A 69268-nucleotide genomic window follows, 5' to 3' on the forward strand; every position below is an offset into this window, starting at 1 on the left:
ACAGAAGCACACAATGCATATAGAGTGTTCGATATGATTTACCGCCCCACTTTACCATCAGAAAATAACTTTAATGCTGCCTACTTATTTTGTAGAGTTATTGATTTAAAAAAATTTCTGGTGATAGCTTCTATTCAAAGTATTTGGTGGTTAAAAACTTGGGGAAAAAAGTAGACATTACTACAAAGTGCGACTGCCTGATGAAATAAAATACCTCACAAATAAAAACATAAAGGTGTGAAAGTGAGGCAGAGACTTGTAAGGAAAATGGGCAGATAGACAAGAGGGAGGGAGAGGGATGAACAGAATCTCATAGATGTGTAAACTTAGTAGTAAGAAATGAATGACATGACTTAACATCACCAACTAGTTACATTCTTAAGTTAAATTTCAGGCCTATTGCACCTCCACTTAATGTTTGCACAGGCTTTAATGCTAACATTGGTAAATAGAATCTGCGTGTATAGGAAGATATGCTAACGGTGACAGTTACACTTTTCAATATTAAAGCTCCTGTGTTTTCTGTAGCCTTATTTAAAACACAAGCCCATGTATTGACTTTCTAACTCTAAGTTCAATACTATCAAAAAGAAAACTGCCCAAATTCAGCCCCAACCTTCAGACAGTCAATTTCATACAGACCAGGTGCAAATCAAGACATTAAAATGCAAAAAGGAAAAAAGAAACACTTATCAACTTTTTCTTGTGTGGTTAGAGAATCGTTAAAGGAAAGACAGAAATGTGAAAAAGTTGAAGATTAAGAAAAGAGAAAACTGTGTAAAAAATTCAAATAGATGATGAAAACAAAAAACCTAAACTATGGATCCAAAATGTTAGATGTATAAATACAAACTAAATTATCAACATAATGCCACTCCATGGGGTTTTATGGGCGCATGAACTGCCATGCTAATGGAATCAGACAAGGAAATACAACAAATTAGTGTCAATCTTTACCAATTTATTTCATACAAAACAGTAGCAATGTAGAATGTGGGGTTATCTTCTGCTGCCACACACGCAAAACTGAACATTCCAAGCCAATGTACAGTTTGGAAGGAAGGCTAAACAATAGCATCGACCATGCTACTGAACATAGGAACGTTTTATTTAAAAAGATTAAAAATTAGATAGCAATGTCTTCTTAATATTGCTCTCATCATTGAAGACTTAAAAAAAAGTGGCTTTATAGGTTTAAAAAAAAGGAGGGAAGAGGAGAAACCGAGAGGCTGCTACAACACTGCCATATAGTCAAACCATCATACTCAATATCTGCATACTTGATAGCAGCATTATTTTTACTGAACCGTGTGCAGCTACCTATAGAAACACAAAGCAAAATACTATGGCAGTATTGACCAAGGTCCAAAAGAAGGAAAACAAACAAACAAAATAACTCTAGGATGAATACACTGTAAAAAGAACATTTATGGAGAATGAATCAATATCTACATTCTTGGACTGTTCCATTCTGCCCCAATAAAAGTGTCAACTCAACTGTCAACTGTGCATTTTTTTGGGCGGATCTGAGTTTTCCAGTTCTTATTCTACTGCATGCTTGGAACAAAGATGATAATAAATCCTTCTACACAATGAGCTTTAAGTAGACAGCTGAAAATAAATTTACTACTTGTAAACACACACAAAAAAAATACAATATTTTTTTATCTTCAGTCAGTGCTTCCAAAAAGCACATTATCTTCGATAACGACCTCTTTCCCCTCGGTCTCTGTCCCGATCACATATTCTTTCTCTCTCTCTTTCTCGATCACGACCTCTGTCTCGCTCTCTATCTCTTCTGTTATCTCTAGGGCGGTCTCGCTCTCGCTCCCGATCTCTTTCTCGGGGTCTACTTCTCCGACCACTGACAACAGCTTGTGTGCGGCGAAGGAAATCATCAACCCTCATATCATAGTCATGCTAGGAAAAAGGAGAAAAGGGATCAGCAAAGTAGTATTTTACATGAAAGTTACAAACCCTTAATAGTTGTCTGGTAAAGAAGAAATCAGAAAACGCACCCATGACTTCAGTGGAACTTAATGGTGATACTATCAGCACTACAGGAACGCACATCTATTCCTGTAAGTTCCTACTCAACTTGAAGACTTTTCCATCTGGTTTTTCAGGAGAGAACCATAACCATCAACTGTTCACTCACTCCATTCCTACACCATCATACTAGCAATTACACTAAATATCATTCTTTATGCAACACACCCTTCCATCACCTTCCATTCTACAAAATAAACAAGCAAACTCTGTGAAACTAGGAAATCTTAGGTTCAAAATTTTCTTACAAATTAATACTATTAACAGTAATTTAAGAAATTCAATAAAAAAGTTCTCAGGAATCTGATGAACTTCAAGAAAATTTACTTGTGAGCCATAAGAAATTTTATTTCAGAGGGGTGGAGAGATGGCTCGGTGCTTAAGAGCACCGACTGCTCTTCCAGAAGTCCTGTGAGTTCAAATCCCAGCTACCACATGGTGGCTCATGACCATCTATAATGGGATCTGATGCCCTCTTCTGGTGTGTCTGAGGACAGCTACAGTGATTTTATTTCGGAACCGACCCTACATAAAGCAACCCATTTTGAAGCAAGGCTAGGACAAAGCACAGCATAAAGGAGATAGATGCAAGGTCAGGTAGAGGCCATGTCTAAGCTTGAGGCCTGCTCTACCTTTCAGGTCATCTTTTCTTGTGTGTGGTGCGTCAGGTTAAATGTATAAAATGCAAGGTTCAGAGAACAATTCCCCACTAACGATCATTTTTAGTACAATATGAATGTATTATAACATGGATTACATGTTCTAATTAATCAAATGAAGGCTCATGAAATAGAAGTAGTTTGTAAGGGCAAGGTAACTACAGCATCTTGGACTGACTTCCTATTTTAAATATTGTTACCAGTTTTGTTTTCTTTTATAAATGCATCGATAGCATTTATAAACAAATTTATGTAAGACTTCCCAATATACTTAAGATTTACCTTATATAAGCCACAAATTGTGACAAAAATTCTATCATATTCTACGCTAGCAATATTAGTCAGAATCAGCAAGTTGGTTTACAGAATGTTAAAAAGATTTATTTTAATGGACTTTTTGAACTAAAAAATAAGCCATAAAAATTTTCAAAGATATGAAATTACTATTCTGACCAACTCTGTAATATGTGTATTCTTCATCTTTAACATTAAACCAAAGTTACCTAATTTCAATGTGTATGAACACATCATCCAATTAAGTACCATTTTCATGAAAAAATATATTTTAACAGAAAATTGGTCTTAACAATCAAACAGCCCTACATTTTTGAAAGCCCAGAAACTGCAAAACATGCATCAACTCTACTCATAAAGAATTGTCACCATGGACAATAAGACCCAATTACTATAAGGAAAGTATTATTCTGGACTCCCCCACCCCCACTCCCCAAGCTGAGGACCTAACCCAGGGCTCTACCATTGAGCTAAAAATCCCCAAAACCCCTCTCTATTTGTTAATATCTTGGTGTTGGTTCCTTAGTGTTACTAGAGCCTTCTCAAGAACAGTAGTAAAATGAAGCTAGTTGCTTGGTTACTAGTTTTAAATAATTTAAACTTGGTTAAAAAAAATACATGATTTAAAAGTTACCTTAAAATTTACTATCTTACTTATTAGAAAAAATAAAAATAAAAATTTTGATAGCAGTTTTGAATTACATAGCTAATAACTAAGATCTGAGCCTAAGAATATCCTGCACATTTCGACAATGCCTATACATTAATGTACATATGTATGTACACACACATAATAGTTCAACTTAAGACATGTGAAATACAAGTCTATCTATATAATCCATGACATGATCAGCTACTTTTAATAAGAACAAGTGGAGAATTAACATTCAGTCTACAGTAAGAATACAAATGGTTCAACATCGAAATCTAGTATGTGCCCATATATAAATTACCTACAGAAATTCTAAGTAGTTCCCTCACACCTCTGCCTCCTTGTGCACTTACTACTCGTTTATCTCTGTATCTTGCTTCATGTGGTACCGGATGGTGTCCTGAGTAAGGGGGGTGGGCTTGAGGAGGCGGGGCATGGTGCTGGTAGTAAGGATGGTGTGGAGGCTGTTCTATTCCCGGGTAAGGAGGCTAAAAAAGAAAAACCATCTACATGAAGATCTACACAGATCCTTGTTAACAAATCATCCTGAAATCACACCATCCCAAACAGTTTCGCCATTACTATACGTATAAACTGAAGTCATTAAGGCTTCCCAAAATAACTATTTGTTAAAAACAAAATATGAAAAGACATATTCTCTTTCTACATTGTTACCTATATTAAATTCTAGCAGAAATAGAAATCATGTGATTATTAAAACTAAAGCACATTTTTAAGCACTTATACTTACTTGGCATAATATAGCAAAGTTATCTTAATCCTAAATTACGGAAAAGAAAGCCAAGAGATTAAGCAACTAGCCTACAATCACACTACAGAAAGGGTCATAACAGAAGTGTGCACACAGCTGGGAAGCAATTGCAGTACACTGGGTTCTGGAATCAGTTACTCATAAATCTCTCTCCAAAATAAAGGTCTAAGAGTTAATATATAGCTTTAAAACTGTCAATATAGAAGCTGGTAAGATTGGACAACAGGCTGAACACCTGCTGCCAGGCATGATGTCCTGAGTTCCATCCCTAGGACCCATACATCTGTGCATGGCATGCATATGCCCACAGAAACAGCAATAATTAAATGTAATTTTAAGATGTCATATTAATAAAGGGCACAAAATTATATAGTGTCAAGCTTATCTTAGTAGTTCAGATTCAAAGATTTTCAAAATTAATTTGTATGTGTAACATATTGTAAAACTATACCTGATATGAAACCACAGAAATAAAATGAGGAAACAAGGCATGCAGAAGTACTTCAGCTACGAAGTTTTACCTCTTAGAAACTGTTTCCAGGTATCCTTATCATCACAAGATATACTCTCAAAATAAACTATAGTATCAAATGTCCTTGAAAACAGAAGATTAAATTTCAAGATTTAACTGTCTTAATTTAAATGAACTAAATTTCCTAATTATCACATCAAGTACAATTAGAAACTTCACATTAATTTAGTGAAATTATTTTCTTCACAATCCTAAGCTGACATCATTTGACTGAAAGCTAAATTATGATATGAACATAACTGATCATTTTTCAACATATATACAAAGCAAGCATCCTTCCTTGCACAAACTACTCAATATATGTCAGATAAGCCAATGAATAAACAGTTGGTAAATTTTATGAACAAAATAAGCATGTTATCATAGAACCTGGTCAGAGAAAGATGGGAGAGTAACTGACCACTCAGGGAGGAAGAGCTTATACTATTACTATGCTATGCTTTACACTTATCCATATAAACTATATTGTTTATCCAACTATTTTTAGTCTCTTCGTGGACAGCTATCACATTCTGAGTATTTATTAAAATACTGCAAAATGAAGTTAGAGTAATACAAAAAAAAAAGAGATGTAAAAAATAGAGCAATACAAACCATTCCTTGCCAAGGAGGCGGTGGTCCCATGTTATGAAATTCCCTCACATAATCATTGTAGGACTAAAATAAAAGATGACATTGTCAACAATATTAAAATCAGGGAAATAAACCAATCAGACCCTGTCTTTAAATATGAAAAATTGAATGCTTACCCCATTTAAAAACACATCTCGGCGAACTCCTGAAAATCGTCTGTTGGGAATAAGATTTGTGAAACTAAATTCAGGTAATTCATAAACTAGTTCCAAGAATGTATTTCAAAGCTAAGCAAGAGTGAACCCAACTTACCTGTCAACTTCCTGGTATCGGGGATCCTTTAAATACCCTGTTCAAACATCAAGCATTTTAGTAAATCAAACTTTATGTTTTCACTAGGGCATTATAATTAAACCTTCCTTACCCTTGTTTCAACTCTTCCCATGAAAAATATACTTTAAAGGATGTTAGCACTTTACTACAGAGATTCACATGTATCCTGTGTTAAGGGCAGAGAACTAACTTGAGTGGAACATCTGAACTTGCTTAAGGACACTTCAGAATGGCCATTCAAGAATGTTTCACCTTGAGAAGTTATAGCCAAGTTTTAAACCAGGAAGACTCAAAAGGACAGAAATTTGTAAAAAGCTACAAAGATGAGTGTATGTATATTCCAAGATCAACTTATCTACTCTACCCATCCAGCAAACTAATTTATAAAAATGTCTGACTGGCTCTGTTACTGGGGAAGGTTATTTGTCTAAATGAAACACAATTGCCTCCCTTAGAGACAAAGAAAAGTGGGGGCTGCAGAAATGGCTCAGTGCTGGAGGGCACTAACTGCTCTTCCAGAGGTCCTGAGTTCAAATCCAGCAAACCACATGGTGGCTCACAACCGTCTGTAATGAGATCTGATGCCCTCTTCTGGTGGGTCTGAAGAAAACAGCTACAGTATACTTATAGATAATAAATCTTTAAAAAACAAACGAAAAAAAGTGCTTCTGTAAAACCATTTTGTTACAAAACACTAGTTATAATGCTAACCAGAAACAAATTCTAGAGTTTTACAGGTGTGTCCATGACTCAAATTTAAATATATCCCTTCTTTAATCCCAATAAACAACACACTAACTGAAATATTTACACTTGGATAACAAGCCAAGTGTTTACCACTCTTCAAAATGACACCAAGTTTTTATTTTTGTTTCTAAAAGGCCTAATTTGTTTTGATTTTTAATTAATGCTGCATACGACAGAAAACACTACATATCATAAGGAACAGAAAACACAACAAAATGATTTTCCTACATCTTATACATGTACAGATCAATTTCCATTATTTGCTAAGGCAGCAATTTCAGATAATCATGACTCAATGAAATGGACTGAACGATCTAAACATGGTGGGGAAGAACTTCTAATTAGAACTAGTAATGATTTCCTAAGGTAGTCTCAAGCCCTAAATGTTCTTTACTTTTAAACCTACTGGAAGTTGTTGTTTTAATAATTTTATATCAAATAATCTTCAGGATTATAAAATATTAACCTGGTCTCTGGTGAAACTCAGGGGGATAGTCAATCCTTGGTTTCTTTCTGCTGTTATGAATATCATAATCTTCTGGTCGACGCCTACACAAATTAGACACATTAGAAATTAAACCAAAAACAGCTGGTAAAACAAACAGCAAAGCAAGAGTTTGACAGAGATGAGTACAAAGAATAGCCCATGGCCTCCTAAAAATATTGCCATTAATTTTTGGTAAACAACTTTTAAAAGTTCTTAAATTTTAATTCCTCAAAGGCAAACCTTACACATACTCCTGGAGTAATCTCTCTGTAATCTCACGCTGTAAGACAACCTCAAGAATTATCTAACCAAACCTGTACATTCTAGTAGTCTAAAAACATGAGCAATTCTTTAACAAGTCAGTTTCTCAAATGTCACCATTCAGGTAACAACAGAAGGAAAACCACACCAGCAATTGTGCAATAGTTAGGTCTAAAATTTATAGATACTGTAAGTTTAGATTCAATCTAAACAAAGCTAAGAAATCTTAAATGATGCCTCTGCTTTATACAAAACTATAGTTTTTCATATTATACAGAAAGTTTTAAATGTAATATAGCTAGGTAACAGGAAAGTTTTGAAAATGTTAGTTACTTGAAAAACTAGCATCTTAAAAACATTACTTTCTTTAATAACATTAGTAATTAAGATAATTTTTCCAGAAACAATGCCTTTTAAAACAGTTCTCATGAACTGTTAGGTAATAAGTTTTAACAGAGTTCGTCAAACTAGCTGAAAGTTTAACCTTAGAAGGTACTGCTGAATTTGCTGAGGGCTGTTCTTCATTGTCTTTCATAAACCTTGATAGCTAATATAACAATACAGCATAAAATACACTTTACTTAGCATTTAGTAAAGCTAAACAAAATGAAAACAAAAGTTCCAAAACATTTAGAGAATAAACATATCCTCTTACTATCCAGTTTCAAATATATAGTATATAATAACCCAGCATCAATAATTTTTCAGCTCTCCAAATATTGAATACTCTAATTTTTGCACCAAACCACTCAAACTGCAATTAAATCCAACAAACCAAGTACCACCCACCCACCCCCACAGAATAAAAAACAGTCGCATCTACAATAAATACTAAGAAAATTAAAAGCTGGTTTATAAAATAAACATACCGCTTTCTTGTAGTTTGGGGAGTGCATTTACGACCGGTATAAAACATGAAAGTAACAGTTCATATAGTAGTCCAACTACTGACTGTAAGCCACATACATAAATGGAGGCCCTGGCAGGCTTGAGAAGGTGTAGTGGTGTTATAAGTATAGTTTGCAGTCCATTGCAAAACTGAGGAAAAACTTCACTTGTATTTACTGTATTGCACTGGAAACCTCTTAGCTTAAACTTGAAAAGACATCTTGGTGATCAGTCCTCTTAGGCCAAAAGTAAGGGGCTCTGCCAGGTTTGCTCCTACCTACTCGACAAAGTCCTTTTTAAGCTCAAAGAAATGGGACTCCTGTTGGATTGATTGATTATCTGTACCTACCACCGGTTGTTTCCAGCAAAAGGAAACTTAACCAAAGGTTTCATCCCATCAACCACACATCCAATAGTCTTTAGCAGAATATTTTAGATTTAGCTGTATGCAAATCTATACAGGGGAAGGTGTTGGGTAGAAGGGCTTAAATCAGTTCTTTTCAAAGACTTCTCTCCAATTCTGTAACAAGTTAAACCCCCTTTTTCTGGAAAATGCTGTTTAGTTCATAAGGTAGTGATCAATAACCATGGCGATCCTCTAAAAAACACTTTAAGTCCACAGGTACTGCCAGCATCTGGAAAAGTTGTAAACAGACACAGCAACAGCCCTTCGTTTTGGTTTGTTGCCGGGTCTCCCAGGGCCACTTGATCCCCTTTGGAAAGAACCTATTGTTTTCAGAAGCTCAGCAGGATGTGTGAATTCACTGGGCACATGTTACAGAATATGTGGCAATGGGGTTAACACATCACGGTGACAAAATTGGAAACAGTCCCAATAATGCTCCTCTTGAATATGAAATAACTTAAAACATTTTATCCTCTAAGTGAGGCGTCATCTTCTCAAAAAATATTAGTGATCCTTTATAAAAGTCCCATATGTGATAAGGCTTATCCAGAGACACACCTGAAAGAAAAGGCTTTATAAAATATTAACAATTTTTGCAAATAAAGACTTCCTCTTCATCCTTTCTAGCCTGTTCTTAGCAACAAAATGCCTACCTCGTTTCACTTGCTGTATTTATTATCAGAGACTATCTAGTCTAAACTGGCCATCACTTGTTAGTAAATTATTTTTTTCTGCATTAGGAAAGATCCCCATTTTCCTCTTGAAAAAAATGACTGAGACCAAGGTGACCATGTGAAATCCTCAATGAAGCCACAAACTAGTCCATGCAGCTTGATTTGAGGATTTTCTCTTTCTTCTTTACCGCAGGACAAACTTTTGACGAATCACATTCCTCCATCATGTTATCCCGATACATGTGCCTATTATCAGTCCAAAGAACGTTTCTAACCTTCCCACATCCCGGACTGGTTCTCGACGGGATGGACGTCCTCTTGATCGAGGCTGAGAATGCATTCTTCTCTTGTGACGCATTTTATGAATGAGCTGATACAAGTCAATACTTTCATCAGGGGGAAACAGAAGACAAAGCTGGGTTCCACATTCAAGTTCAATTTCCTGTAATATTAAAATAGCAATTAAAAGACAAAATAGACTCTCTCAAACAACTTAATTTCCTCATGTACAAAACACTGACTTCAAAGACTTTTTCCCAAGGAGCTAAAATAAACAAGATTCTAATAAACGTCCAGGTTTACAAAAACCACTGTAAAGTGCTCCATGTATCTGAAGAGTAGAAAGCACAAGTGCAGAATCTCATCCAAAGTGCAGCTGCTATAAAACTCATTCTATTCCATTCTATCCAAAAAATATTTGCATAAAATATAAAAATGTAAGTCATTCATCTTAAAAAAAATTATGTCTGAGAATCAGAACTGAACACCTACAGAGACAGACTAACCTACAAGCTTAGACAAAGTTGTACTTTTAAATATTAACACCTTTAACTTACAAGCAACAAAAATAATATGAATAACTGTTGGCGCCAAACCAAATGCGGGAACTCAAAGTATGAAAAGCTTGGGTTTATTTTTACTCACTACATATGTCCAATTTAATTTGCAGACTTTAAAACGTGTATGCATAAGTGTATACATCTGTGTTTTCAGAGGGCAACTTTCTATTTAGAAAATCGGACATATTAATAACAATTCTGAAACTATTATTATAAATTATTATAAAACTTTAGGAATTTGAGTTCTTGCTTCATCAGCACATATACTAAGAAAAGAATGATGCACACAAGAATACTATGCTCCCTGCAAAAGGAAAATGCAGATTCATTAAGTGTTCTACATTTAAATTTCTATAGTGAAAAACTAGGCTAGTTCTATCACTTTCACTTCAGTTTATTAGTGAAAATACCATTTACCTGAGTATCAATATTAATAAATATCTTCCTAGTCAGTCACAACACAGGAATCAGGAATATCCCATAATCTTCTGGTTTTCACAATTCATTATCTTTCAGACAAGGCTTTAAAGTATCTTTTAATAAGAGTCTATAAAACAGATTAAAGAATAAACAAACCTGTCCATCACGTCCAATCTTTACTGGCTTATGTTCATTCCAGGGATTGGTGAGATGAGCTGACTTAGTAAAGGGTAATTCACGCCTAAATATGAAATAGCATACAGTGTATTACTTTGCAAATTTTTTTAAGGATGAGTACTATACTTCAGTAGTCAATAAATCAACAATGAGTGTTGACAAAAATGTAAAGACTCACTTAACAGTGGGGTAGGGCATCTAATCTTCTACAGAGAGCCCTTCAAAACCTAGCTCTATCTCAAAAGACTAATACAAGTGCTCCTTAAAAAGAATTAAACTATGAACCACGGAGCTGAAAATACTTTTAAGTCACAAATACATTTACTACCTTCTATCTACCAAACACTGCTTATCAAGAACACAATGTGGAGCACTGGTTATTTATAAAATGTAACAAGCACATGTCAGCTAAAAGGAAAAAAATAAAAGAGGAAAGCAGTACCGATTAATAAAACTTCAATTGCCTGTCTATAACAAATATCAAATTAGTCAACCTGCATCACAAATAAAGTATAGTCAAGGTTGGTGAAATAAAAGGCTCACTACTACATCCTAATCTTTGAGAAGTAGGTAGCTTCATTAATGTCTGGCTTTCTTACAGTTTTTTTTACAGTTAGATTATTTTTATCACTAGAAGTATAAAAGCAGAATACCCAATATCTAAAATAAAGGTCTGTGTTTGATAGGATGGGCCATAATTAGACTGAAAAGACTGCACACTGCTGGGTGATGTTAGAAAATCTCAGCTAGGATATAACAGACAACTATGATGCCATAGATAACCACACTACCTGCTTTTATCAGTTACAGAACAAGATCTAGTTACCTTTTGAACAGATATCCTATGGAAAAGAGTGATATGACATTGTTAATAATAAGTGTAACAGAAATATGGAAGAGGTCAAGATTTAAGTCACTCTATAAGGACAAATTTAATAAAAAAAAAAATAGTAAAGCCTTTCAACTCACTCTATAGGGACAAATTTAACCAAAAAAAAAAAAAAAAAAAGTAAAGCCTTTCATGTGATATTAGTGGTTTGTCTATTCACATTAAAAGAAGTAATTAAGAGCATAAGTAGGTTGTTACTTGGAGTAGCCAACAAAAAACTGAAAGTAAAATTATTGAGTAAGTTTAATTCTGGTTATTCCATAGATTACAGTGTTACTCTGAGCTCGCTCCTGTCTTGTAAAAAGTATTTGTCTGTCTCAATTTTCATGTGCCTACACAGTTGTAGGAATTACTGGGGATTCAACAAACTTAGAATGTTTAAGTGTGTAAAATTTTTAGTTCTGACAATCTAATGTAAATCTCACTTGTAAAGAAAAACAAAACTCAGCCCTCAAATGACTTACATGAAACAAATATCAATGTAGCAAGTATCCATTGTCCTCCACAACTTTTGAGTGTTAATATATTAAACAGAATATTTTATCTACATACACTTAATAATTTTAAAAAGTAAAACCCTTTTTGCCTTAATCTTTATAGCTACTCTAGGTAGGCTGGACTTGGGATATCTCTGCTAAGCACAAAATTAATAAGATAGCCAATTAATGAGTCAATGTAAAAAAATTTATTTAAAAAATATTAGCCAATAAAATTCATCTTGTAAACAAAAAATATGTCAATCTGAGAATATCAACATTAATACAAGTAACATTCTAACATTTAATCTGCTTTAAAATATAATTGTTTCTTTTTCCCAAAAGGCATCATATCCAAATAAAATAGTTCAATGATAAACCTAACCATATTTTCTTTGGCCTTTACAATTATATATCTGGAAATAAAAAACAATAAACACAACCTTTTTTACACACATCAACTAAAACAATAACTTGTCACCCATTTTCACAGTATTCTGCGCATGCGACTGTGTGTATATGAGGTCAGTTCTCTTTCGCCATCATTGAGGCACTAGGGTTCAAGCTAGGTGCCCTGGTTTCACAGCCTGTACCTTTACCTGTTTAGCCATGTCACAAATTTTTTGAAGTTTGTATTATTACTTAATAATTTTTTAAATAACTACACATATGTAAACGGGGAAAGGAGAAAAAAGTTACCAACATCACAGTCTCATTTCAATGCACTGTAATTAAACTTTTTAATTTATTCTGCTTCCACATGTTATGGCATGAACATTTATTTTTACAAAATTCTGTAAGAAACAAAACATACTTTACTTAACCAATTTTGTATTTACCTAACAAAATGTAGATGCCTTTCAATTTTTGCTAAAGCAAATAATTGTAAACTCATGGGCTGGAGAGATGTCCCAGTGTTAAAGAGTTCAGTTCCCAGCACCCACAGCAGCCAGCTGGCTCAACTCCAGCTTCAGGGAAACTGATGTTTTTCTATACTCTGTGGACACATGAGCTCACATGTACACAGACATACATACATACATAACAATAATTTTAAGAAATAAGTGAAGAATCAGATGTGGTAATGCATGACTTTCATCCCACAACTTAGTACACAGAGGCAGAATGATCTCTGCTAGTTTCAAGCCCAGCCTGGTCTACATACTGAGTCCCTGGGTCAGACAGAGATCCCATAAAATAAAACAAATCTGGGGTTGGGGAGAGTGGTATCCTATCTTTCCCAAAAAAAAAAAAAAAATAAAAATAAAACAAAATCAAGCAAACAATTAAAAAAAAATTAAAAATTTTTAAAAGATCTTTGAAACAAAAAATAAAAGATCGGGTTGGGGATTTAGCAAGGCCCTGGGTTCGGTCCTCAGCTCCAAAAAAAAAAAAAAAAAAAAAAAAAAAGAAAAAAAAAAAAAAAAAAAAAAAAAAAAAAAAAAAAAAAAAAAAAAAAAAAAAAAACAAAAAAAAAAAAAAAACAAAAAACAAAAAAAAAAAAATAAAAGATCTGCATAGTTTTGGATTTCTCTATTTAAATCCAAATACAGTGTTTCGCTTAGTTTTGTGAAGTCTGCACATCCGCATTCTTCATTCACCCTTTGGCTCTCCTCCTCACAACCATACAACCTCATGGAACATTTCTATGCTCCTCCACTTTCATGAACAGAAAGAGCATTTACCCTTCTCATTTGTTTTCCTCAGGCTTGACTCAAGTTTAGCCTGGCTTGTAATTCAGTGATATTCGTACCTTGGCCCCATGTGTTGGTGTTATAGACCTGTGCCACCACACTGTTCTTATTTGTAACAAACACTTCTAATTCCTTTGAAACCCAACAAATCAACTCATCAATAAAATTCATATAGAGGGGTTGAGGATTTAGCTCAGTGGTAGAGGGCTTGCCTAGCAAGCGCAAGGCCCTGGGTTTGGTCCCCAGCTCCAAAAAATAAAATAAAATAAAGTAAAATAAAATAAAATAAAATAAAATAAAATTCATATAGTCCATTTCATATAATATTTAATGTCATATGTAAGATATGAATGAGCCATGTATGATTTGGTATGACCATAAAGTTTTTATGTTAACTCGTGTTACATACTAACTCATGCTACAAAAATTAGTCACTGTTTCTAAATAAACATAATTAAGTCTTAATCCTCTTTAAGACATCCAAGAGCAGATAAAACATGTACTGCTTATGTTCCTAAAAACACAAACTGTGCGGCAGTAAGTAGTCTCCAAACTGTTAAGACAACTAAGAGTAATTTAATTGTTTTGCAATGAAATCAACACACAGATCTTAACTGCTAGGAAAACTCTCTTTCCTTAACATTCAGTATCAGTTTATGAAGGCTGAACAGGTAAAAAACATTGTTTTTATTTTTAACACACCAATGTTATGAATACAAGTCTGAGACTAAAGAACCCCATCACCCCCAAAGGGTAGCAGAAACTAATTAAATAAACTAATCAAATTACTATATAATTTTAACATTATTCCCAACCAGTTGCCATTAATTGTATTAATTTACCTGCAAATCCAGTCAATTTTAAAAACACCTCCAAGCATTTTAGCACTCATTCCTGCTGGAAGCACCCAATGTATAGGAGAGCCACCATGATGCGATTCTGATGACAATCTGGCAAAACCTAAAAACCACAGTATCACATTTGTTAAGGGTAAATGCAATTATTTCATATACCCAAAGTAACAAATCACTTTTATTCTTACCTTGAAACTTTCCACTTTCTCTGACAGAAAATATTAATATAACACTCCTTGCAGATCTAAATGCAAGATTTAATTTCTTCTCATTTACAGGTAATGTGGACCATACACCCTATAGAAATAATGCAAAGATCACAAATTAAAATCAAATACTAAAGTAATAATAAAAGTTACTATATTGGTGCTTGAAATTTAAAAAACTGTAACAAAAATCTCACTTGATAACTTATCTGATAAAATAACAAAGCTAAACAAAGGAGATTGTCAAGCAAATCTTATGAACTCAAATTCTGTATCAATCACTACAATTATCCTAAAATGAAAAACAATTTTTCTGGTACGTATATGTTATTGAAAGGTGAATCACTTCCATCTTCCTAAATAGGTATGCTTAATCACATAATTTATAAGGGGTTAGCAGCAGTAAAACCTTAAGTGAAAATGCCAAAATTCTAGTTATTCCTAAGTTCAAATTTTTTATGTAACTTGAAAAGATCTGTGTTTAATTAGAGCTGGTACATAGTTATTTAGACCCCCTAAAATAGTTCTGAAAAAGAGAGAAGAAAAGTAAATAAGCCAGAGAGAGAGAGAGAGAGAGAGAGACAGACAGACAGACACACACACACACACAGGGGTGGGGGCAGAGAGAGGCAGACAGACAGGCAGACAGACAGACAGAGACAGAGACGGGGGGGAGAAAGCCAAAGAGAAAGGTTAAGGTAACAAAGCTCTCATTTTCTTGGAGCAACCTGGTCTCTTCATTCACATTTCAGCACTTTATCACTTCAGCTTACAACCACTTCAGCTAAAGAAAACAGTATAGCCAACTAAACTACCTGCTTGTTACTTTCTCTTTGTAAAGTTTTATAAGTACGACCCAAATCAGAAATACTACCAACTCTAATAGTTAGGAATGTGAATATTTTGATAAATCAGTTGAAACTGTTACTCAACTTAAGCTAAGAATTTTGAAATACTGCAATGGTGTAAAACACCAGTTATTTCTTATTTCTTCAGTATCCTCCAGGAAATGATAGTCCTGGTAACAATCTAAAGTGGACCTTTACCCTTTACAGCTATGGCTCTCCCTTCTTCCTAAACCCAAGTGACTACATAAAAAATTTAATAGCTGGATGCAAAAGAAATATTAACAGAAGACACCTCTATTATGGTATAAATGATGTACCCTTCACCACTCCTGCGCTTTCCAAATAAGACAAAAATGTAAACTCATACCATTACCAGGTTTCCTAACTTGCTATAGACCAGATCTGAAATGGAAACTAAGAAAGGCTGCTGGAGGTAAATTTCATTGATCACTGTGCCTCATTTAACTTTCAGGATCAGGACATTTCGATGGGGCTGATGGTAATACCTTTGCTTTGGCAAGAGACACATTCTCATGGTTGTTACTCTTTATGAGGAAAAATCTTGCATCCTGAAGGACATATTTGAGTTTACTGGTTTGATCTGGAAAAAAAAAATCCATTTTCATTAACCATGGACATTACTATAATAGGTGTGCCAATGTACTAAATTAGCCCTCCAAACCCAGCTAAACTGTAAAATCTCAAGTCACCCAGTCAGTCTAGAAAGCTCAGGCACAAAGAATAAAGCAAAGCTAAGGAGAAGCAGCACTGTGCGGGGCAGCCTTGCCCAGTGATGTTCCGATACATCAGACCCATGCTTAAGTATGACAATGGCTTTTAAGTTTTATAAATTTTTGATTAAAGACTCATTTAAAGATTGATCACAGACTATTAAGGCTGTTAAACATGTGTCCAATCAACACATCTAGAAACAAAAATATTGCAAACTGTCTATAATTACTATGAAAGATAAACAATAGAAAGTAGACACAAAATATGGGAAATTTCTGTTCAAGTTTTTAATGTGTCTCCCTTAACATGATATATCGGAACATGACCACATTAAAACCAACTACTAATGGAGAACCGATAAGGTAAAATAACAATGACTTTATGGAGCATGCAATGAAAACAATTTCAAATTTAAATGATACCTTTTCGGACAGCACGAACGGAAGATGATAATTTCTCATGCTTCTTTTCTGAACCTGTATTTAGCCAAAGTACATTTGTTCAGATTGAGCTTTAATAGATGAAGACAAAATTTCTACAGTCTTGTCACATAAAATTCTCATTCAAGACAAATTCTTCCTGGCACACCCACACACACAAAAATACTTCTCCATGTGTACGAGTGTTTTGCTTTTTGAGTTCGAATTTTTTTTTATTTTTTATTTTTTTTGGATATTTGAACAGTTTCCCACTCAGAAAACTAGTCACTGAATCATCATCTTCCAAGAGAAAAAATGTGAAAATTGAAAATTCCACTGAAGCAGTAACAGAACAGGATTAAAATAAGAAAAAAGCTTAGTCTCCTCTAGAATTATTACACTGAACATGCCAAAATTCAGTACTAATAAACATCAACAATTCACACTAAACTACAACCTCCACACTTTCTAAAGCAAGTGACAGTCAGTCATCTATTATCCTAAAATTAAATGGGATTACCTGCATATGACTCTGATGCAGAACTGCCACTTCTATCAAAGACAATGGGTGATATGCCTCGAGCTCTCTTCCTTTCCTTCTTTTTCTCATCTAAAAAAAAAAAAAAAAATCCAGACAAATTTTTAAAGTATCACAATACAAAAGCTAGCATAGGTATTCAAATGAGAAGCTGTCCTAATCTAGTCTTGCTTTCCAGCTCTTAAACAGTAATCATGTTTCTTCCCCTTATTACTCAACTTCCTTGGTCTCATTTAAAAATTTGTGCTTGAAACTGTCACATTTCATGCAATAAAAACACATGAATATAAATCAGGGACTTACTCAACTGCTTTATGAAACAGTTTTCCAAAACCGAGGAAAATTTGTACAGCAAATATAATTTTCTTCAGTGAAACTCAGTATGTATTTTCTATGTGCTATGGAGTGCTATACTAAGTCCTGTTGTTTGTGTAAACTACCGTAGTCTTACTGTGATGTACGCAAACATCAGAGCAAAGCGTTCACACTGGAAAACACACACATAAGAACATAACCAAAAGCTGGCTCCCCAATTCTGTGTCTTCAATTCTACTTCTTACCAGTTCTGCTCTAGATGATTCTCTATTTTAAATTTTACCACTGAGATCTTAATGGCAGTTCATGTATTTACTTAAGAGAGTGGGGGGATCTCCGGCTCACAGGGGGAAAAAAAAAATCAAGCTTAATGTGGAATTTTATATATGAGGACTGAAACTGAATTCAGCCTCTTGCCATTGTAGTTATAGTGATAAACCCCTTAAAGCTCTTTAGCTGGGAGATAAGATATGATATAAAAATTATTTTGTAAAAGCAATGGAAATCTAAAAAAGAATTAGCAATGGTCACAATATAGTACCCTTCTATATAAGTTCAGTTAACTACTTAAGCTTAAATTCTATTCTCTTAATGGTTAAAGCACACTCAATGAAATTTACAAGTAAGAAACTTTAACCAAAAAAACAAACAAAAAAAAATGGAACATGTCACACATTTCCTCAGTTGCAAGACACAATTTTGAAAGGTAGGCCTTCAAGCTAGAGTATAAAGAATTGTGCTCTATGTTTTCTAAGTAAATGAAAAAGAAAAAAAAAAAGATACTTTACAGCTTGTTTTATTGTTTTCTGAAAACACTAATACTTAACTAGGATTTGCCCTAAAAAAAATGTTACAGATTGCCCATGTTACTTTTAGTGTATAAACCAAGGAAGGACATTCTGACAATTCTATGGTAATGATACCCAAAACTTGAAAGGCCAGATGGGCACACTAGGACTAGCAAATCTTTTGGTGCTTCTTTTTTTTTTAATTGTTATTACATTGTTTTCAAAGCTGTGAGTAAAGCTTTACAAATTTGCATTTACAAAATAGTATAGTTCTTGTAGCTAAATCCCCCACATAGATAATATGGGGGGAAGGAACCAATGCAGATTTTGCTGAACTCATCTTATAGCATAGCAAACCTGGCATTAGTAAATGAAATGGCAAAGGAATGTTTAGCATATTATATGAATTCTACTACTTTTTAAATACATGGAGGTTATGACTCAGAAATCAAAAGCATAAGCAAATTCTCCTAGCAAAATAAAGCTTTTTATCAACCAGTGAGTTATTTTATAAATTACTAAAAATCCAGAGAAAAAGTAAACCAGAGAAAGTGCAATCTAGAAAACAAGTGATACTGAAATTAAATGAGGTCCCTAGTATTTAAAAGCTAGCATATCCAATAAAGTTCCACAGTAACCCCATTTTTCAGGCAATGTATATCAAAACATACACATATTATCTATGTATAGTGTCTTAATAGATTCCACATTAGGCAATTTTAGAATTCCAGGTATCTTTTAAAACTATTTATAAAAAGTATTGATTTATTGTAAAATGATAGCCTATCCTTTCCATTTGAAATATACTTGCTACAAAAGCAATATAATATGAAGTAATCTAACTACAGTAACAAATTCATGTAAGAACTTACTAAATATAAATACTTCAGGGCCTAATCATTTCAATAAAATCCATTATTTGGTTCAATACCAAATAACAATTCCTGTAAGAAAATTCCATCTAGTCCTAGAAGTGTATTCACACATCTCCAGAACTGAAGATTCTTCACATTAGGAATACTTTTTTTCAGACATTTCAGGTTTTGCTTTTCAGACATTCTTACACATAGACCAGACTGGTCTTAACTCCATAATTTTCCTGCCTTACCTTCTCAAGTACCTAAGATTACAAGCTATCCCTGTCAACTCATATGCAGAGAATAAAAAGATATCTCATGTATCAAAAATAAGAATGTATTTTGTTTTTGGTTCTATTGCTACATAATGAAAAATTAAGAGGCATTCTACTTTGGAAATGTCCTAATAACTAGGGGGAAAGATACATATGAATATATAGCAAATGCATATGTACCTGAATAAGTTGTTGTCAAGGATAAAAATATTAAGAGTGAATAAAATTAAAACCTGAAATACACTTAGAAACTTGGACTCACACAAACTTATACTAAATCATTTGACAGCCAGGAAATATATAAACTTAAAAAAAAAAAAAAAAGACCAGTACCTGATCCATCTGTTCCTGAGCCAGATCTGACAGATCCATCTGTGAAGGAAACAGACTCGGAACCAGAATCACTGGCCTCACTACGGGTGTCATAATCATTCCCTTCTTCCTTCTGATCTCTCTCATCCTGTTCATATTCTTCTTCTTCTTCCTCCTCTTCTTCCTCGTCCTCCTCCTCCTCATCTTCTTCCTCGTCCTCCTCCTCCTCCGCATCTTCATCCACTTCCTCATCATCATCTCCATCTTCATCTACCTCTTCATCTTCCTCTACATCTTCTTCCCCTCCTTCCTCCTCATTCTCAGTGTTGTTGCCCTGTTCAGAAGAACCACTGCTTCCTGTCTCGTGGTCAGAGCCATACTCCTCAGAGTTCCCCTCTTCCTTTGAAGACTGGCTGGATCTGCTTGCACGTCTATCAACTTCAAGCCCAATTCTCTGATGTTTAAAGAAAAAGGGAATCAGCAGTCATTAACAGACAAGGTCAAGACGAATAAAGAGTTCTAAAGCCTCAAAAAGAACTGCTTTATTATCTGCAATAACATTTACTACCTCAGAACCATCTGGTGTAGGAGACTTGGCCCTTCTTTCAGAATCCCTTTTCCGTAGACAAGGTTTTTCTGGTTGACTCTTGTAAGGTTCTCTAGAGGAACTGCTTGACAGACGAATTTTTCGATCAGCATCTAGACGCTTGTTCCTTTCAGATCTTTGATATTCCTCATTTTTATATTCTGTAACCGACTTTCCTTTTGTACTAACTATTCTTTTATTATTGCTAACAGATGAGCTTAGTGGCTTAGAAATCAGTTGTCTTGAATGGATAGAAGGCTTCTGTCGCTTGGTGTCAATAGATTCCATTCTTTCACTTTTTCTTTTTGATCCTTTAAAAAACAATTTAAAAAGACATACAAAAGTATTTGTATTACTCCATTAATTTTACCAAGGTTTATAAATGTGCATGAAATATAGAAAAACATGCATTACTTTAAAGTATCTTCTAAAATATTTTTATTCCAGAATAAATTTAAATAAATTAAATTTAAATAAAACAGCTCCCCAACTGCTGAACCAAATGCCCGTATTTGAAAGTTTTAAGTATTGTTATTATTTTATGCGTTTGAGTTTTCTGCCTGCATATACCAGTTTGCCCCATGAGCATGTCTGATGTCTACAGAGATCAGAAGCAAGTGCTTGATCTCCTGTAATTCTGAGCTGCCATAATAAGTACTAGAACTAAACCTTGGTTCTCTACAAAAACAAATATTCCTATGTATGCTAAACCATCTTCCAAGTCTCTTTTTTAAACAGTATCTTTAAAAAAAAAAAAAAACACATTTTTTTTTATTGAGTTTTTTTATTTGTATTTCAAATGTTATCCCCTTTCCTGGTTTCCCATTCATAAACCCCCTAAACAGTACTTTTATTCATTCCAATTCGGGGACTGTTATGCAAAACAGTTTGTTGTGGGCTTTTGGTACTGTCAAGGTACAAATACAAGAACAGATTTTTCATAAATCAAATCCCCTTTATTTAAACTATATTTTTAACAAAATATACTAATAGAACTCTTACCTTTTTTCTCATTTTTATCTTGTTCACTCTCTGGATTATACAGTTCATCATCCTGTTCTGGTACTTCAGTCAAAATATCATCTAAAACATTGAGTTCCCCATCTGCAAAATTAGAAATAAAATCATTATCATTAATTATTTTTTCTAATACTCACTTATAAGCATTCATTTTGAGTAGTTAAGTGCCCATAACCCTCAAAGCAGTTTGATTTTACACAAAAATGCACAATCTGAACGTCTATTATGAAATGAAAAAGCTAGCTGATAGTAGAGAAAGCAAAACAGATAAATATACCTCTTTTTAAGTCTTAACTGGGAAGATCAGTGAAATCCACTAAGACTGAGTATTTATTAATTTCATGATTTTACTAATATGCTTAAGAAAAATTAAGTCCTTAGGGACAAGGACATATCATACTCACAAGTAAATAGTTGAATAAAAAATATAGGTCTGCAAGCATAGACCCCATATTAAGTGAATTCAGATCAACTTGAAAGGAGAGTGAATGCCAGAGACAATGAATATGACACAAACACAAATGTAACAGATGGTAACATTTATAGAATACATTGGAAAATATATATAAACTCTCTGTACTACTTTTATAACTACTTTATTTAAAATTGTCATCCGAAATAGTTTATTTGTTCAGGAAAGCAATTGGCATAGTCCACATTTCCCAAACTCAAGTTTGTCTCATCCTCAACCCAATAGGAAAATAACAATTCTAAGAAATATATAAAAATACCAACTTAAATAAAGTATGCACTATACACTATAGTAAATCTTCCAGTATAAAAATTTTTGCAAAGCTACACTGGTAAGTAACTATACAGTCATAAAACTTGCTGAAACAGTTACAGTAAACAACAAAGCCCACTAAAAGTACAGCAAGGTTAATAATTTTGAGTCCATACATAGATTTAGTATGACTCTTCTCACTAGAGGGAGAAAAAATATCAGGACTAAAGATACCTCTAACTGTTAACACAAGCAAGAAAAAAAGGAAGCAAAATTACACAGAAAACAAAAATGTTGTTTTTCTATTTATTAAATATCTAAAAAACTAAACCTGTTGTTGGCATGACATTTGACTTCTCTTGGGTGCTATGAATATTTATCTGTATTTCACCTCTCTAAAATGAAAAAAAAAAATGAGTATTTCTTCTCCTGTTAATGAAAATCAAATTACGTTGAAAAGGATATCATCTAATATGTTTTCACATCAAGACCCCTCAAGATGTAAATGATTCCAAGTACCATTTTAGACTCAATAATATTTTTATACATACACGGTGTACAAACATGCAAAACACTCATTCACATAAAATTACTGTTCAAAGCTCTTTAGTCTCGAAAGGATAAACTACATTCATAGAAAACAGTTAAAACTATCACAAAATAGACAGGTAAGTGAAATTAGGCAAATCTTTTCATAAATCTTTTCATTAGGTAAATAACTAATTTCGGCGATAAATAACCCAAAATCCAGCAGCACATCCCACATGCTAAAATTTAATATAAAAACAAAAAAGTATACAAATCGATTTAAATTCCAAAGGCACACCTACATCATACCACCTTATAAAAAGTATGTTTATGTTGTAAAGTTTTTAAGGAATTCAAATTTAGGTACTGACTGCTCTTTTACAAAATGTCTACAAACTTTTCCAAAATAAATACTAACCAATCCCAACTTAACAAAAAAAAAAAATGTTTCAGCTAACACATTGGCACTGTAGCTTACAGGAGCTCACAAAACAAAGCATGTTCTCTCTCATCAGCACTTTGCAGGTAAAGAATTAAAAGCTCAGGGCTCAAGAGGTGGCTCAGTAGCTGAACGAACTTGTTCCTGCAAAAGGACCAGAGCTTGGTTCCCAGAACCCACATGGGACTCCAGTCCCAGGGTATCTATCTCTTCAGACCTCCACAGGGATCAGACAGGCATACAGGAGACACATAGGCAAAAACACTAATACACATAAAAGTACTTAAAAAAGAAAAAGGAGAGCTGACCAAAAGTATTTAGTGTAGATGGATGTGAGTCAGGAATTCAAGCTTTCTAAATCTATAATTAGATGGAAAATCAGAACACAAGTATGTAATATTAAATAGTATGAATTTAAAATTAATATATCCCCACCTTGGCTCTGTACACTCAGCAACATTTAAATTTCACTTAATACAGAAAACTATTCTAGATGAGTACCTTTACTTGTACTATAGTAATAAGCTAAATATAGTTATATTAATAAGTTGGCAGATATGTAACCAAGAATTGTTATGACTTACAAAGCCTACCTATGCTTAATAAAATGTTTTGCTATTCCCTGGTGTAAATGGCCACATTTTATTTTCTCTATCACTGAAGTCACTAACACGTTTACTGAAATAAGATGTATAGGAAAGAGATGAGCAGATGAATTTCCCATTTTAACTAGGAAATGGGAAATCCAGTCTCAAGATTTTTTCACCTCTAATCAGACATTAGTAAAAACACAGTAATTTAAATCAAAATTTAAAACATACATGTGACATGACAGGAAGAGATGGGAGGGAGAGCTATTAGGGACAGTGAGGTAAGGAAGATAAAGGGGCAAAGAATCTCTGAAAACACACCTTGTTTGAAACTGTCATAATGATATCTAATATTTTGCATGCCGATCAAAAAATAAAAAGCCACAAATAATCTCTGGGGAAAGAAAAAGAAACTCCTGAGGAGTGTTGCAACCTATGGGCCTTTCCTTACCAGTAAGAGTGCCCACATCAACCCTTTTATAATAGCACCTCAGGCTTTATATGGACAATATGGTTCAGTGCATTAGAATCTATTCAGTAAGTACATATACACCCTAATTATCTGAAGATACTACTTTGAATCGTGATGCTGTAAGTCAGTAACAATCATTTTTCATTATTGCTCAATTCTGGGCAATCGACTAGGATATCTCCAAGTTTGGAGTCTAATGCTAGCTAAGGCTATTAGTGCCTTAAGAATGCTTCAAGGGCTGGAAAGATTGCTCAGCCATTAAAGGCTAGGCTCACAACCAAAAATCTAATAACTTTTTTCTAAAGAACAGGCTGAGAAAACCCAAAATAACTACAGCTTCTAGGGCCTTTTTCCACAGCCGCTCTCCTTTATAGCAGCTCCAGTGTGACTGAGAGCTCTCAGCGTGTATATCCCAAAACGCAGAAAACTAAGCAAAACTCAGCAACACCAACTGAACATTTTATTTAGAGACAATCAATAAAAGCTACCCAGATTCACAGAAAAGGAACAAAAGACTTCTTTACTCCTGGGAGAAAGAAACATACTAGTGGAAGATGTTTCAAAGACGGTTAAAATACCTTTAATTTTATTTCTAGCAATTTTAATTGTAAGTTATAGCTTAACAACAATAACAACAAAAATCCTGGCTTAAAAAGACCAATGAGCTTATAATATAGGTACCATATAATAATTTAGGCTGATTCCTCAGGTAATTCCTTTCACTCAGTGCACAAACTTCATTTTTCAACTTAAAATGAATTACTTATGCTATTGTTCTTAAAGACAATCATCATCTCTGGCATTTGGTGGTTTAAAAAAATCTCCTTATATAATTAAAAGATAAAATTATGGGTTGGAAAGATGGCTCGGCAGTTAAACTAAATGCTCTTCCAGAGGTCCTGAGTTCAGTTCCCCAGCAACCACATGGTGGCTTCACAACCATCTGTAATGGGATTCCAGCTGTAGTGTACTCATATAAATAAAATACACAATAAAAAAAAATAAAATTACTAATTTTTCGAGCACTTTCTTTAAAGTTAATACACTTTCTATCATTTTGTCCTAACTAATGCTTAACATTATTGATATTCTATACCACAAGCACTTTGAACTGTGGGTCTCAAACATTGTGGGGTGGAGATTTGACACCAGTAAAAAGAAATGCAAAATAACCAAAACCTAACTCAAAATCAAAATCAATCTGAAATGTCTCTGGCAGCACTTACTATGCTCCACCCTGTGAAACCTTGGTTCTAACAATTCAACATACTCTACACTTGAGCTTGTCATCCTGCAACACCAATGAACTGAGGTTTCTTAGTGTACACTCAAAAGGCTTATGTTCTTACAAAAAGATACTTATTTTCTTTTGGAAAACGAAGGTGATATTTCCATGTGTTCATTCCTCTAAAATATCAATATCAAATGTATCTTTAGATTGTATTAGAATATTTGATTTTAAAAGTTGCTGTTTGGGGCTGAAGAGATGACTCAGCTCTTCCAGAGGTCCTGAGTTCAATTCCCAGCAACCCCATGATGCCTCACAACCATCTGAAATGGGATCCAATGAACTCTTCTGGTGTGTTTGAAGACAGCTACAGTGTACTCTATACATTAAATGAATAAATAAATCTTTTTTTTAAAGTTGCTGTTTGAATTGAGTCTCACACCAACAAATGTCAAGTGAAGCTTGACCTAGAATTAGAATAGGATTTCCTACAATTTCTGAAATGACCCTAAATATACTTGTACAGTACAGATTTATGGGAAACAGCATAGATGTTCAGCCTCCTCTAATATCAAATACTCACCCCAGGTTTAATTCTTTATGTAAAATTAAAAAAAAAAACGTAGCTTTTTTCATTAGCAAGCAAACCTGCATTTGTCTTTAACAGTAAAATTACTTTATTATCCATCATTGTTAGGCATATATTTATTTCGTATGTTTAAATGTCTAGAATCACATAAGAAATTTTGATCAAAAAGAGCTCACAAGCATTAAGTTTATGAAGCCCTTCCTTGCATACATATTCGCATCTATGATGTGTGTTACTTCATAGTAAGTGAACAGCAACACTCTCACCTAAGATTAACAACAGCAAAAGAAACTAGGTTGGTAGAACATCAAGTTAAAAGATCTATGAACATATAATTCATATATTATAGAATAATCCTTATTTCAGTGGGACTAAAACAAACTTTTCACTGGGCAGTGGTGTTGTACACCTTTAACTGCAACACTCAGGAGGCAGGGGCAGGTAGATCTGAGTTTGAGGCCAGACTGGTCTACAGAGTAAGCTACAGGACAGCCACGGCCACAAAGAGAAACTCTATCTCAAAAAACAAAAATAAACTTCAGTTTTTCCTTTGTTATACACACAGAAAACTTAAGAACTAAAAATTGTTTTAGAGCATCTTTCAAAAATCAAACTATCACAAAATAATTTCAAAAAGTGGGCAGTGCAATAAAATTAGCTCAACAAAAAAGTGATTTCACTCAATATTTCTATTTAGAACTAAGGTTCAACTCCAAAGGCAAATAGTCAATAGAAAGAAGTAAGTTACTGGATGCTTTGTTTTTAAAAGGGCCAGTTATGTAACATAAAAAAACACACATGTTTTGTTTTCTTTTTTCTTTTCAGGACTATTGATCATCTAGGGGCCCAGATTCTCACCTGAAAACAACCAGCTGGAGCAGTCTTGGCAATCTTCTGTTAAAGACAGAGAAGGTAACATGTCAAGGCTTTGCATGAGGTGCTCTAGGTTTATGGTAATGAAACTATTAAGTAATACTGTCTGAACCCAAGCCATGCTGGTATCTCTAAAGACAAGAGTGTTGCCTCTTGTTTAGCAGTACTTTATCTGCCGTATCCTAGGTATGAAATATGCTGATGCAATGCAAGAGTACCTCAAGGTTCAGTTCAATTGGCATTGAGGCACGGGAGACTCAAAGTTCTGTTTGGGTTAATATATTCATGTTATCAATGAAGCTACATCCTGAGAAATGTGCAGCAATCTCTACATACTAGTTTTGGCATCTTGTAAACATCATGCCCTCACACACGAAGATAAGTATAATATAAGGTAAATCTTATGGGATCACATCATGCCAGCAATTCACACTGATTCAAATATTGAGGGAGGGTGCATGACTATATTGTAAAACTACAGAGAAAAAAAGACAATTCTAAGCAATCCTAGTAGACTGACTTAACAAAATCCAAGTACTTTTATTATCTTGCAAATTTTCAACATTTGCAACCCAAATCTTACTTAGGATAGTGTTACTTTTTAAAGGATGCTTCAATTTTCTTAAATTCATCTTTTGAAACTAAATACTCTTTTTTCTTTAGTAACTCTACAGAAAGAAAATTATCTGCAAATGCTTTATATTTATATTATCTTTCATATACAGAAATCACTGTTAACGACAGCAAACTGAGTTTTGAGGTAAAGTTACAATGTCCAGGTAGCATAGGTAAAACAAAGTAATACAAACAAGAATCACTGTTCTTGGAGCCAAGTTTTGACTTCGAAAAGATTAGAAGTAACAAGGCTGGTAATTTTGCTTGTTGCATTTTAGACAGAAATAGAAGCAGGATTTTCAGAGTTGCTTAGCTTTAGATGGTTATATCTTGCGAGAGTAATTCTAAAATGAAATTCCAAGAATTTAAACAACCTAACCAAATCTCACAACTCTACATGGAGAGGTCATAAACCTTAACTCCAGAAAGATTGGTTTAACAGAGTAACCTCTATGTGGAACACAGAAAGATTAAAGGTAAACCTATACAAAATATTATTTATTTCAGCCTTCAGCATCAGATCAAGAGTAACTTAAAGAAAACTGAGATGTTAAATACATGTTTTCAAACCCATGCAAGGAATCAGTCATTTTTCTTCAATTCACTTATCAGTTTCATCGAGGTAAAACACGGCAACAAGATGTCCAGCAATCTCTCCTTTTGCTATCAAGCAAAATACATTTACATCAGGATAATCCCTAAAATATATTTCAGTCATTAAAGACACCATTCTTCTACAAGAGTCAGTGTATTTTGTCTGCGTGTGTGTGCGTGTGTGCGTGTGTGCGTGTGTGCGTGTGTGCGTGCGTGTGTGTGTGTGTGTGTGTGTGTGTGTGTGTGTGTGTGTGTGTGCGTGTGCACCAGGAGCAAGTCCGGTGGAGGTCAGACTATCAGACCTTGGGATTGGAGTTAAGGACAACAACATGTGGATTCTGGGAACCAAACTAGGGTCTTCACAAAAGCAACCAAGTGTACTCTGCTGCTGAGCTATCCTTCCAACCTGAAAACAATCATTCTCTAAAAGATATCCAGAGATTTGAAGCGAGTCCTTCCCATCAATATTTTCCACCCTCCATACCACCAATTGGCACGCAGAGATAGTATCTATTTTCCACTTACTTCTACTACAGATAAACCAAAACACACCCAAAACGGGTGAAGGAGATGTATACCAAACCCATACTGTTTTATAAGCCCTTACTCAAGTCACTAGTTCACAACAGTGCTAGCATAACATGTACACAGGCTATACACACAGCAGCTTGTGTGCTATGTATACACACAAAACCCAGCGCTGCACTTATACTGCTCATGCTCAGCCGTTCACTCAAGTTGAACTGCGTAAATATTTAAGGCACAAAAGACACAATTACTTCAAAAGACACCTATGAACACACCCTTTGCTCTTCTGAAACTTGCAACCTGGAGACGTAGACAGTTACTCTCAAAAGTAAAAATTCATATACATTTTGGGTTAACATTTCCTTGTAGAGTATCCTGTAGGGGTTCAAATAAAATTCATGCAAAACTTTTAACAGAAAAGATGTGCACTTCTTCATTATACAGAAAAATGCATGAAATACATAAGGCACTGTTGTTTCCCAGTATTTTAAAAATACATTAACAATCAACTTTTTGGACAAATCAACAACACAGAAATAGCAGGGAACTGGTAATTTATCCAGGTATAGGGGATTAACCAAAATATTACAAGAATTGATGTGTTTATTACAAAGCCCAATGAATTAAGAATTCCTATGACTCTAAAATTCATTCTGTGATTAATACACAATAGTTACAATTTCCTAAGACTCATTTTTTAATCAAGAGCTTCCTAAAGTTATGAATTTATTAAAGGTTTTTGGCATGATTAAGATTCCTTTTTATGGGCTGGAGAAATGGCTTAGTGGTTAAGAGCACTGACTGCTCTTCCAGAGGTTCTGAGTTCAAATCCCAGCAACCACATGGTGGCTCACAGCCATCTATAATGAGATCTGATACCCTCTTCTGGTGTGTCTGAAGACAGCTACAGTGTACTTATATATAAGAAATAAATCTTTAAAAAAAAAAAAAAAAAAATATTCCTTTTTTTATGGGAGTTTTCTCTTTGAGTTCCTGTCCTGGAACTCATTCTGTAGACCAGGCTGGCTTCGAACTCACAGAAATCCACTGGCTCTGCCTCCTAAGAGTTGGGATTAAAGGCCTGCGTCGCCACATTATGGCTAAGATTCTTATAGGGTATAGATTTATAGTTTCCTGTTAAACACGTTAACGAATGATACTAATTCCCTTCACATTCTCACTTTTACTTAAGTATTACTTACTCCTTTAATATTGCCTTTCACCATTTCATTTGGCTCCCAGGGTAGAGTGCTTGCCTAGGACAATGCCCTCAAGCTCCAAAAAAAAAAAAGAATTAAAAAAAAAAATATTGCCTTTCACAGGTGAGCAACAATGATCAAGTGACAATAAGCACTAAATACTAAGCACTAAGCAGTAAATACTAAGATAGTATTTACTATCTGCTCGTATAGAGAAATAATCATTTTAACTATAAAAATTGCTTGTACCATAAAATTTAAATAAACATAAACTGAAAAATTAAGTTTTAAAAAACTATTACAAATATTCTAAGCATTGGTGACAAGAGGCATTACTTCTCAATAATCAAGTTTTTGTGTTTAAACTGCATCTTCACTATGAAGTCCATTTTTAAAAGCAAATCGTCATTACTTTTCTTCACTGTGGATTACTGTATATTAATCATTTCTAAGTTATCTTCTCTTTAACAGACACTATATTGACAACTGAATTTTACTCACTTCTGTGTTTGTTCACCTACCATGGCAGCCACTGAAACTCCTATGTCATAAATCTTATCCTGACAATCAAAGGTTTACTGAATCTTTATTGATAAAAGGATCTTCAGATTTTTTCACAACTGACTTTACTATAATAAAGTGGCTTCCTTTATTCTCTATCAGAATTCTTTCTTCACAGTCCTTCAGGATGTCTCTGGAGCAACTGTTGACACTTTAGTTTCAGGATTAAAAAAAAATAAAACTTCAATCTGTGCATCGGAAATTGCTTCAACCGGACAGGGTGGCATATACCTTTAACACCAGCACTCATGAGGCAGAAGCAGGCAGATCTCTGAGCTTGAGCTTAGCCTATTCTACAAATCAAGTTCCAAAAACAGCCAGGGCTACACAGAAATTAGGTCTCAAAAAAAAAAAAGAAAGAAAGAAAGAAAGAAAGAAAGAAAGAAAGAAAGAAAGAAAGAAAGAAAGAAAGAAACAAACAAACAAACAAACAAACAAACTACTTATGACAAAGGCATCATCTTAAATACACTCCCACTCGAGGTAGAGACTAGTAAAATGGTAAAAGCGTAATGACTGCTCAACAAATCTCCACCTCAAATTTAATGAGCTACAGGCAGAGATTAGAGAACTATGGAGCAGCAATCGTGCTCTATTTTCATCTAATACTAACCATTCCAAGACTGTCATGGTCGTCCTAGGGCTGAGAAACCTTAACACAGCATCCCAGCTAGACTACTCTTCTGTGTTATAGATCCTATACTGGCATCTATGGTCTCTATAAAGTCAGTATTTCAGAGGAAACAACATTTCACTAACTGAAATTCTTCTATTTTATCTTTCCAAATCTCTAAACCTCCACCTATGTATTCCTGGCTGTACCTTTTGAGAACTCTGCACTATTCTGGGAGATCAGTTGCTAGGACTTTTGGGGGAAGGGGCATTTTTTTTTCCTAGTTATCTTTCTTTCCAAAGTACTCGAGGAATAAAAGAGGCGACTGATTCTTCGCTTATCCAAAAGAACAGTTACAAGTTACTTACAGGTATTTCACGAGATTAATAATTCATCCGACTGAATTAAACTAGCATTTATCTATCAATGCTGTTACATTAGTCTCGAAAAAGTCAACCAAAAAGATAGTTCAGAAAATACGCATTACATCCGCATAATCCTGCCAGGAAACATGCCCGGGGGCAGGCAACTCAAAGCAAGCCCCCAACCGCTCCGGGAGTGAAGAGAACTCCGAGCCGAAGCAAAGCCCTGGCCGAGATGTTAGGCGCCGCGGAGGAGTGGACGCCAGGCCCAGCAGGCCAGGCCGCTCAGGGAGAGGGTCACGACGCGGCCGCTCGCTCAACGCGAGGCCCTAACCTCCAGCCTCGCCCGCAGGCCGCGGCTACTAGGTCCCCTCGACCCGCAGGCCCCGTCCTCTACACTCACCTTTCTCCTCCCGGCTGTCGGCCGCCATGGCTGCCCTCCGGCTTCCGCCGCCGCCACCGCCGCCGGGAAGCGAGTCGCGCGGGCGCCGCAGCCGCGGCCGCAGGCGCACGAGTCCGTCCGTCAGTCCGTCCGGCGGGCCGCGCGCTTCGACCTGACCTGCTCCACTCAGCTCCTACGAGCACCCTTCCTCCCGTCCTCTGGTTCTCTTCCCGCCTGACCTCGGACAGCGCGGGCTTCAATCTTTCTGTTGGGGATTCGGCCACACCAGAGACAAGGGGGAGGAGAGAGAAACAGATGGCGACGGCGGGCGGCGCTAAAATGGAGCCTGCTTCCTGCGCGAAACAATCCCGCTCCCGAAATGCCTTGCGCTGTTTACGCTCCGTGCCTCTCGCGGAACGTCACAGTGCGGAGCACCGGGGCGGGAGCGGGGGCGGGGACGGGAGCGAGGGCGAGAAGCGGGACGGAAGGGGCGTGGTTTCAGTACGTCGAACCGCCCCGCGCAACCTTGACGTCCAGGGAACCTCCCTCCTTCCAGAGGACAAATGGTATTTAGGTTTCGCTGCTCTTCTTCCAATCTCTCGGGTGCGTGCGGAATCTTACCTGAAACGTTTGGTAGGCCTTGAATGGTTAATGTGAGATACCATCAGATAGGGTGTTATGTTATTTTCACATATTTAATTTTTATTCATTTGATTAGTAGTGTCTACTGCTTTTTAAATATCGTTCTAGGACCAGGTTAAGAATATCTTTATAGTCGGTTAGTAGTGGTAGTGTAATCCCAGCACTGGAGAGGCAGAAGCAGGAGGATCTCTGAGTTCGAGGCCAGCTTGGTCTACAGAGCGAGTTCCAAAACATCCAAGGCTACACAAGAAGCCCTGCTTCAAAAACAAAAACAAAACAAACAAAAATGCGCTCTGCCTCCAAGGAAGTCTGAGTTTAGCTTCTCTTTAAAGCAGCCAAGGTTTGAGTAAACGAATTGAAAGTTGCACTAATGCCAGGAGTGGTGGTGCACTCCTCGAATCCCAGCACTCTGAAGGCAGAGGCAGGGGAATCTCTTAAGTTCTAGGCCAGCATGGTCTACAGAGTGAACAGTACCAGGATAGCCAGAGGTACAGAGAAACCGTAGCTCAAAAAAGGCAAGCAGATGTCATGAGTTCCAGGCAGCCAGGGCTATACAGATAAACCTCGACTCAGAAAAACAGAGCAGAGGGTTGCTATAGTGATAAGACCTTTATATTGAGAACAGCTAATATGAGACCAGCAGTGGAGGTGAAGACTGATGGTAAAGATAAGAGAAGCTAACAATAGATAAGCGCTAATTGTCTTCAGACGGCATGTACAAAGGCTTAAAGATCTGAGGAGAGGCTGGAGAGATAGATAGCTCAGACGTTAAGAATACTGGCTGCTCTTCCAGAGATCCAGAGTTCAGTTCCCAGCAACCATAAGGTGGATCCCAACTGTCTGTAACGGGATCTGATGCCTTCTTCCAGTGTGTCATAAAATAAATAAATATACCTTTAAAAAAAGAGAGAGAGAGAGAGATTTGAGGAGCATTCTAGTACCCAGGAACAGAGATCAATGAGAAAAGTATTGAGATGATGTTTGAGAAAAAAGACACAGCACACTTGGCACATGCCTTTAATCCCAGCTCTTAGGAAGCAGATGTCGACAGATCTCTAGGTTTTAGGTCTGCCTGGTCTACAAAGGACAGCCCCGGCTACACAGAGAAACCAAAACAACAACAAAAAGTAGTACAAGATCTTCAGGGGACATAACTTGGAGTGAGCCTCCTAGATAGAAGGAAGTGAAAACACTGGACATTTCAAAGAACCATCTTATAACATGCAAAAGCAAGTCTACACAAGTGGGAGGGAGTCCCCCTCAGAAAAATAACAGGCGCTAGTTCCTGATACTCATTACTCATGCTAGCTAACCTTAACACTTTTCCCAGTCCCAACACAAGTGTGTGTGTGTGTGTGTGTGTGTGTGTGTGTGTGTGTGTGTGTGTGTGTGTGTGTTTACTGGGGATCTTCCATTAAAAAAAAAAAAAAAAAAACAAACAGCACTTGCACTTGGAAGACAGAGGTAGTCAGATCTCTGTGAGAGCTACAGAGGCCAGCCTGGTCTACACTGAGCCAAGAACAGCCATGCCTTGGTTCACAGAGAAACCTGTCTCAAAAAACAAAACAAAACAGAGTCCTTCCTCAGATCAGAGTGTGTAGTCTCCTCTAAAGCTTGTCCCCTTCCACTCCCTCTCACTTTGCTTAGCCCTGGCCAGTCTCTCTGGTCCTCAACATACCTATCAAATAAGTGGATTCGTAGGGGAAAAGTTATAGTTGAATTACCCTAAGAAGATCATGTATGTGTTTTAAGACAGTATCAATATTTAAAGGAAAAGCAAATGTATAATAGCTTAGGAGCCCCTGTCATAATAATAATCAGTGGGTCTAAACCTTCCTCATGCTATGATTCTTTACTACAGTTCCTCATGGCGTGGTGACTCCCACTGCAAAATTATTTTTGTTGCTACTCCACGAAAACTGTGATTTTGCTACTGTTGTGAATCATAATGTAAATATTTTGGGAGATAGAGTATGGCTGAAAGGGTCAAAACCCACAGGTTGAGAAGCGTTGGCCAATACTAACTGACTCAAGTTAACGTGGAGCTCTGTTGCCAACTCGTGAGCAGTTCTAAAGATAAAGTTACATTGGGTAAGAAATAAAAAATATGTAGTACAAGCTGTTTATCAAAATTCTTTGGCTGACTCTGCAGAACTCCATGATCCTCATGCCTCTACTCACAAGTGCTGGTATCACTAGCATGCTGGGGTTTATAACTCTTTGATAGAAATAAGCACTTATTCTGTCTTTCTGATTCCAACTGTACCTTAGAGGTACCAAAAAAAAGTAACTGGTAAAGCAAATGGGCCACAGTCAAAGAGCCATACAAGTAAGACATCACCATTTTACAATCGCTAATGAAATAAACATTAGGGCAACTAGCTATGTGGAAACCATTACAGGTACATAAATTAAATCAAGCTTGGGTGTGGTGGCACAGGCCTTTAATCCTAGCACTCAGGAGGCAGAGGCAGGAGGATCTCTGAGACCAGCCTGGTCTACATAATGAGTTTCAAGGAGGCCAGGACTTCCCCATGGAAACCCTGTCTTAAATAAATAACAACAGCAGAAAAGATAATCAGGCGCTTAGGTGCCTCCTGGTATAACAACATCTATTGGCGCTATTGTCAATTTGACTAGATTCTGAATTATCTAGATTGGTGAGGCATACTTGTATTATCTTAAGAAATGGTATGGGCTCGGGACCCCTCAAGACCCAGTTCTCAGCACAAAGGAGATATTTACTTGCCCCAGAAGCACAGAGGGCAGGCAATAAGAGACAAAGGCATGAGACAGAGGATGAAGGAGGAGGGAAAGGGGACAAGGGAGATGGGGCATGGGTATTTGTCCTGGAAGGCATATGGCATATAGGCAAATGGCAATTTATAAAGAGAAAAGGAAAAACCTGTGTTAAGATGAGGTGTTTAATTTTAACTGGCCAAAGGAGACTTTTGATTGCTGGAATTCAATAATTTGATAGCTGGACTGTGGTAGTCCACTTTAGGAAGACATGACCAAATATGGTAGTAGACCTTGTGGCTAGCTTTAGGAATGTAATCTAATGGTTTCTAACAAGGCAGAAGAAATGGGGCAGAAGGGCAAGGCCTGCCAGAGCCACATGCTCAAGTGGGATTGTGATCCCTCAGGTGTGTCTGAGGTGCTGTGTAACCATTTCCTCTGAGATTGAAACATTACAACCTTCAGAGATAGAAACAATAAACAGAAAAAGTAAACAACTCAAACTAGCTTCAGGAAGTCCCTGAAGTTTACAAGATTCATTAGCCCTGCCCCTCCCTACTAGAGAAGGCAATAAAAGGTGAGAGTCATTCTCAGACAAGTCAACCTGCAAAGAAGACTCTTGAGACCAAAAAAGCTACCTGGAAGAGATTTAGACTCACTGAGTCACTTAGAAGGAACGTTCCTTTCCAGTCTTTTGAGCTGCCTACAGGCTGGGCATTGTGTTCCAGGTTCCCAGCTTTTATGAGCTGTCACGAATGCTAGGGTGGGTTTGGGTGATGTAGCTGCCTCTGAGTCATTTTTGCTCCTATAAATAATCCCAATAAAACTCACTGGCTCACCAAGTTGGATTTTAGTAGTACTCTTACTTTCTTTGGGCTGGTACGTGTTCCCTATTTGGAAATAAATATACATCTCCCCAAGAAAAGTTGTATCAAATACCATGAGGGTATTTCTTGAGACAATTAACTAAGAAGGAAAGAGATCCCTTCTATCTTAGTGGCCCCATCTCATGGGCTGAGGCTAGGATAGAATAAAGGATGGACAAAGAAAATGGCTGTGGGTGCCTATACCACCCCTACTTCTGTTTCATGTTCCCTCTGGCATAGCCTGCTCTACTCTACCCTGTCTAGCACGGTGAACCGAACCTTTAGAAACCAACAGCCACAAAGAGTTCCTCCGTATGCTTTGTGTTGTTAGGAATTTGTGGGGAGATTAAAAACTACGCTACCTAGAATCTTGCAAAAAGTCCAACCTAGATCTCATAAAGACTATATAGATTGAGCCTAACACAACCCCAGTCCCCTTGAGTAATAAATAGCTGCCATGACTAGCTCTGAATGACACTCATGAATTCTCTCTGTGTCCTGTCGATAGATGTCCAAGGTTTTGAAATTTTGACATGTCATCTGAGAATGGATTGGTCTGCATTCATACCTACCCTGGGTTCCATGGGTTTATGATGCACCCTGAACACATCCACTAAATAAAGCTGTTAGAGTAACTGGCAGAATTTTAAACTGTACACACACTGACTATAGATGTTTGGATTAGAGCAAAACTCCAGTCTAAGACTAGAGTAAAAGCAGAAGCACTGAGGACTGACTCAGTCTCCTGTGTTAAGGTGTATTTCAAGACCAGTGAATACCACTAACGATATGATAATCAGATATGAGAAAAATGGAAACCATGGGTAGAAAAAGGAATATAGCTGTAGAATAAACTGCTTTTGATAAGAAAAGGCATGACATTAATTAATAAAAGCTAATAGGCATAGTAGCATACACCACTATTTAGTATTCAAGGGACAGATAGGCCCATCTCTCTGATTTCAAGACCAGCCTGGTCTATAGAGAGACCCTGTCTTCCTCCCCCCACCAAAAAAAAGCTATCATTGCAAGGATAGGTTAAGTTTTCCATTTTTCTTTCATTTTCCAGATTATATCCTTTCTCCCCATTTCCTCCCTCCAAATCACTCTTTTAAATATACCCTTCTCCATCTGCACAATGTTACATACTTCCCAATTATATTTTCCTTTAGTGTGATTGATTTTAACAATTCAATGTTATTTGCATCAAAATTAAATCTACACACACACACACACACACACACACACACACACACACAGTCTTCTGCCAGAAATCAATGCCTACTCTGTAGTTCCTTGCTTTCTGCTCTCAGAGCCTTTTCTTCTGTAGGTATTTACATATTTGACTATTTAGACAGATACCCATCTCTCCAAATGTGTGGTCATCTCTGGTGAGGAATAATTATAATGGCTAATCTTTATTGCCAAATTGATTAAACCGAGAAAAGCCTAAGTTACTAAAGTATATCTGGGTGCATTTGTGAAGTCATTTCTAGAAAGGATAACTTAAGAAAGAAGGCCTATCCTGAACGTAGGCAATACCACCTTATAGGCTAGCACTTGAACAGACTGAATGGGAAATGGAAAAGGTTAGCTACTGAAGTGCTCCTTCACTATGACTGGCCTAGCTTAGGGGCAGTTTCTGCAGTGTTGTGGCATTATCCTCAAGGTCCCCAGCTTGAAATCAGACAGAAACAATTTCAGAGTATAGTGTCACCCACCTTTAATCTCAGCACTTAAGCGGCTAAAGCAGGGGAATCTCAGTCAATTCAAGGTCACTATGGTCTACCTACGGAGTTGCAGGACAACCAGGCTATACAGTGAGACCCTGTCTCATATGGAGGTCATGAGTGGCCGAGTTTATAACTCAAGAACCTTTGAAACTCCAACTTGTAAAAGTATCTTTTTTTTATTTGGAAAAGTATCTTTTTTTCTCCTGTAGTAATTGTTCTCTCTGAGGCTTACTGCACTGTCTGTTAATTTAAGCCTAGTCCTGGAAGCTTCTAGCCTCTTTATAATCTAACGTAAGCCTAGAATGTTTTCAGACTCTTGAGACTTGCTGCTGAAGAAACCCACCCCCTCATGGTTCTTTCTAATCTCTGGCTGGCTGATTGAACTTCCCTGTCCTGACTCAAACTCCTCACTGAAGGACCCTAGTTCTTACAGAAGCATAAGAGCTATTAGCAGGCTTGGCTCGGTAGAAAGTAGGTAGGTTATGAGGACTCTAAGGGCTTTCCCCAGCTTTACACCAACCGCCTCAGGTCAAGATTAGGCCAGTACCAGCTTCCAGCTCCGGTCAAGGCCAGGCCAAGTTCCATTCTCCACCCACAGTTCTTGGGAGGAGCAGACACATTCATGAAAATCCACAGAATGTACTGACTGACAGTCACCTGACCCTCTGTCCCAGATAGAGCTCGAAAGCATGTCATGTAAGTTTAAACTGTAAACTGGCTGATGTAACCTGTACCCCTAAAAGTATAAAAACTTCTTGTTACAGCCACTCAGGGTCGCCTTCCAGTCACTCCCCACGAGGGGCTGATTAAAGGTCAACCCCAATGCGCACCAGGGAAAGAAATGCATGTATTAAAGCATTCAGATTTTCCTGAGGCCTGTCTACATTCTATCTCTCTTATCCCCCAGCTTTTGGTTACATCGCTAGCTTCCCTTTTTTTATTTAGTCTATCCTTGACCCTTAGCCTAAAACGTGGCATTGCCAACATTCAACCTAACCTTGTTATAGTAAATTCCTGTTGTGTTGCAAATAAAATTAGGTTGTTTATTTTTGTTGTTGTCCTTTACAAACCAAGAGAGAAACATGAAACAAAAACCGAAATAACAAAAGTAGTATAACAGGTGTATAATGCAAAGTAAGAACTGCCCAGGTTCTCTTCAGTTACAAACGTAAATAAAGAACGCTTCCCTGTTGTAGATAATGAGCAGTAGAATAAACATTCGAACATTTTTCTAACAAAACCACAATCTAAATAGAGCTTCTCTTTTCCTTACATCCTACTGCGATGTGTTTTTAGATTTAACTGCCCCCTCATTGTTATAAACAAGAAAAGAACATGAGAATCATTTCTACTTCATAGAGTCATTGTGCAAATTTAGCTTATATATAATATATATAATATATACGTCATCTAACTTATATAATATTATTAGCTTATTTTTATCATATGTGTTCAACTTATATATATAATATATATAGTATATACATATATATCATCTAGAAAGGAATAGTAGTAAATGGTCAAAAAATGGTGGCTGTGACAACAGTGATTACACTTACGTGTGTTTGTAGTATTATTACATTCTCCACATTTTTAGAAACAAGGGAAGTGTGGTGGTTTGAATGATGATTTCCATAAGCTGATATCTTTGAATAAGTGATCCCTTGGTATTTGGGAAAGAATAGAAGGTTTGACCCAGTTAGAGGATGTATCACTGCGGGTGGGCTTTGAGTTTCAAAACCCATGCCATTTCCAGTGTGCCTCTCTCTGCATCCTGTCTGTAGCTAGAAAATGTTAGCGCTCAACTCTTCCTACAACCGGGACTTTGCTATAACCACCATCTATCTATTCTAACCCTCTGAAACTGTAAGCCCAATTAAATTATATTTTTATAAGTCACCTTGATCTTTGTGTTTTATTACAGCAATAGAAGAGTAACCTAAGAGAGGAAGTATAAAAAGTATTCACTACAGTAAATGGAAGATGGTAGATGATGTCCTCAAAATGTATTCCATTACCTCCTTTGAGTCAACAATTACCGTAGTGGTTTGAATAGGAATAGTCCCATTAGACCCATGTGTTTGAATGCTTGCCCCAAAGGAGGGGTAATATTAGGAGGTTTGACCTTGTTGGGGGCAGGCTTTGAGGTCTCCAGTGCTCAAGCACTGCCCAACATAGAACACAGTCTCTTCCTGCTGCCTTGAGATCAAGATGTAGAACTCTCAGCTCCTTCTCCAGCACCTGTCTGCCTACAGGCTGCCCATGCTTCTCTGTCATGATGATAATGGACTAAACCTCTGAAACTGTAAGCCAGCCCCAACTAAATGTTTGTCTTTATAAGAGTTGCCTTGGTCATTGGTGTCTCTTCACAGCAATAAAACCTTAATAAAGAAAATAACTGTGTGAGCAATAATCATTATCTATTAAATTCCTGAATAGTAGGTACTATTGTTATTTCTCTTCTGAAAATTTCTTTGCCAATTTTATATGTTCAGAGAACAGAAATAAAATTTTCACTTGAGGGCTGGAGAGATGGCTCAGCGGTTATTAAGAGCACTGACTGCTCTTCCAGAGGTCATGAGTTCAAATCCCAGCAACCACATGGTGGCTCACAGCCATCTGTAATGAGATCTGATGCCCTCTTCTGGTGTGTCTGAAGACAGTGACAATGTACTCGTCATATATAAAATGAATAAATAAAATCTTAAAAAAATGTTTTTTCACTTGGTAGACATCAAAGGGTGTCCTTATAATTGTCTACTACAGGATAGAAGGGAGCCCAGGGGATGCAGCTCCTGGAGCAGAGCACATGCATGAGGTCCTCTATTCAATCCCCAGTGCCACTCCACTACCCCACACCAAAGTAGAGAAAGAAGAAAGAAAACCCAGGATTACAGAAGAGTTCAGCTTTAATAATTTCTTCAGTAGTTATGTAGATTGGAGGCTTTATACTCAAGGGCCAAAATTTACAAACATACATAATGTTTGTTTTATTTTTCGAGATAGGGTTTGTCATAAAATTAGCCACCCCAGTCATCCGGGGACTATGTAGTTCAGGTCAGCCTATGTTCAAGATCTGCATAGAAGGAGATGAAGAAGGGGAGTAAGAGGAAGAAGAGGAGGGAAAGGAGGAGGAGGAGGGAGGAGAGGGGAAGTTCACCTTTAAAGATGAGATTATAACCAGGAAGAATCACACACCTTTAATGTCAGCACTCCAGAGGCAGAGGCAGTCAGATCTCTGTGAGTTAGAAGCCAGCTTGGTGGTCTACAAAGTGTGGTCTACACAAAAAAACAAACAAAAAACAAAAAATACTCTGTATCAGGGGGAAAATATATGATATATATATATATATGTATATGTATACACACACATACATGCATGTGTGCGTACATACATGCCTACATATGCAAAGAAACTCAGTCTTGAACTCAGAAACTTGTATCTTAAATCCTACCTTTATACTAATCTGCCAGATACTTTATGGGTTAGGGGTGTGAAGTGAATCCTTGGAAAAGAATGCATACCATCGAAGGTAAGTGTCTTAGTGTTTCTCTTGCTGAGAAGAACACCATGAGCAAAAAGCAAATCTAGGAGGAAAGGATTTATTCAGCTTACACTTCCACAGCACTCTTCATCATTAATGGAAGTCACAAGAGGAACTCAAACAGGATGGGATCCTGAAGGCAGGAGCTGATGTCGAGCCCATGGAGGAATGATGCTTACTGACTTGCTTCCCATGGCTTGCTTTCTTATAAAACCCAGGACTATCAGCCCAGGAACGGCACCACCCACCATGGGCAAGATCTTCCAACTATTAATCAGTACCTGAGAAAATGTCTTACAGCTACATCTCACAGAGGTAGACCTATTTCCTTAACTTAGACTCCTTCTTCTCTGATGACTCTAGTTTGTGTCAGGTTGACACAAAACCAGCCATTACAACTGACTCCTCATCAACTTGACACACAAACACATCACTTTTAAGCCGCAGCCCTTCCTTTCTTATTCATCCCTGAGATCTCACATTAAAAACATAAATAACTTTAAAAGCCTGACAGTCTTTACAAATTCAAACACATTAAATTGTCAGTCCTTTTAAAATAGCCAATCTCTTAAAATCCAAAGTCTTTTAAAATGCAAAGACTCTCAACTGTGGACTGCAGTAAAATACCTTCTTAGTTCAGGAGGGAGAAATCAGGTCGTGGTCACATTCTAAAGCATAATCCAGCTGTCCAATGTCTGAGATCCACTTATGGTCTTGTGGACTCCACCAAAGGGTCTAACCGATTCTCCAGATTTGCACTTTGCAGCACACACAGCTTGTCTTCTAGGTTCCAGGTCACTCCACTGCAGCTGCTATTCTTAGTGGTCAGCCTATGGTACCAGCATCTCGAAAACGACTGGGATTCTTTGCTGTACTTTCACCAATAGCTAGCTCCTTGTAGGTCTTCTCCACGTTGCCAAACCTCAACTTCTGTGCATGACCCTTCCACCCCGTGCCTTCAACTGCCACTAAAGCTGCACCTTCACCAAGAATAGCCTCTCCTGGCTTCTCACAGGGCCAAGCCACAGCTGCTGTCCATGGCTCCTTCATGCCTTCAAAATCAGTACCACCCGGGTGACACTTACACATTACCAAGTCTGATTGCCAGCAGGAGGTACAACCATGGCTGCTTCTGGAACACAGCTTCTTTGTGCTCTCAGGAAACATTTCTCAGAAGATTTCACCCCAGTGGTGCTGGTCTCCTCTCAAGTAACACAAATTTCATAGCTTCAGCTAAACAGCAACAATTGTCCCAGTAACCCAAGAAGTTTCACCTCACTGGTGCTGGTCTCTTGTTAGTCCTGGCTGACCCTTCAGCTCCAGCTGACCACAATAACAGAATCTTAATTCAAAATAGCACTGATAGTCTTTAACTTTTCCCTTTGAAATGTCCCAAGCGAGGCCTCCATCTTCTGCACTGCTCTCAACGATCTTGTCTTCCAAGCTCCTACAGAGCATCTCACTGAGGTCTCAGCGTTCAGTGGCTTTTCTAACCCAAAGTTCCAAAGTCTTTCCACAGTCCTCCCCAAAACACAAGTCAGGTTTGTCACAGCAACACCACACTGTGCTAGTACCGACTTCCGTCTTAGAGGTTCTATTGCTGTGAGGAGTCACTGTGACCTCATGACTCTCACGTAGGAAAACATTTAATTGGGGTCGAAACAGTGGAAGAAGGAGGGTGGGAGGTGGGTGGAGAAGAGTGGAAAAAAATAGAACCCATGAAAGGGTGGGAGAAGAAAGAACACCCAGACCATGCTTCTAGAAGCCAGATTCACCTTAAGCTAAGCTAAATAGAAGAGACGAACACTTACGCCTTTAAGGAGACGCTGTAGGCTTCCCTCTCAGAATCTCCCTTCTCTGTCCCGTGTGCAGCTGCTTATGGAGGGGCATCCAAGAAGCTTTTTCTAATTACTCAGAAAAGCACTTTTTCCTTCTATTTTTTTTTTCTTTTCCCAGCATGATTTCCCTAACAGTTTGGGCATCACTCTCTCTCTAAAGCACCTAGTCCACCATCTGGTTGCTTATCCACCCTGTGGCATCCTCCCTGTGGACTCCATGTTAAAAGGCATCGTTTTTTTCTTCCACACAGTCATTTTCCTTCCCCAAGCATCAGTTAAGCTTTACAGCCTGCCCAGCCTCCGGTTTTCCTTTTAAACTTTATTAATGTTATCCTCCAGCTTTCTTCCAGTTGGGTTTTAAATTCTTTTATTAATGAAACCAAGAACCCCAAGAGGGCACTCCAATTTCACTTGGAGCATGCTAACATGAGGTGCCCCGAGTGTGACTCCCCAAATCTTCTCTAACAATCCTTTCTCAGAATGAATGACCTTGCCTTTCAAAGAAAACGATGTTCTTTATTTTTATGAAGCATTAAAATCTTCTCAAGGGTCTCAAGCCTCTTTCAACAAAGTCTCCGCCATATTCTCAATGAGTTAACAGTGTCCAAATACTACATTACCTGTCAACCTCAAGCACTCAACTAAACAAAGTGCTTGGGGCACTAAATTAGGGGAAAGGAAAAACCAACAGATATTTCTGAAGCCACAGCATGGTGGCTGTGTGGTCAGAGTCTTGAAGACAATTATGTTTGTGCTCAGGTTCAGTGGTGTTTTCAACATTCTTTTGAAAAACTGAGAGATTAGCACTAAGGAATCTGAGGAACTTGCACTTTGGGATCTTACATAGGTTATGGAAAGTTCCTAGACTGGACGGCAAAGGGAAGAGAACGAAAGTGGGGCCTCAAGGCAGAGGCAAGGGAGAGGGGGAAAGCCACGCCTAGAGGAAAGGTTGGCATTTGTTGTGCTGCAAATCTGGGAGTTGGACGACAGGAAGAGAAAGCTCCGGATGTCATATATTCCAGGAGGTGGCAGTAAATCCTACTGAGCTGCCTCCAAGGTTAAGGCACCTGTAGGACACAGGAGTACCTCCTGCCCTTCTTTGTCATTTCCTGAAGCACAACCATTTTGACCATTAATACCTATTGTTAAATACTGTACGGTCAAACAAGGTGACCATGATCGAAGCCCCCTGAGCCTTTAGAGTCTCTGACCTGGAGCACAGCAGGCACCAGTGAATTATTACTTTTCAGGAGGGTCAGTTTGGAAATGGGATCAAAAGCTAGCTAGCCAGATACGTTAAGGAAACAAGACATATCAAACTATGTAGTAATTCAGAATCCCCTTTACTAAATGAAAGACAACATAAACCCCATTTGTCCCCATTTAAAGACCCCATTTTTCTCCATTTGAGGACCAGACCTGATTTCAAAAAAGGCCATAAGACACCAGCTTCAGGAATAGACAATAAAATCCAAAACAAGATCATAAAGACCCCTCCCAAAAGAACAGCCTGGGGATAACACAAAAAAATGGGGAAATACCTTATCTCAGAATAGGCCATCTGAGCTGGGCGGCCCTATTTCATTACATGATTGAATGACATAGAAGTGCAGACCACTGATCACCTGTTAGCACCCACCAGTGAAATTTTAGATCATGTAATCCTTCTAGAAAGTTCCCTACAAGAAGGCCTTTGTGCCTTTATCTGGGGTCACCCATTTCAAAGGATAGTTGACCCCCAACATGCAGGTTGTGTCTGCAGAATAAACGCTTTGTTTTTGCATACTATGAGTCTGGGGGTCTTCCTTCAATGATTTTCAGACCATTACATAAGGAATCATAACCTTCAGATGAAGCGAAGCAGAATTTTCTTACTTAGAAGCTCTGAGTTTGGGAAGGGATGGTTTTGATCATTCTGGTCAGGTTTTATTTTGTTCTCAGGCACCTGTGCTACATGTGAGGGTGGTCGCTTCCATGATGCCACACTGCCTTTCTCGTCAGTTGTCTACGTTCTCCTTCTCCTCCTCCAGTCTTCTTCATCTTCATGGTCCTCCTTCCTGCTCTTCTCTTTCTCCTCTGAATCTGTTTTTGTCCTTTTGCTCCTTCTTCCCTTTCTGCTCCCGCCTGCATGCCTGCAGGTTGAGCTGACCCTTTCACAGAAGTCACACAGCAGTTATCCTGCACATCAAATCCTGGCATTCCGATTCGTGACAGCAAAATTATGTTTATAAAGTAGCAATGAAAGTAATTTTATGGTTGGGTCACCACAGCAGGAAAACTGTATAAAAGGGTCGAATCAATAGGAAGGTTGAGAAAGACTGTTAGAGATTCTTTCAGAATCTTCCATTGGAATTCCATCTCTTCTATGGCCAACAGCACATCACTGGCATTCAGAGTCTTCCCTTCCATACAGAATGAAGACAAAGGGAGATATTACTCTCGACTTCCTTTGAGATGTTGACACCGCCTGGAAGTGCCTCCTCCATGATCCTGGGCAGATTCAGGTCCTCCCACCTCTCTGCCATTGCTTCTTCCAAGGCCCAGATCCCCTTTGCTCCAGGCCTCCTCTCCTCATAGCTCTGACCTCACCTTTCTTTAATTTTCATTGCATCCTCTATTTTACAAAGGTGTCCACAGATAACAAGCGGTGATTCTTCAGCCTTGTGTAATAGACAGAGGAGGAGGGAAAGAAGAAAGAAGACAGAAGAAGAAAGAAACCAGAACAAAATGAAACAAGAGATTCTACCTATCGAGCCACTCAAGACTGTTGCCTGTTTCTTTTGTAGTCAATTCTGAGTTCTAGGAGGTCACTCAATTAATTGTTCCAAGAGGTTTAAAAAAAAAAATCTAACCCACCTTCCCATTTCCCTTCCCAAAGTAGGTGGAACCATGAAGGATCTAAAAGACTTGAGCTACTCTTGTTTGACTTTGAAGGTGAATGAAGAAAAGAATTGAAAACTAAAGGACATTACTGCTCTTCCCGTAAGACAGAGAAGGTTGGTTCTTAGATCAACATATCTATTCATAGATAAAGGGACAGCATAGTCAGAGGCAGGCATGCCTGGCAGAGCATGTGTGTCAGAGTAGATCTGACCTTGAGCCCTGTGAGGGAAGGAGACAGCCAGACCAAGAAACTAAGAGAGTAAAAGGTAGCAGAAAAAGACAGGTAACCAAAATGTCCAGATTATATAGAGAAGGGCAGCCCAGCCCCTGGGTTGGAGAAGTTCAGAGTAAGAGGTGAGGTATGAAAGCCAGGAGGATATTGTAACAGGTAGGGATCACTGAGGGATGCTGGGAGAATGTGACAGCCAGGTCCACTTCGATGTTAAACAGAGACCTCAACCATTTGTCCCAGGTCTGAGACCTAATAGAAAGCACACAAAGCAACTGCTTTTGAGGAAAATTGGAGAATTATAAACTCAGAATCATGGTGAAGCTGAGGTGGGAAATTTTCTTTAAGGAGTTTGAGCTATGGTTTTTGCATTAAAAGGAAAGACAGGTGAGAATGTTTACAGCATGGATAGCACTTGGTAAGTTATAAATCAGTAAATTAATAAGTGAGTCAGTTAGAACTTGAAGTGCTAGCCAGTCGGTGGTGGTGGTGGTGGTGGCACATGCCTTTGATCCCAGAGTTCTGGAGGCAGGAGCAGCTGGATCTCTGAGTTCAAGGGCAGTTAGTTCTATTGAGAGTTCCAGGACAGCCAGGGATACACAGAGAAACCCTGTTTCAAAGTGAAAAAGTTTAGGAATGTACTCTATATTACTGATTAGTCTACAGTGTAACTTTTGAGCTTACGACACAGTGTATAATACTGGAAGTCTATCTACTCTGTGGTACAGTGGCAGACTGCTCCTTGAACAGAAACAAAGATCCGGGTTACTGGATGTCAGACACACTATTTGGAATTGTTGGAGCAGCAGTTGTGTAACCTTCTAGAAAGAACCTCTGTGCCCCAGAATCCACAGTGGGCGGTCCCAGAAACAGAGCACAAACAGCAGCAGGTGAAATGACAAACTAGAGGCCTGAGTGCATTGATCTACATAATGAAGCAACTGGAACTCAGCTTCCCAGTGACCTGGGACAGGAGGAGTTTTTGATTTTCTCCTCCCCTCAGCTCTTCAAGGCCAGCCAAAAAAAAAAAAAAAAAATGGGTGGTAAATCTGACACTGGGGTTCCTTCCTGTAATCCCAATTCTGAGCAGACCCAGCTTGCAGAATTACTGGAAATTCAGGGCCAGTTTGGGTTACAAAATCAGACTCAGTCTCAAATCAATCAATCCTTCTTAAAATCTGATAAAATGTGGATTATGTGAAAAACAGAGCAACATAGTGTGTCATTTAGCCATTGTTTGAATTTTAAAGTTTCAGTGTTTTACACATTTTCTGTCGTAACATGATAGATTCTCTTTCAAGTTATTACATAACGATTGCAAGATTTTCCTCTGGAAATTACCTCTAAGTTTGCCTTCCATCAAATTCTCCTGTCAGTCATGCTTAATACCATCGTTAGGATTTTCAGAAGGGAGAAGGCATCGTTAAGAACTTTGAGAGGCCTGCAAGATGGCTCAGCTGTGAAGACACTGCCACCAGCCTGACCCTAGGATGGATCCCCAGAACTCACTGGTGGAAGGAGAGGTCAAGTTTCTTTCTGACCTTCACATGAGTGGTAGTACACAGCCACCCCTCCCTACTAATAAGTATATACATATACATGTGCATACCTATATGAAATTAAAATAAATTTTGAGTTTCTTTTGCTATTGAGTTGATTCTTTTAATTCTCATTTAATTCTTACGATGATCTATGATTAATCTTGAACCTGCCTATTTCTCTCTCTCCCACCTCCCTTTCTCCCTTTCTCCCTCCTTCCTCCCCTGCCTCTGTTGGTTGGTCCCTCCCTCTTTCTCTCCCCTCTCCTCATGGTCTAAGTAGCACTGGCTGTCGTGGAACTTAATATATAGGGCAAACTGGTCTTAAACTCACAGAGATCTACCTGCCTCTACCTCCAGAGTGTGCTTAAAGCCCGCCACTAAGCCCAGCTCATGATTTACTAAGCTAAGAGCTTTGTTTGTTTCTGTGTTTGAGAAAATGTAGTTCTGGCTACCTTCTAGTTTGCAGGATGTGTCCCAAAGGAAGGAAGCCAGGAGCTTTCTCTCCACTCGCAAACTCTCCACATCCTCAGCCTCTGCCTATTTCTCTAGTATTTCTTAGCAATTTGTTTATAGGTTTTCTCATATGGTAGAAAACACCGTCTTTGTTTCATTCATGTGTATCATCATTAGTAGAGCAGGACAGCTCTAAGATCTAAAGACCACTTCGTGGTAACACCAAATTCATAGTGAGTGTTTCCTATGAGGTTTTTCAAGCGAGTACAAAGGAAACTTTCTTCCCTGAAATGTTCCTCAAATTCGACTTACATATGGGAGGCTTTAACCTAAAAGCAAGATTATGTGTTTGCTTATGATACAACAATTAAGTGAAGGTGCAAACGACCATGTAGCAGTATAGTTTTATGACATTTAGGGATCTTCTAAGCATGGACCCACGTTATGTCTAGATCACAGCAAGAACAACAGAAGAGGGACATTGTTTCTGGTCGGTTCTCTCACTCTGGAAGTACATCCGGTCTATCTGGTCTATCTAGAGCTGCCTGTGATACTGGCCAGCATAGTAACTGCCCTTCCCCGATGAAGTAAGGCCACTTGCGGCTCCATGGAAACCCCAGGCTATCAGGAATGCTCTTCCTGGATTCGTTTCTCCTAGCAGGAAGATGGGAGCTTCATTATTAACTATCATTGCTTCTGGTGCTAAAAACCTCCCCTTGCCTTCTCATATTAGTGTAAGGAGATGTGGCATAGGCAAAAGGTTTCTTTTATTCATTAGTTATAGTTAATAACTGACAGGGAAGTAAACTTGTTTGGTGTTCACTTTTGAAGCTCAAATAGTAATATTTCAACAGATATTTCAAACCCTTGCTCATGATCCTTACCCTTGAACAGATATATTTAGAGGCTAGATTTACCGAATGGCAACCTGTCACCACTGTCCATCTAGTGGCAAGAGAGGCTAATCAAAAGCAAGCCCTTAAAACATAGCCTCAGATTTGGGGGCCCACATCTATAAAAGAAAATCAGCAAACGTTATACAACCAGATACATGTCATCTTTGTTTTGTTAAACTATAATAAGATAACCTGAACATGTGAAATAAGGTGTGGGTGTAATTTGCCATGATGTTAAGTAATGAAAGGGAAAGAATTCTTAGCTGGGCATTGAACAAACTATTTTAGGAACTTCATAAATCATTGTCCTAACTGTCTGGTTAGCTCAATTGTTTAGAGGGTGGTGCAAACATTGACATCTTTAAACCTTTTGTGATATCAAAATGTATCTCTAAGCCAGGCATGGTGGTGCACACCGTTATTTCCAGGAGAAACAAAGGCAGGCAGATCTCTGTGAGTTCAAGACTGCAGGAACTGATTCCTGAAGTTGTGCCCTTTGTAACAGGGGTCATACACACACACACACACACACACACACACACACACACACACACACACACACAAACACACACACAGATATGAGGTAGGGATCAAGGTAGCTTCCATTTATCGTGGATGTGGTATTGTGTCTGTATTTTACTAATGGATATGATCATGTATAATGGCTGGATATTAACTCCAATGTAAGGCAATTTAGACAAAGAAAGGCAACTATTCAAAGGTCTCGTGCACATGGATTCTAACAATGTTGACCTCATAGTAATCAGCAAAATAGAAGCAATTACTAGAAGATATGCAATGTAGAATGAAGACAGATATGGTCAATAATTAGTTGGGAGAGAACAATTCTGGAGCTCTATGCCACAGTAGAGCATAAGAAATTAACTGTATTAGATACCACAAAAATAATTTTAAACGATTTTGAAAGAAATTCTTCATAAACAAAGGATAAAGATTTAAGATGGTGGGTATCCCGTGAGTCAGCCTTTCTTCAATAAAAACCGAAATTCAAACATTAGGTTGTCCCTTAAAAATATATGCAAGTATTATGTCAAAAAACAAATTAAAACATCTGTACAGCATAATAATTGAATAGAGAGGCTTGCAGCAAAATATACAAAAGGAATATTCTCAAATGAAGGTTTCATAGTACTTGTTTACAAATGGGCTAGTGGCACTCTCCAGTAGAGGAGACAAAATGGGTGAGTCCAAACATCACACTAGCAATTGACCTAAAAGGTTAGAAAAGATCAAGCAACTTCTAAAACCCTAAAACTTCTAAAACGTCCACCCCAGGTAGAGAGGGAGACTTACCCATCCATCCAAAGAGTGGTAGCCTCTCTTCTGGTCAGTGAGGTTCTTTGCTTTCTGAAGATGAGGAAATGCCGTTTTCTCATTTTGAATGTTAAAGGCATTCTTTTAGAATTCAATGTGTGTTTACTAACATTAAGAAGCTTAAACCTGGGCCGGAGAGATGGCCTAGCGGTTAAGAGCACTGCTTGCTCTTCCAGAGGTCCTGAGTTCAATTCCCAGCGACCACATGGTGGCTCACAACCATCTGTAATGGGATCTGATGCCTTCTTCTGGTGTGTCTGAAAACAGTGACAATATACTCAATAAAATAAATAAATGAATAGAAGAAGCTTAAACCTAAAGGGCTAGGTAGATGGTTTAGTTAGTAAAGAGTTTATGCAAATTTTGGAGCCTGATTCTCATTCACAGTGCCCATGTAAAAGCCAGGAGTGGTTTATGTCTGTTACCCCAGGACTTTGACTGAAGAGAGGATAGAAGAAAGGCAGGTCCTGGGTAATATGTCTGGACAGTCTAGCTCAACCAGTGAGCTCCAGGTCCAGTGAGATGAGCCTGTCTCAGAACGAGGTTGAGAAGTTATTGAGCAAATCATCTAATGTCAACCTCCAGGCTCTACACACACCCCCATGTGTGCACACACAGGTACACACACACACACACACACACACACACACACACACACACACACAAACACATACAGAGAGAGAGAGAGAGACAGAGAGAGAGAGAGAGACAGAGACAGAGACAGAGACAGAGACAGAGAGACAGAAAGAGAAAGAGTATATAAATGAAAGAAAGCTAAGGAGGAATTTGATGGTTTTTTTTTTTTTTCTTTTTTACCGTTGGCCCTAAGGCTTTCCAAGACCACCACTAACCCTTTTTTCCCTTTAATTTACACTTATGCATATTTTCAGGGTACTATATAATGTTCTAATTCACGTATGCATTGTGCGATGCTAGCAGGAGGTTTTACAAAGTAGGATGGCTGTAACTAATAAAATCTACTTGCTGTTTTCACATGGTTAGTCGAGAGGATTCAGAATTTCCTCAGCGCACAGAAATAATAACTGACCTGCTAGCTCCTGGTTTTGTTTTCTTCTTTGTTTTGTTTTGTTTCAGGTGACTACACCATTTGTTTCTCTGCTGTGAAGGTAAAAACATGGCTTTACCGGTTTGATTGCCAGGATGTTTTTTATATAGGAAAGTTTTGAGTTAAAATTCCCAGTTATACACATCTGCTTGTGTGTACACTGCAATTGCTTTCTATCTTGAGGCTTAAAAAATAACCACCACCACTACCTTTCCCCGACACACACACACATAATGATTTCTCAACTACTTCTAGGAGATTAGTTCAAGCAAATTTCTAGAGAATTCATGTAGGTGGCCAGTTACTAATTTGTACATTGCCTTTAAAAAAAGTGTTATTTTATTTATTTAATGGATATCAGTGCACTGTAGCTGTCTTCAGACACACCAGAAGAGGACATGGGATTCCCATTACAGATGGTTGTGAGCCTCCACATGGTTGCTGGGATTTGAACTCAGGACCTTGGCAAGAGCAATCAGTTCTGTTAACTGCTGAGTCATCTCTTCAGCCTTGTAGGTTGCCTTTTTTGGTTGTGATTTTGAGACCATGTGAAAGCATGGCTGGAAAGTTTGGCAATTAGACTTGGCCATATGCATTGTTCTACTCAAAGTTATAACATAGGGGACTGGAACAGTGACTTATCTGAGTACATGGCTTTCCCTAAGTTACTCCTTTCTGCAAACAGATACTGAGGGACGAAGAGGCTTAGTATCATTTGTGAAGTTAATGTTTGGTTTTAGAATTGGGACAAGGGACTGAGGTGCATATTTTACATACCAAAGCAGACCTGGCTTCTAGGTTCTCCTAGTGTCCCTCAGTCCCTACCTGGCATACCCTGCTCCCAACTCTGAACTTTCCAGCCCAGGGCTGGGTTGCCCTTACCCCAGAGGCTCCTCCCTATATAATCCAGACATTTTTTGCGGGCTCCTCTCTCTCCCTCTTCCTCTCTTCCTCTCTCCCTCCCTCCCACTCCCCACTTCCCCCTTCTCATCTCTGCTCTCTCTTCCCTCATCTCTCCCCTCTTCTCACTTCCCTGGCCTTGGCCTGGCCAGTAAACTAGCCCAAGTGCAGCTTCCGGATCGAAGTGTCTTTAGTATAATCTAATCTGGCTTAAATTGGCTCATTTCACCAACGGCAGAGACATAACCTAACAGTTCGGACAGGTAACAACTTGCTCCTGCCTGTGATAAATCACTACTCCTGCGTTGATCGATGTGGATTGGGAAAAAAAGGACACAGCTAAAACATCAGGAAACAAAACAAAATGTATTTATCTTTTTCTTTATCAAACGGGCCGATTTTGCAAAGGATGGAACACCCTGACCAGATCCCATAAAAGGAGAGTCACATTAACACTGGGCGTGGTAGCACTCACGGACACATGAATCTTAGGTGCAGCAGGCAGCAAATTGTCATGGTTCCCATGATTTGAGACACCCACCCCCCCCACCCCCCCACCCCCACCCCCCCGCCACCAATTGCCTTCATGCAGATTCAGGCTTAAACCTTAGCCCAGTCTTGTTGACCCAGCTCTGCATTGAAAACTGCCTTGGGACACCTCGGGCAGGGCAGGCTTGGTATTTGCTTTGGAGTTCTTCATAAAGAGCATGATACAGGGCTGGAGAGATCGCTCAGTGGTTAAGAGCACTGACTGCTCTTCCAGAGGTCCTGAGTTCACTTCCCAGCAACCAAAAGGTGGCTCACAACCATCTGAAATGAAATCTGATGCCCTCTTCTGCTGTGTCTGAGGACAGCTACAGTGTATTTATATATAATAAATAAAAATAAATGAATAAATAAAAAGCATCATACAGTAAGTTAAGGGAAAAGCAAGGCATTTTGGCTTGGAAAATTAAAAGCAAAACTAATGTCTGTTAGTTGCTGTCTTAGTCCTTATTTGATTATTAGCCACTGCTAGGTTTCAAACAGGGACAAACTGGCTGAGGTGACTACCTAATACATTAGAGCAAACCTGGCCACCAGGTTTTCCCAGAATGCTTCAGTCACTACCTGTTACAGAGCCCTTCTACCTAGCAAACCCTGCCCCCTACTCTAAACTTCTCCAGTCCAGAGACTGGGCTGCCCTTCCCCCAGATGCTCTTTCGGGTTTAATCCAGACATTTTGACAGCCATCTTCTGCTGGGCCTCCTGGCTGCAGCACCTGGTTCTACTCTCTCCCTACTCACTCTTCCACTTCTCCTTATGTACCTCACGGGAAGTCCCTGCCTCTGACTGTGCTCTCCCTTTTGTCTACAATAAAATTTCTCCTCCACCATACCTAGGAGCAGTCATATTCTTTTTTCTTTCTTCTTTCTTCCTTCCTTCCTCCTTCCTTCCTTCCTTTCTTCCTTTCTTCCTTTCTTTCTTTCTTTCTTTCTCTCTGAGGACAGCTACAGTGTATTTATATATAATAAATAAAAAAACAAGCATCATACAATAAGTTAAGGGGAAAGCAAGGCCTCTCTCTCTCTCTCTCTCTCTCTCTCTCTCTCTCTCTCTCTCTCTCTCTCTTTTAATTCATCTGGTACCAAAATCCCAGACCTATGATAGCCTTTTCTTTGTAGTTCTTTTTTTCATCCAGTCACTAGAAAGAAATTTTTCCTTTGTTAATTTTTTATTTTGGCAAAGTGTTTCCCAAAAAAGATTTGAAGATAGATTTTTCCTGCATGTATATAAACTGACTTTCACGTGTTGGGATTAAACTTCTGTCCCTGTACCTGGCTTAATACCTAGCTCAAATTAATTTCCCAGCATCTCATTTAATAGCATTGCTACAATGATAAAACTGTACTTCCCTTTCCAAACCTTTTTAGCTCTCTGCCTTTCTTACCAGAGGATGGGATGCTACAGGGCAGAAAGTTATTTGATGATGGTTAATTTTTGGGCAGTTTGACCAGAACATTCTTCCACACCGTTGAAAGACCAATTTTGAGTCTGTTGATTCATTTTCATGGTGTATCTAGACTTTAGTATGTTAACACCCTAAATTCCATAATCATGTGCTTCTTTTTTTTTTTTTTTTTTTTTTTTTTTTGTTTTTTTTTTTTTTTCTTTTTTTGTAATCATGTGCTTCTTAGTACTATAAAATTCCACTACAATAGTCTCACGGTAACTAAAAATTATGTTCTTATCATATTTTATATGTTTAATATACAAATTTGAAATTTTGAAGTAGACGATTAGTAATCTGTTTATAATAAATCATATTTTGTTTGGAGCAAAAGTAAACTCTTTAGTTTTAACCTAAAAACAGTAAATATTTATTGTAGAAATTTTAAATAATCAGGAAAAATTAGACAAAGATGGATTAGACATAGGAACTAGTTGATCTGGGGTACGAACAGTGGCATCTGGATTAGATTCAAATAAGGACGATTAATCTCATTAAGTATCATTTTGCTGCTATATCTTTTGCTATTTTTTAACTCTCAAAAGAGCCTTCTGCCTTTTGGGACAGAGCCTTACTACGGTAGACTTGGGTGGCCAGGGAATAGGACCAGCAGTCAACAAGTGAAAATTCATGACATTAACACCCTTTGTACAAGAAGGAGATTTTAACCAATTGAAGAAACAGCCTACAGAGTGTGAAAAGTCTTTGCCAGCTGTACACCTGACAGAACGTTAGTGTCGTGGGTACACAAGGGTCTAGAAAACACTAAACTTGAAGTAAACAAGGAACCCAATTATAGAGTGAGCTCTGCGATGGAGCCGGAGCTCTCATATGAAGAAATCAAACTACTGTGAGATTTCCTCTCATCCCAGTCAAAAGAGCTGAAGACGGCAATTGCTGGTGAGGATATGGGGAGTGTGGAACCCTCACACACTGTTGGTGGAAGTGAGTGTTGGGATGGTTACAGTTACCATAATAATCAGTGTGGAGATTCATCTGTAAAAAGGTAGAAGTAAGCCCTGGTGAGATGGCTTAGTTGGTTAAAGCACTTGCTGCCAACTCAATGCCAGAATTACACATAATAGGAGAGAATCGGCTCCTGCAAGTTGACTTCTAGCATCTGAATGTATGGCACGTGTGCTCATGCACATGTATGTTCACTCACACATAAATAAATGTAAGATTAGAATACAAAAACTAGAAATAGATCTACCCTATGCCTCTGCTGTACTATTCCTGTGTATACAGCAAAAGGACTCTGTTTGCTGCTACAGAGACACATGCTCACCCACGTTCACAGCTACTCCAGTCACAATAGCTATATTTAAAAGCAGCCTAGATGTCCATCAGCTGGCGAATAGATGAAGAAAATATGGGACCTATGTACCGTAGAATTTCATTCAGCTATAAAGGAAAATAAAATTATGAAATTTGCAGGTACATGGAGCGGGAAAACAGTTTACTGACCAAGGTAATCAAGAACCAGAAAGACAAACGTGACATGGTCTTACTCATGGCTTTAAGATCTTATGATCTGGGCTGGAGAGATGGCTCAGTTAAGAGCACTGACTATTCCTCCAGAGGTCCTGAGTTTAAATCCCAGCAACAACATGGTGACTCACAACCATCTGTAATGAGATCTGATGCCCTCTTCTGGTATACATAAAGACAGCTATAGTTTACTTATATATAATAAATAAATCTTTTAAAAAATCTTATGATCCCAGCATGATGTCTTTCTATTTATTTGTTTATCTTAGAGTATCTATAGAATATATAAAGCTAGAAAGGTACTACTAGTGGGGGATGGAGAAGAAAGGTCTTAAGGAGGAGGATGAAGTAGATCAGGTAGGAAGAGGAAGAAGAAAGTAGAAGTAATGGGGAAGGAGGTTTAAGTCAGGAGAAGGGATGGTAGGCAGAGAAAGGGTTGGGGAGAAGGATGTTTGGAAAAGCCACAATAAAATGTACAATTTAGCCCTATTACTAAAGACATTTCAACTTTTCATCACATGGGAAATTAAGGTGGTATGAATAAGGAAGTTTCCTTCCTCTTGCCCTCTCACAAAACTGAAGTGTACAGTGTAGGCAGCTAAGACAGCTGTCATGAATAGTTTTGCCCAGCTGTGAACTCTATGATCTACAGTAACGAGGGGCATGGCAAAGTATCCCCTGAAGTCCAACAGCATCATGAATATTAGAGTGTAATCAAGCATTTCTGATTGGATTTAAAGCCCACCCCACAGCTGGAGACACATGCCCAGTACTGTAAGTCTGGCCAACAACCCATGGTGGGACAGCTGACCTGTCAAGTGGGAACCTAACACTATTGATTTGCTTACTGGGCATGGTATCAAATTCTTCTCTAAATTTGCGAAAGTGTAAGCATAGATTGATACAATTTTCAGATCTCATCAGGAAAAAAAATTGTGCTCTGGGAGGTAGTTAAGGCAGACTCAAACTAATTAAAACACAGGGAATAAATATCAGTAGAGTGCTTAGTCATAAGTTGGACATATTATCCCTTACTCCAAGGCTCTGGGGTCACCATGGAGAAGGGGTAGAAAAACCATAAGAGTCAGAGGTTAGAGATGTCCAGCATGAAAGAATGTCTTCTGGACATGACAGGACTGTGTTACACATAAACTCACCAGCAGACCTGAGCAAAAGCAATTCAGTCAACATTTTAGCATGGTGGGGTTTATGAGCCACTTCTCCTAGCTAAGGAGGTTGTTGATTCTTAGAGGAGGAAGAGACAGTTTTCTTTAAGGGTGCCGCCCTTAGTGGGTTGACCAATCAACACTGAATGATTCCACACCCATGACTATATGGGTAATTCACATATTGGACTTAGTAGGCTATGAAAAATAAAACAGACACACAGTTAGACTTGTGGAGGGTAGATGGGCAGTAACACAAAGACCCACAACTGGAAAACGTTCAAGGAGTGAGAGACTTTGCAACACTGAGTCCTAAATGGGATGTGTTCATGAAGCCCTGCTGGACAGGGCTCAGAACTATGCAGAAGAGGACGTAGGAAGATTATAAGAGCCAGAGGGGATTGAAGATATCAAGGAAACCATCTTCCAGGCTTGTCAAAACATAACCCAGGAACGGAGTCATGTGAGGAGAATTCTAAGCGCTTGTGGGAACCCTCCAAGAAAACTCAACAAAAGTCTTGTGACTAGGTTTCTTCAAAACACAGAAATGTTCTTGGAATATGTTTTCATGTTTCTTCCAGACCCAGTAGAAAGGAGAGGCTTTATTTCAGATTACTTGTTACTGCTCGTAATTGATGAACTGTCCTTTGTGTGCTTCTCTAGAAACACGTTTTTCTCATGCTCGTCTTGTCTTTCTCATTGTATACAGCTTGGATTCCCATGAACTTTACTCTAATGACCTTTCTTAACCTGCAGAGTATAAATTGTCTGCTGCTCTGAACAAAGTTAGCTATTGTATGAGATTTTAGTCAGCCTCGTTTATCAGCTCCATATTCCCAGGTCCTATTGTCTCCAGAGCAGTGACACAGACTCAACAATCCTGATAGATGGGAACTCAGAGACTGTGGCAGCATGCACAAATCCACTCTGGCTACAAGTCTCCTCTGTGCGACACCCATGAGACTAGTCTGAGATCTGTTTTTGGTTGGTATAAAAAATGGAGATTCCTGTAGTACTCTTCCTCATACAACATTCTAGAGTAGTACGTGCTACCCTGGCCTTGTGTACAGTCACACGTCTGTGAGTGTCATCACGTCACCCAGTATGGGTCACGCTTAATGAAAGCTTGTACACTCACAGGTGGGTGTGTCCGGGCCATTTGGCAGGCAGTCTGTTAAGAAATATTTCTATAGAGCTTTAAAAAAATGTCAAGATAAAAATTATTATTGCTGATCCTTTTCCAGGGTCCACGAGAACGTATCTTAAATTATTTTAGTATTTAAGAAATAACAATTTAGACCAAGAGGATGGATAGTCATGAGAGTTTCTATTTGAAAAAGACTTGGGTTGTTTCTTTTCTTTTCTTTCTTTCTTTTTTTCAGACAAGAATTAACTACTCTTCTGGTTTCTACATGTGGCAGATTTATAAGGAAAGGATATTCTGCCATTAGTTTAAATAATGCTCAGTCCTTCTTTGCCTTTAAGAGTATATTGAAACAATCCTGACTCACTCACGTTTGGGTTGCTGTTATCCTCATCTGGTTTTGCCTTTTAATTCTTCATAATAGTCCCCAGGTCTGAGGCAGGCAACCCTTACCGCATATTCCAGGAATAGCAAACCTAATGGTCTTTTCAGGCCTATATACGGGTCTATACACTAAACCATATAAGCTCTATGGGAACACAAGCAGACTATTGGCATGATAACCAAAGAGATATGCACACCCTCTAAATTATGTATATTGATTTGATATCTTTAGGAAGATGAAAGAGAAACGTAGACAAAGTGAAAATGATCTATGTTTAAAAGGAAGACAGACTCCATGCTTTTTAGAAAATAAAAATGAGAAGAAATCCGGTTTAACTGGAGGAATTTTGGCTTAGACAGAAGGTGAGTCCATAATGACTAGGGAGGGATAGCAGCTGGCATCTGGAGCAGAAAGCAGACAGAGAAAATTGGCAGCAGGGCAAGGCTATATAAGTATGTAGGTAAACCTTTACAAAACACATTAATTTTCATCAATTAGGGCAAGGCTGTAAACTCCTCTAGCAAGGCTCCACCTCCTGGCTGAGTAGCACTACCAAATGTTCAAATATCTGAGTATATGGGGGTTATTTATCATACAGATCACCACAGTCAGGGATTAATTTTTATTTTCAAGTTTCTGGGGACACATAGTTCAGACATGGAAGGCCAGGATGTGTTGGAATCACTCGCTCATCTCTGGAAAGTCAGAATCCCTAACATGTTAAATATTTCTACTTTTGACTAAGAAACTCTCCAGAAGGTTGTACACAATCTGGAGAGGAATAATTTTGAAATATCATTACACTGATTAAAATAAATCTTCTTTTAATTTCCTTGTGTCTTCTCATATCTCTCTTAAACATCTTTTTCTTTTTACCTTTACTTTGTTTCAAAGAGTGGAAAGATAGTCCAAGAATATAGGTCTACCTTTAAAAAACACATTAATCTTAGTCAGGTAGTACATATATTTTTGTCCCTCAGTAGGACTGTGAATGGAGCTTAATATATGCATGTTTGCATACAAAATTTCAGGATATTTATGTCATTTGTATTGAATCAAAGCACAAGAGCACAGTGCCAGGCACCTATCATAGAAATACTTCAGAAATAAATGTTTGTCACATGAATTAATGTACAAATGACTAGCTTACAGTGTTCTGGGTTATATGTTGACTTTTTATTTTTATTTTCATTTCAATTTATTTATTGTATGTATGTATATGAGTACATTGTCGTTGTCTTCAGAAACACCAGAAGAGGGCATTGGATCCCATTACAGATGGTTGTGAGCTACCATGTGGTTGCTGGGAAATAAACTCAGAACCTCTAGAAGAGTAGCTAATGTTCTTAACCGCTGAGCCATCTCTCCAGCTCATATGTTGACTTTTTAAATGATCAGTTTCATTTAATCAATCTTGAGAAATAAGAGGAAGTGTAGCTTGATATAAAGGAACTTGTTGGTCTCATTGTAGACCTAAAATCATAAATGGCATGGACTCCAGAGAAGGTAAAGCCTGACTCCCAAATAAGACCCTCACAAAGATAAGGAGTTTATTTGTATATCCCATGTTGTACTAACTGGTTTTATGTATCAACTTGACACAAGCTGGAGTTATCACAGAGAAAGGAGCCTCCCTTGAGGAGATGCCTCCATGAGACCTGGCTGTAAGGTATTTTCTCAACTAGTGGCACTGTGTGTGGTGTCATCCCTGGGCTGGTAGTCTTGGGTTTTATAAGAGAGCAAGCTGAACAAGCCAGAGGAAGCAAGCCAGTAAGTAACACCCCTCCATGGCCTCTGCATCAGCTCCTGCTTCTTGACCTGCTTGAGTTCCAGTCCTGATGGTGATGAATAGCAACGTGAAAGTGTAAGCTGAATAAACCCTTTCCTACCCAATTCACTTCTTGGTCATGATGTTTTGTGCAGGAATAGAAACCCTGACTAAGACACACATATACAGTGTCTGAAATTAATTATGTTACATTGTTGATATGAAACTGAAAATTTCCACATTTCAGATACTATCTACAAGTGCCAGGAAAGGAGTGAAGGTAGACGATTTCACTTGTTGACGCCTTATAATATCATTGATTTAAGGGACTTCGTATGGAGTTCTTGCTTCAGTAAGTATTTATACCTGATTAGAGCTGTGGCTCAGATTACTCAATTTTGTGAGACTTAAAAGTTGCTGCTTATTAATTAACATTTATGGATCCATTCAATATGGCTCTTTTTTGATGATAGTTTACAAGTATGAACATCAAAATTAACATTAACTCATTAGAGAAAAAAATGCCTTTGTCTTTCAGTGTGTAGGAGACAAGTAGATCCCAAAAAAATGGTGGAGGTAAACTTCATCATGGGAAACATAAGGCAAAGGTAGAAGAGTGGGACAATGACATCATTTACACTGTGCTGTGGTTACAATGCATCATGGTTTATAGACCTTCATGCAGAGACATCTCATCCTACGTAGCTACTACTTTGGTAAAATGCTGAACCAGTACCTCATATATTTCTCCCTCAAATTCAACCTATATTTTATTTGCTTATATTTATATATGTATTTAGAATTGTGGTGGGCACTTGGGCTATACAGCACATGCACAGAAAGCAAAGGACAATTCCACAATTTGTAGAAGTCTGTTCCTTCCGTCCATCCTGATGACTCTGTTCATCTGCCCTGTGTGATAAATAATTTCCCACCCCATTGGGCATTTCACTGGTTCTAAAACTAGATTTATAATCCCTCCGTACAGTAATTCTTATGTTCTCTCACTGAATCATCATTTGGCTTCACCCTTTCCTCCTAGTGTATCAGAAGACGGTCCTGAGGTTGGGGATTTAGTCAGTGGTAGAGCGCAGGAAGCGCAAGGCCCTGGGTTCGGGTCCCCAGCTCCAAAAAAAAAAAAAAAAAAAACTAGAAGACGGTCCTTCCTCAAGTGAGGACTGTGAGTACTATGAGAAAGGTGGTAAAATAATATCCAGCAGATGATTAAGTGTGCAGGAGAACAATAGTCAACCCTGGCACATTAACCGGTAAGACTCGCGTTAATGAAGTGAATGAGCTGAAGTTGAGAAATCACAATTTCATGCTAAAATATGAGAACCAGGAGCCACTGACTGAGTAATAGAATAGCAAACGCTAAACAGAAACAAGGATAAAATTCAAACGATGGCCAACAAGGAGGAGATGGCCAAGGTTAAATAACTCATGGACAAGAAATGCCTTCTCTTGTCCTATTAGCACTGATACCACAGATCATGAGCTATAGCCAGAAACACATTGTCACTGATGGAGACAGAGTCCAGGGCTGGCTGAGATTTGAAGTTACTGGCGCTGTTTGACAGAACCAGAGTCTGAGAGTCCCTTCAATGTACGCTCAATGTCGGTCTCCCTTAACGTACTTTGCACTTTGTGCTTTCTTGCTCCCTATAGAAGCCAATGGTTTTTCTAATAGTTTCTACAAGATCTCTCCCTTATAGTTATATCTCATTAGAACGTAATATCCTGGCTTCAGAGTTAGGATTCCCATGGTATAGATCGTTGCATAACAGTATCAGGTTGTCTTGCTGCCTTGTGTTGCTATCTTCCCTCGCCACTATTTGTCCTACAGAGTAGATTCACCTGCTTTGAGCACATCTTTATATAATTATGGCTTTTTCTCTCCACACCTCCAATAGCAGCTGACATTGTTTCAGTGGTTTTTAAAAACATCTTTGTGTCTCATGTCTTTTTATCCAATCATTCATTTATCTCCTTCTGTCCATCTGCTTATTGCCGCGTGTTAAAGGCTTGCAACATATTTGAGTTGTGAAGGGAGAGGTAACTGTGGAGGGATACAGGAATTCTCATCACTGTGGAAGGGAGCTTAAACGGGTAAACTGTGTTGGTGAGCAACTTGGCAATAAGTTAGGAAGTTGACGAGTTACAAGCCCGATTCCTAATTGATTACCTCAATATATTCCTATGAAGATTCTTGTTTTTTTTTCATTTGCTTTATTGATTTTTATTGTGTCTATATAACGTTATGTAGACCATGCAAAATTAGTGATTTGCTGAAATCGCTTACAGTTATGTTTCATAACTAGAAAGTAAATTGTAAAAATCAATCATATGTACAACAGATTCAGAGATGTGCAGCCCAACATTCGACAGAGCTCAGGGAAATTTGAGGAAGTGGGGATGAAGGATTGTAGGAGCCAGAGAGGTCAAGGACACCACAAGGAAACCTACAGAGCCAACTAACCTGAGCCTATAGTGGCCTACAGAAACTGAACTGCTAACCAGGCTCCTGGTTACTAACATGGGACTAATGTAGGCCTTCTGCATATATGCTTATATTACTAAGCACAGAAACTAATGTTTTATTTTTAAATTAATACTATTGTTACTACTACTGTTACTACTACTACTACTACTACTACTACTACTACTACTACTACTACTATTATATTATTTGCAAGACAAGGTTTCTCTGTGTAGCCTTAGCTGTCTGACTGTCTTGGTACTCACACTGTAGACAAGGCTAGCCTCAAACTCAGAGATCTGCCTGCTTCTGTCTCCTGAGTGCTGGGATTAAAGGCATGTGCCACTACCACTAAGCTCTTGAAAAAGAATTCTTAAGAGAAATTTTATTTTCCAACACTGGTAAGTTATTCTTTCTTTCTTTTTCTTTATGCTTTCTTTTTTTTATGTTACTATAGATAAACTAAATATATCTATGGACCACCATGGAACCACAAGTTGCTGATTTATGGTTACTTCCTAGTAACTGCTACCAGAGGTGCTAGACACTACTTACTACTCCTAGAACTCATTAGCTGAATTTTTTATTTCCTCCCTGGCACCCAGGAGACTTCGATATAGCATATGCCAGCGCACATGTATACATATCCAGAGTACACTGAATGAAAATCATATTTCCACCAGAGCACCACTCACCCATATTTGCTCTATGGTTGGTAAATGGTCCACATAGTATTCCACAAAGTGTCATTGGTTTACCCAGGTTAGTCTTTAAGAACATTTTTCTGTAGATGAGAAAGTTATACTATCGTTGCTATGGTGCTACATCAAATCTAATACAGTTTGCTTTTGTGAACAAAAGTTCCCAGAGACGCTGCACTTTCAAATGAGAACTTCTGCAGGGATGATGAACTGATCAAAGATTTGTGGCAAATTTAGAATGTTGCAAATCCAGAGTGAAGTTATCTTGGTCCATCTTTAGCCCTCTTACGGGTCATTTATTGCCCTATTCTGTACTTGACCTAACAGTCTTGTGACCACTGAGTCACTTGGAATGAACAGAGCACCAATTTCCCTTTGGAATGCATTTACTTGAGGAGAGCACTGACTTCCACCAAGCCAAAAGCTAAGCGTGTTTGTTATCTGACAGCTTCTGAAGCCGAAAGCATGTTTCCCTACTCTTCTCTAACCCACCTCTCCGATGTTCTCACTGATGTATTTGAAAAGGGTCTTGGTTTATGACTTAACTGTTTTTATGTTGGAATGTAGAGCTTGGGGTGACCTAAATCTCTATTCCTTGGCTGTGGTCACCAGAATTTGGTACCGGAATAAGCTTATCCCTTATCCTCTTTGTGGTGGGAGCTGTATTTTCGTATGGACACTTTCAATGTTGCCTTTAGGATGAGACAAAGGAAAGTTGCTAGTGCATGTGTGGCTGGAATTCCTACTTTGTCCCTCTGGACGTAAATGTGTTTGTTCATAAGAATGAGGTGATGTAAAATGCTAACTTCCAGGTATGATGTGTCTGTTGTGCTCTTATCAATAGCACTGGTGGCTACCTGCACAAGCTCTGGGTAAGTCTGAGCACATTAACACCCTGCCATGGGGTGGGTGGGGATGGGGCTCCTGAGGTGTCCTCACTCCATGAGAATTTCTTCTCAGTTCATGGCTGATGGGGAGAGAGAAACATATTATTCTATCCTGTAGCTACTGTTAGGGTGTCCATGCTCCTGTAAACAAATTGTGACCCATGTTCCTCTTAGAAATCAGAATGAAACTCACTGGGTCATCAAAAAATAAAATCAAAATAGAAAGACAGGAAGGTACAAGCAGGGCTATGTTTGAAGAGGGAGGGGGTCAGTGAGAGTGGAGAGAGTGACAAGACAAAGGTAAAAGGAATGAAGATGATCAAAATAGATTCTGTAATGCACGAAGATATCATACCGAAACATTTTATGCATAATTAATATATGCTAACCCCCAAATTGATAAAGTCTACTGAGAATTTTCAGACAGTGAGTAGACTGAATCCACAATTAGGAGATGATATCTGTAGGTTGATGAAGGTTTGTCTTGCTGATAAACTAAGTTTATATCACTAAGCAGGAACATCCTATTTTTTTATTTTTATTTTAAATAACTATTTTAAATGATACTTATATATGAATATATCAATTAATTATGTAAAATTATCTTATTGTTAACATTAATATTAATATTATTTACAAGACAAGGTTTCTCTATGTAGCCCTGGCTATCCTGGAACTCACTCTGTAGTCCAGGCTGGTCTCAAACTCAGAAATTTGCTTGCCTCTGCCTCCCAAGTGCCGGGATAAAGGCGTGCACCCCCACAGATGGCTTACTCTTTATTTTCTGTGTATGAGTGTTTTGCCTCCATCAGCATGCTGAGTGCCCAGGGAGGCCAGAAGAGGATGCCATATTCCCTCAACAGGAATTCAGGACTTTTTGTGAGCCTCTGAGTGCTGGAACCTAGATCCCCAGTAAGAACATCAAGTGCTCCTAATTGCAAAGTCATCTCTCTAGCCTCATAAACAAAATGTGGCAACCCAATGTGAGGCTCTATAGTTAGTGACTACTCTTGCATATAGGGGCTTTTGTGAGAAATAATGCTTTTGTGAGTTAGTGGATAGGGACCCACTCAACCTTCACACTAGTATGCGGAAAAAGATTACACCGTATGTACCTTCCTGTTGGAACCTTGCTTGCTTGACTTGGTAGAACATTTAATTGCAAAAGGAAATAATCACAGAGGGATACTCTGTCTTTGTAAGCTGTCTGCAACTTAGATCTACAAAATGAGACAATAATTTAACTCGGAAGCAAAACAGATTTGAAGAATGTACAATTCAGCAGGAAGTGCGAACGGCTAGACATAAGGCAGAAGCAATCAGAGTCTCAATGACAGGCTTCACCAGGAAGAAATATGATACCATGAGGTCACCTTGAACTCTAGGCAGCTTAGCACGGAAATATCTACTGTGGAGGAAGAAGGATTAGGCATATTAGAATTGCATGATTCCAATTATTATTTTATGGTTATTATTGTATCTATGATTTTATGTTTACTAAAACATACACTGATATTTTGGGGTTTTTTTCCAGTAGATTTGTCTACCAAGAGAAAATATACTGGATAATCTGAAAATTATCATTCATTTCTTACTAAATAGACAATATTTATCACTCCAAATTGACAGACAAGTTGTCTGGTTCTATACTTCAGTTGCACAAATTAGGTTATGTAATCTCATGGTATAATAAATTCATTGAGAGGCCTGTGCGCTGAATTAAGATTTAGTAATTTGATTTTAAGTAGGCACTTACAACAACAATAGCATATGAAGATATTATTTTACGCAGTCAACAACTTTAACACTCACGGCTGAAAATGTGCATTTTTACTTCTCAAATTACTTCTTGAGATTAAATGAGGTTATCATTTTCAGGCACCAAGAAGAAAAAAAATGTATATTCACTAACGAGCTACTGTCATTTTGTTCCTTAAGAATATTATGTCATCTATTTTGAACAATAACCCTGGAGAAAAATAAAAGTATTGCTTTTTCTTTAAAGTAGAAATATGCTTAGGCATGTTTCGTAACCTTGCCCTAACCAAATAAACTGCAGTGGTAGCATTTCATTCTGAGTCTAGATGACTCGTATTTGCTCTGATTTCCTATGAGATATTGCGGCCTTAAACTCTACAAGAACACGTAGTCATGTACGCTACACTAAAGCTTTAAATCGTCCTTCCCTATGATTTAAGTGGAGTTTGAATGAGCCAGGTTGGGAGAGGCCATGACTCAGGTCTGGAAAAAAATGTAAGGCTGGTAAAAGAAAAGAAAAGAATGGTCTTTGTGATGGAAATCAGGCCAGAGACAAAGAGATTTAAGATTAAGATCTAGGAGATCTTCCACATAGAGAAGAAGAAATGTACCAGAGAAGGACTTAAAAGTAAACGTATCAGCTAAAGAATAAGTTGAGGGGTTGGGGATTTAGCTCAGTGGTAGAGCGCTTGCCTAGGAAGCGCAAGGCCCTGGGTTTGATCCCCAGCTCGAAAAAAAAAAAAAAAAAAAAAAAAAAAAAAAGAATAAGTTGAATGCGGCTTCCAAAGAATATCTTCAATGGCAGAGAAAACAACGATTACATTTAGTCCTAGGGGGTAACTGGCAGGAGACCCTGGTTTAAGAGCAGCCACATATCATCTGAAACAAAGCTAAACGCAATTATGCATTTAATGTAAATCTTGACATAGGTAGAACTGAAGATCAAGACCTCCAAGTTCTCCATCAATGTTTTCCCTAAGATTAAAGTTTTAACCTCATAGTTCTACTGTTGATGGAATTAAACTTAAAGGGTTTTTGTTTGTATGTTTGTTTGTTTGTTGTTTTTATTTTTTATTTGTGTGGCTCAACTTTGTGCTTCCATGTTTCATTGTAAGTATTATGGAGGAAAAGTCATGTATCAATCTTGTTCTAACGTTCCTGCAGCAAATCTAACCATTCCTCTAAGAGTGTCAAGGGTTTCCCTTCTATACTGGCTTCTCCGAGACTTCTCTGCCACGTTCTGCCTGTATTTAATTGTGTAACATTCACTGTCTGTTTGCGAAGTTTTACATTTTTTATGTCATTCTAGAAGACAACATTTTTCTTCCCTTGCAGTCTCTCTACTTAGAATGTTCGGCCTGGTAGGGAAATTTGATGACTGTGCCCTCCCTACAACCCCCGCCCCTGGTGAGCGATCAACATTTCTTTCAGTGTCTCCAGCCCATGGGGACACTGCTTTATGTCTCTACCATCCTGTGTGGAGACACAGATCGGTGCTGGTTAGCAGGAGCGAGGAGAACAAAAGATCTGGACATCTGGTACCTACGTTTGTGGTGAGCCGATAACCACACTGCCTTTGGCTTTTGGGTCCCTTTTGCTGCTGGATTATCCCCTTCATCCCAGAGCATCTGTGCTCCCACCCAAGGCAGAGCATTGCCTAAAGAATGTTTGGACTCTGACTTCCTTCTCATCTACTCCCGTGGGGCAAAGAACAACTGTTGCTTCTCTACTTGGGCAACTCGTAAATCTTGGTATTCTCTTTTCGTCACTGAGGTCATGGTCGTCTATTTGATGATGAAGACCCTACTATCTTTCTTTCATAAAGTGTGTGCTTCATATACAATAATGTGGTCAAATAGTTCTCCATGAAGTTATTTGAAATAAACTTCATGAAATTAACTATATTTCCCCCTGGTATTGACATCTGTTCCTTACGCATTCACCTTAGTTCTCATTCTGCCTGCTCTTTCCATCTTCCTTCAAGGTTCACAATGGTACCCACACTGCTGCCTTACAGCTTCTCCACCCTCTCTTAGTGAAGGGCTTGAGTGTGCCCATGGAATAAGCTCATGCTGAACCCATGGTGCGGATGTGTGTACTTTGTGTTTAAGAGGACAGATATGCTTGCCCTGATTTGAATGCTTCGAAATCTATTTCAACATCTAGTATGCTATAACTATGACCATTTATCATATGTTAATTGGAAACTAAAATAAAAGCATTTCAAAAAAGGATTCCCTGCTTGTCTGTGTTTTGGGGGGGGAATAAATTGAGTGTGTATGTGCAGATACATGTGAAGGGTATATTCTTATCAGTGTTACTTGGTTGTATTAAGTAAATATCTGTGTCTGACTGGGTAACTTTGAGACTTTTTTCTATATTATCTGTGAAAATCTCCAACACTAAGAAAAAATTTTGAATAAAAATCAGCGAAAGTGTCTTTTAAAATTCTAATACAATACAATAGTTCTATCTGAGGAAAGTATATCTTAGAAACAGCGGCTCTACACTAATGCTAAACAATAACAGGCTCCCAGATTCAGTATATTTCTAACTGAAATTGGCATAGCCAACTGAAATTTCCTCTACCCTCCTCAAAAGAGAAAAACAAACACATTTCATAAATACCAGTACCCATGGGAAACGGTATTCACTGTTCATTCGATTGCACGCACTCCTCCCCCTTTCTGTTGCTCTTTGATTCTAACACATCTTAGGTAGAGTTCCTCATCTTTACTGCAGCCACTGCTAGACCCTGTACTATCCAAGTAGTCCCATAAGAGAACACAGTACACCTTTGAATGTTTCTTTTGAGAGTGTGAGCCATCGGGATGGCTTTCGTGGAGTCCTATGTTCATGAAGGTGGCTCCTAGAGCACACCAGGAACTATGTTTTCAGGACTCTAATCATGAAGGGATTAAAAGTCTTAACCTGTGTAGGAAAATATGGTGTGTGTGTGTGTGT

At 38.1% G+C, this 69268-nt stretch overlaps 1 protein-coding gene and 1 pseudogene across 7 annotated transcripts; both read right to left on the reverse strand.

Moving 5' to 3' along the window:
* Positions 1 to 940: 940 nt before the first annotated feature.
* Positions 941 to 32232, reverse strand: Ythdc1 (YTH domain containing 1). 7 transcript variants are annotated; one of them, XM_032915865.1, is made up of 18 exons: positions 31891 to 32220; positions 27001 to 27036; positions 21555 to 21656; positions 20535 to 20863; positions 19988 to 20420; positions 17402 to 17491; positions 16885 to 16938; positions 16237 to 16331; positions 14865 to 14973; positions 14665 to 14782; positions 10743 to 10827; positions 9603 to 9769; positions 7078 to 7160; positions 5844 to 5880; positions 5708 to 5771; positions 5553 to 5615; positions 4008 to 4142; positions 941 to 1920 (listed from the first exon to the last, which is right to left on the reverse strand). In XM_032915865.1, the coding sequence occupies exons 1-18, from the start codon at positions 31916 to 31918 to the stop codon at positions 1696 to 1698; spliced, it is 2253 nt and encodes a 750-aa protein (XP_032771756.1). In that variant the 5' UTR covers positions 31919 to 32220; the 3' UTR covers positions 941 to 1695. The 7 variants fall into 7 exon arrangements, with proteins under 7 accessions (XP_032771756.1, XP_032771757.1, XP_032771758.1 ...); XM_032915866.1 differs by having other exon boundaries at positions 5708 to 5747; positions 31891 to 32219; XM_032915871.1 differs by having other exon boundaries at positions 1811 to 1920; positions 3956 to 4142; positions 31891 to 32223.
* A 12997-nt stretch (positions 32233 to 45229) lies between these two features.
* On the reverse strand, positions 45230 to 45757 carry LOC116912870 (annotated as a pseudogene).
* Between the last annotated feature and the right edge of the window lie 23511 nt (positions 45758 to 69268).

This window comes from Rattus rattus, chromosome 11 (assembly GCF_011064425.1).
Source record: "Rattus rattus isolate New Zealand chromosome 11, Rrattus_CSIRO_v1, whole genome shotgun sequence".
Classification (NCBI taxonomy): Eukaryota; Metazoa; Chordata; class Mammalia; order Rodentia; family Muridae; genus Rattus; species Rattus rattus.

What these genes read in the sequence shown, in the direction of transcription:
- Ythdc1 (XM_032915865.1), bottom strand. Translation starts at nt 31,918, where the DNA reads ATGGCGGCCGACAGCCGGGAGGAGAAAG. An exon ending in AAAATTGACTGGATTTGCAG is followed by an intron (nt 10,828 to 14,664) that starts GTAAATTAATAC and finishes TTTCATATTTAG; the next exon opens with GCGTGAATTACCCTTTACTA. An exon ending in GATACAGAGATAAACGAGTA is followed by an intron (nt 1,921 to 4,007) that starts GTAAGTGCACAA and finishes CCTTTTTCCTAG; the next exon opens with CATGACTATGATATGAGGGT.